The sequence below is a fragment of the Zalophus californianus genome, chromosome 6 (assembly GCF_009762305.2).
Source record: "Zalophus californianus isolate mZalCal1 chromosome 6, mZalCal1.pri.v2, whole genome shotgun sequence".
Taxonomy (NCBI): Eukaryota; Metazoa; Chordata; class Mammalia; order Carnivora; family Otariidae; genus Zalophus; species Zalophus californianus.
Genome location: NC_045600.1, coordinates 139,722,464 through 139,794,185, shown reverse-complemented (window position 1 = coordinate 139,794,185; position 71,722 = coordinate 139,722,464). Strand labels below are relative to the sequence as shown.

The following is a 71,722-nucleotide window of genomic DNA, read 5'->3' as shown; positions in this document are numbered from 1 at the left end:
GTGGTTATAGTAGCACAACAATGCGACTATGTTTCATGTCACTGAACTGTACACTTAAAATGGTAAGATGGTAAATTTCATACTATATGCGTTTTACCACAATTGAAAACTTTTTAAAGGAGGTGGTTATAGTTATAATGTCTAGCAAACCTTGAATTGTTCTGTTTGGAGGCAAAAAAAAAAAATAGGACTCAGGAGAACAAATGCTAAGCATTGTTACTTTTTTTTTTCTTTTTTCTTTTTTTTAAGATTTTATTAAGTAATCTCTATACTGAACATGGGGCTTGAATTTACAACCCTGAGACTGAGAGTCCCACGCTCTACTGGCTGAGCCTGAGCCAGGTGCCCCTGCTACATTTTTTTTCAATGATTTCTTCAACAGATATTTATGGAGTACATGGTATATGCCAGACAGTACACTAGAGCCTCAAACACAAAGATAGCGGGACAAGCAGTAAAGTCTAAAAATAAATATACTTAAATTTTTGTAAGTTCTTAAAAAGAAGGAATAAACGGGCGCCTAGTGGGTTAGTCAGGTAATCCTTGAACTCTTGATCTCTGCTCAGGTCTTGATCTCAGGGTTGTGGGTTCAAGCCCCACATTGGGTTCCACGCTGGAGCCTGCTTAAATAAATAAACTTTTAAAAAACAGCTAACATGATAAAAATTATAAGTTTAACTTCCAGACCACCAGAGGAAAGAGGAGGAATGAGGAAAGCTAGATCAACCAAATAGAAGATTAGAAAGAAGAAGAAGAAGAAAAACAAGCTACGCAGAAAACAAGTAAGATGGTAGAAATACTCTTTTTGTAAAAAAAGATTTTATTCATTTATTTGAGATAGAGAGAGTGAGCATGAGTGAGTGGTGGGGAGGGCCAGAGGGAGAGGGAGAAACAGACTCTCCACTGAGCAGGGAGCCTGGTTGCATGGTTGATCTCAGGAACCCCAGGATCATGACCTGAGCTGAAGGGAGATACTTAACGGACTGCACCACCCAGGCGCCCCTGGTAGAAATATTCTTAATATTACTAATCATAAAAGGGGTGCCTGGGTGGCTCAATTGGTTAAGCATCTGCCTTCAGGTCAGCTCAGGTCATGATCTCAGGGTTCTGGGATGGTCCCACTCCCCCTGCTCAGTGGGGAGTCTGCTTCTCCCTCTCCCTCTGCCCCTCCCCTTCCCCATCCCCCCCACTGTGCTCTCACTCTCTCTCAAATAAAAAAATATTTTAAAAATATATATCTAATCACAATAAATGTAAGTGTACAGTTACAAGTGTTCAGTTAAAAGACAGAAAGATAGCTTTAAAAATCCAGGTATAACCAAATTATAAAAGACATACATAGTCTCATGAATATAGAAACTTTGAAAATCAAGAGTTGAGGAAAAAGTATATTTAGGAAATGTTAACTAAAACAAACCTGGTATGAAAACTAATGTAGAATTTAAAGCAAAAAGCATTAAATAGGGGCATGACTTAATGATTTTAATGATAAAAAAAGGTAACTGGGGCGCCTGGGTGGCTCAGTTGGTTAAGCGACTGCCTTCGGCTCAGGTCATGATCCTGGAGTCCCGGGATCGAGTCCCGCATCAGGCTCCCTGCTCAGCGGGGAGTCTGCTTCTCCCTCTGACCCTCTTCCCTCTCGTGCTCTCTATCTCTCATTCTCTCTCTCTCAAATAAATAAATAAAAATCTTTAAAAAAAAGGAAACTGGCCAAGAATATATCATTGAACTGGTAAATCTTTAACAAAATCTACCATGCTCTGCCCTAAAACACATATGACATCAAATTCAGATGGTTTATACATGCAATGTATAAAAATGGTTATACATGCAAATTCTACCATAACTTTGAGGAACAAAATATCTCTATATTACAGAACCAATCTGACCAGGAAGAAAGAAAGGGAAAAAGAAAGGAAAGGAAAAGAAAAGAAAAGAGAAAAGAAAAAAGAAACAACAACAAATCACAAGAAATAGGGGAAATAAATGTATAGAGCAAACAAATTTATAAACATAAGTATAGAAAATAAATTTTTAGTAAGCCAAATTTCTATAATAAGCAAGTAAAGTTTATTCTATTAATGTAAGAATTTTTAACATTTGGTAAATCTATTTATGTAAATTAATTCAACCCTAATAGAGTAAAAGGAAAAAAAATCTTATGAACAACTGAATAAATCTAGAAGCATTTGATAAAATTCAATATTGATTTAAGATAAAACTTTTTTTTAAAGACTTTATTTATTTATTTTACAGGGAGAGACACAGCGAGAGAGGGAACACAAGCAGGGGAGTGGGAGAGGGAGAAGCAGACTCCCCACTGAGCAGGGAGCCTGATGTGGGGCTCGATCCCAGGACCCCGGGATCATGACCTGAGCCGAAGGCAGACGCTTAACGACTGAGCCACCCAGGCGCCCCAAAGATAAAACTTTTTAGTCAACCTAGCATGAAGGGAAATTGCCACTCCTTAATAAAGAGTATCTATTCACAGTAGCATCACAGGTAACGTTGAAATATGAGAAGCATTCTCTTTGAGGACAGGATTGTGACTGCTTGTAATCAACATGGTACTGGATTGGACCATGAAAATAGCCAATTGTCCTCATTTCAGAATATACGTAGAATATGTAAGAGAATCTACAGACAAATGCTATGAACTAATAAGATCGTTTGATGTAACATTATTGTTGAAAGTAACAGCGCAGTTGAGAAAAATCAATGAAACTGAAAGTTGATTCTTTGAAAAGATCAAGATTAACAATTCTTTAGCTAGGCTGACTATGAAAAAGAGAGGAGATTCAAATTACTAAAATCAGGAGTGAAATAGGCAACATTATTATTGGCCTTACAGAATTTTTTTTTAAAAGATAGAAAACAATAGTATGAACAACTGTATTTTGACAGATTAGACAACCCAAATGAGAATGGAGAATTCCTAGGAACACACAAATTGCTGAAACTGACTCAAGAAGAAATAGAAAATCTGAACGGATCATAACAAGAGATCAAATCGATAATCAAAAAACTACTCACAAAGAAAAACCCAGGACTGGATGGCTTCACTGTTGAATTCTACCAATTGTTTCAAGAAGTAATAGCAATCCTTTGCAAAGTCTTCCAAAATAAGAAAAGAGAAGAGGAGGGGATGTTTCCACACTCATTCTCTGAGGCTAGTATTACCTGACATCAAAACCAGACAGAGATATTAAAAAACTATAGACCAACAGCCTTTATGAATAAAGATGCAAAAATCCTCAATAAAATACTCGAAAACCAAGTCCAGCAACATATTAAAAGGATTAAACACCACAATTAAGAGGAATTTATACCAGGAATGCAAGACTGGTTTAAAATCAAGAAATCAATATAACGGTCCATATTGATTGAATAATGGATGAAATCCACAAGTTCAACCCAATAGATATGAAAAAGCTTTTGACAAAATTCCGCACCATTTCATGATAAAAACTCCCAACAAACTAAGAATAGAAAGGAACTTCCTCAACCTGATAAAAGGCATCTACAAAAAACCCACAGCTAATGTCACGTTTAATGGTGAAAGACTGAAAGCTTTCCTTCTTAGGTCAGGAACAAAATGAAGATGTACACTCTCACCACTTACATTCAATATTATACTGAAGTTTCTCTTCAGGACTATTCAGCAAGACAAAGAAATAAAAGGATTAGAAAGGAAGAAGTAAAACTTCCTTATTACACATGGTCTTTTATATGGAAAAGTCTGAGGAATCCACATACACACACACGAACATTAGCGCCAATAAACAAAATTAGCAAGTCCGCAAAATGTCAATATACAAAATCATTTTATTTCTAGCAATGAACAATCCAAAAGTGAAGTTAAGAAAATAATTCTACTTGCAATAACATCAAAAAGAATAAAATATATAGGAATAAATTTAATGCGTGATGTGTGCAACTTGCACATTGAAAACTACAAAGCATTGTTGAAAGAAATTAAAAAATCTAAATAAGTAGAAAAATAGCCAGTGTCCATGGATTGGAATAATTAATATTGTTAAAATGACAATTCCCTCCGAATTGATCTGTAGATGCAACACAATCCTTATAAAAATTCCAGCTGCTTTTTGTGTTATTGTTTTTGAGAAAATGACATGCCCATCCTAATTCATATGGAAATACAAGGGACCCACGATAGCAAAACACTCTTGAAAAGGAAGAGAAAAGTTGGAAGGACTCACACTTTGCAGTTTCAAAACTTACTGCAAAATTACCATAATCAAGATGTTATGGTACAGGCATAAAGATAAACATAAATCAATGGAATAAAATTGAGGGTCCAGAAATAAATCCATATACCTATTGTCTATGGTCGTCAAAAAGTGTCTCAAGATAGTTCAATGGAAAGAAGAGTTTCTTTAATAAATGGTGCTGGAACAACTGGATATCCATATGCAAAAGAATGAATTTGGACCTGTACCTCACACCTTGTACAAAAATTTACTCAAAATGTATTAAACATAAGAGTTAAAACTACAAAACCCTCAGAAGAAAACATATTTATAAGTCTTCGTGAACTTAGGTGAGGCAAAGGTTTTTAAAATATGACACTTAAGGGCGCCTGGGTGGCTCAGTCAGTTAAGCATCTGCCTTCGGCTCAGTTCATGATCTCAGGGTCCTGGGATGGAGCCCTGAATCAGGCTCTCTGCTCAGCCAGGAGTCTGTTTCTCCCTCTCCTTCTGCTGCTTCCCTTGCTTGTGCTCTCTCTCTCAAATAAATAAATGAAATCTTTAAAAACATAAAATACGAACTTGTATCTGATGGGGTCTAAGGATCCAACTTCCGATTGACATGTGGAGGACAGAGGAACATGTTTAACAACTGCATGGGGATGCAAAATCCAAACTGGAAAAATCTACTAGGACAAATAACCCAGTTCTCTCCAACATTATGTGTTACCAGAAAGGCGGAGAGATGCACGGACACCTTCAGCCTAAGAAACCTAAGAGACTGAATGAACTAGACCTTATTTCATTCAATCTTGATTTGAACAATTGGTTAAAGAAAAAAGGTGTTTATGAGACAATCAGAAATGTAAACTGGGTATTCTAAGGTATTAAGAAATTTTGGATTTTTAAAATATGATAAAGCATCTGAGATGTGGTAATGGTACGCAGTGTGTGTAAGTGGTATGAGGTCCACATCTGCTACAGACTGACTGGGGGCGGGAAACACACGGAACAAGCTCGGGTATGACCTGATCATTGCTGGAGATGGGTGATGAACATCTGGGGGTGAGGTGGGGAAGCCTGTATTATACTATTCTGTGTTTTAAAGTATTTTTGTCTGGGGCGCCTGGGTGGCTCAGTTGTTGGGCAGCTGCCTTCGCTCGGGTCAGTATCCTGGGGTCCTGGGATCAAGCCCCAAATCAGGCTCCCTGCTCCGTGGGGAGCCTGCTTCTCCCTCTCCCACTCCCCCTGCTTGTGTTCCTGCTCTCGCTATTTCTGTCAAATAAATAAATAAAAAAAATATTTTTGTCTAATGTATCATATGACCTCACTGATATGAGGAATTCTTAATCTCAGGAAACAAACTGAGGGTTGCTGGAGTGGTGGGGGGGTGGGAGGGATGGGGTGGCTGGGTGATAGACCTTGGGAAGGGTATGTGTTATGGCGAGTGCTGTGAATTGTGCAAGACTGTTGAATCACAGATCTGTACCTCTGAAACAAATAATGCGATATATGTTAAGAGAAAAAAAAAGAAGATAGCAGGAGGGGAAGAATGAAGAGGGGAAATCGGAGGGGGAGACGAACCATGAGAGGCAATGGACTCTGAAAAACAAACTGGGGGTTCTAAAGGGGAGGGGGGTGGGGGGATGGGTTAGCCTGGTGATGGGTATTAAGGAGGGCACGTACTGCATGGAGCACTGGGTGTTATGCACAAACAATGAATCATGGAACACTACATCCAAAACAAATGATGTAATGTATGGTGATTAGCATAACAATAAAAATTAAAAAAATACTTTTGTCTAAAAAAAAACATAAAATAAGACACTTAAAGCACATGCAACCAAAGAAAAAAATGGATAAATTGGACTTAATCAAAATTTAAAACTTTTTTGTTTCGAAGGACACTGCCAAGAAAATAGACAACCCACAGAAAGTATTTGCAAATTATATCTTATAAGGGTCTAGGATCTTTAAAGAACTTTTACAACCCAGTAATAAAAAGACAACCAAATTTTGGGGCGCCTGGGTGGCTCAGTTGGTTAAGCGACTGCCTTCGGCTCAGGTCATGATCCTGGAGTCCCGGGATCGAGTCCCGCATTGGGCTCCCTGCTCGGCAGGGAGTCTGCTTCTCCCTCTGACCCTCTTCCCTCTTGTGCTCTCTGTCTCTCATTCTCTCCCTCTCAAATAAATAAATAAAATCTTAAAAAAAAAAAAGACAACCAAATTTAAAAATCAGAAAATTTGAATATACGTTCCTTTAAAGAAGACACAAATGGCCAATAAGCACGTGAAAAGATGTTCAACATCATTAGTCATTGTGGAAATGTAAATCAAAGCCACAAAGAGACCCACTAGGATGGCTATAATTTTTAAAGTGGACAATAACAGGGACTCCTGGCTGGCTCTGTCCATAGAGTATGTGGCCCTTGATCTTGGGGTCATGAATTTGAGCCCCACGTTGGGTGTAGAGATTACTTAAATAAATAAACCTTTAAAAAAGTGGACAATAACAAGTGTGGGTGAGGATGTGAAGAAATTGGAACCCTCCTGCTGGTGGGAATGCAAAATGGTACAGCTGCTTTAGAAAACAGTCTGGTGGTTCCTCAAAATGAAAACAAACGTTACCCTATGGCCCAATAACTTAGGTATATGCCCAAGATAACTGAAAACATATGGAAGGAAAACTTATATACAAATGGTCATAACGGGGGTGCCTGGGTGGCTCAGTTGGTTAAGCGTCTGCCTTTAGCTCAGGTCATGATCCCAGGGTCCTGGGATTGAGTCCCCCTTGGGATCCCTGCTCAGCGGGGAGTCTGCTTCTCTCTCTGCCCCTCCCCAGGCTCTTTCTCTCTCTCTCTCTCAAAAATAAATAAAAAATATTAAAAATAAAAATAAAAGAAATTAAAAAAAATAAAAAACCAAACCAAACCAAAACAAAACAAATGGTCATAATAGAGTTATTCATAATAGGCCCAAAGCGGAAACAATCCACTGTTCACGAGCCAATAAATGAATAAACAAATGTGATAGATCCATATAGTGGAATATTATCCAATCATGAAAAAGACCCAAGTACTGACCCAATGTGGGTGTACCTTGAAAACATTATGCTAAATGTTATGGGGTTTCTTTTTGCAAGTGATAAAGATGCTCTGGAATTAGATGGTGGTGTTTGCACAACCTTGCGAATATACTAGAAACCACTGAAATGTATACCTTAAAAGGGTAAAATTTTTATGGTATGTGAATAATTTCTTGATTTAAAAATATCAGTAACATTCTTGAGCAACACCTAATTTTAAAAAGATAGTTTAAAAAATGAACTTATTCAGGGCGCCTGGGTGGCTCAGTTGGTTAAGCGACTGCCTTCGGCTCAGGTCGTGATCCTGGAGTCCTGCGATTGAGTCCCACATCGGGCTCCCTGCTCAGCGAGGAGCCTGCTTCTCCCTCTGACCCTCTTCTGTCTCTCATTCTCTCTCTCTCTCAAATAAATAAATAAAATCTTAAAAAAAAATGAACTTATTCAGAGTAACAAGAAAACCCTTTAGCTACCAAGGAATAAATCTAATAACGATGGCACTTATTGAGGAGATTCTAATATTCTATTGACAGTTATAAAAAAAAGACCTGAGTAAATGGAGAAACATGACCTATTTGTGGATATGGCAATGACATTACAATGTTAATTTTCCTAAGTTAATTTATAAATTTATTGCAATTCTAATAAAAAGCCAGGGGATTTTCTTGTGTGAACTTAACAAACTGATGTTAAACTTTATATGAAGATGGCCAAGAATAGCCAAGAGAATTATGAGGATTAATGAGGGAGACTTCCCTATCAAATATCAAGGTTTATAATAGAGCTATAGTAGGGGCACCCGGCTGGCTCAGTAGGTGGAGTGTGGGACTCTTGATCTTGGGGTTGTGAGTTTGAGTTCCATGTTGGGTATAGAGATTACTTAAAAATAAAATCTTAAATAAAAAAAGCTATAGTAATGAGTACTGTGTTGAGCAATCATAGAGATGTTAAAATAGGCTAACAGAATAGAATAGGGAGCCCAGAAACTGACCTATGGATATATGGGAGACTGGTCTATGGGTATTTGGCAGTTGGAACATTTATATGAAAACATTTATAAGGAAAATAAAATAAAATAAGTTTCTAATCTCGTACCATACCCTAAAGCAATTTACATTTAGAATTAAAAGAAAAAATGTGGTAAGTTTTTAGGAAAAAAATAGAAAAATATACAGGAGCATATCTTTATGACTTCATGACAGTGAATGATTTCTTAAACAAGACCCAAAAAAGCACAAATAAAAAAAGAAATATTCTATAACATTTACCTTTGAAACTTTAGTGGAGGCAAAAGATAGCAACTAAGTTAAAATCAAGTTAAAAATTGGGAGAAGATACTTGCAAAGCATATCAACCATAAGGAATTAATATCTAGAATTCCTTAAGAACTTGTAAAATAAGAAAAAGACAAAAAAAATTAAAAATTTAATAAAGGATATAACCAGGCAATTCATAGAAAAGGACATTCCAATGGCCAATAAACTTATGAAAGATGTTCAAACTGGCTAGTCATGAGGGTATTGCAATGAAACCAATTAAAACAACCAATCACACCCATCAAATTGGAAAATTAAACAGAGTAATAATTCCAAGTGTTGATGAAGATATGGTGAAACAAGAATTTTTAGACACTTGTTGGGAGTATAAATCGCTATAATTTTGCAACATCTAATAAATATGAAGGTATGTATATCCTTCAACCCAGTAACCCTCCTTCTAGGTACATACTCTAGGGAAATTCTCATGCATGGTCACAAGGAAGCATGTGAAAAATGGTCACTGCAGCACAGTTTGAAGAGTTGTGCCCCACACACATGGGTGTGCCTGGCTGGCTCAGTCAGTAGTACCCTGATTGCAACTATTCAGCACACCCTGATTATAAGATAGTTCCGCAAAAGAGCTCACAAAAACCCCTAAACTTAGAAACTCCAAGAGCAACCCTCTCGGGTCCTCTCCCTCTCCAGGAGCTTTATACTATTGCTCAATAAACTTTGCTTTGCTGCCCACCATTCTTCATCTGGTCTACCTCTTCATTCTTTGAAGTGGCGTGACCAAGAACCACGGGCAGTAAAGACAGAAATTCTGCAACATCTACACCCGACATGGGGCTTGGACTCACAACCCTAAGATCATGAGTCACATGCTCGAAAAAAAAAAAGTCTCATGCTCCACTGATTGAGCCAGCCAGGCGTCCCTGTATCATTTTATTTCTTGTTTAAAAAGCATCTGAGGCATGTGTGTTAACAGTTGTTAAAACCAGGAGATAGATATGTGGCTATCTTTTGCATTTGCTATATTTTACATATCTTTGAAATAGTTAGCAATTTATTTTAAAAGTAGATGCAAGGCCGGGGCTCCTGGGTGGCTCAATCGTTAAGCATCTGCCTTCGGCTCAGGTCATGATCCCAGGGTCCTGGGATCGAGTCCCACATCCGGCTCCCTGCTCAGCGGGAAGCCTGCTTCTCCCTCTCCCACTCCCACTGCTTGTGTTCCCTCTCTCGCTGTGTCTCTTTGTCAAATAAATAAAATCTTAAAAAAATAAATAAAAGTAGATGCAAGGCCTGCATAAGGTTGTTTGATGGTAGAAATTGACGTTTGACTTTGGGGGGCTGTTAGATTTCTGCCTCACAGGTTCTCTTTCCTCGGATGAGGATGGCGACCCTTCTGCTACCTGATGGGGTTTTGGTGAGCATCAAATACGCTCATGCTTGAGAGAGCACTTGGAAAACTATAAATTCTGCTTAATGCTGATACTATTGTTATCACATAAAATGAAATGGCAAAAACATAATTAGGTAAGAACGGCTCAGTCTGAGATTTATAGTTAGAGCACACGCTAATTCTGAATTAGGTTAGAGATAAAGAGAAGGTACTCAATTTCCCCTTAATGTTTCCCCAGGGTGTTCTAAGCAGTGCAAATAAAGGCCACTTGCCCACAGAGGCAGGTGAGAAGGTCCTGGGCTTAACTGTAAGTATAAATCACTCCTTTGGCAAATCTACCAGACTATGCATCAGAGGAGCCTTTTAGTGCAAAATGCCAGAGGCAGGAACCGAAGGCAATTTGTAGAAGTGATCAGTTAGTCACAGAGGCAAATTATCTGAGAGAGGATACAGGTGAATTCTTGGCATTCTTGGGACAGGAAGGCCTGTAAGACTTGCCTCTGAGCACTCAATCTCTCCCAACTTTGGGAAGGAAATTGATGAGTTAATTAATATGCACAGGAGACTCAGTGCAAGCTGACCAACTACATCTGATTCACATTATTATTACTAAAATGATCTCAGCCTTTTAGCTAGATTGGGAGAAACCAGTTTCCTGGACAAATCTCAATTAAATCATTGTTCTCCTATCATCAGGTGGAAATCTTGTTAAATGCTCCAAGGACCTTGGTTTTATGGGTTTGTGTTCCACAGCATTTGGCATCTTAGCTAGGATTTCATTCTATAATAACATTTCCCCTTGGTGAAAAATGTCTTGCTGCTCCTCCAGGTTCTTGGGCTCAATGAGGTTTATGAGTTTCTGACTCCAGGAGGCCCAGGAGTGAATTGGAGGACATTTACATATAATCTCTTAGTTGGTGTACAAGATGAAGCGAGGACTCCTGCCATAACTATCAAAACTCCTGTCCAACCATCAGAATTTGTGTTAAATGTAACATTTTTTCTTTTTTTGTATTTTTTGTTTTGTTTTGTTTTGTTTAATTTTTTAAAAAATTTAGGGTGCCTGGGTGCCTCAGTTGGTTAAGCGACTGCCTTTGGCTCAGGTCGTGATCCCGGAGTCCTGGCATCGAGTCCCGCATCAGGCTCCCTGCTCAGCAGGGAGTCTGCTTCTCCCTCTGACCCTACCTCATCTTGTGCTCTCTTTCTCAAATAAATAAAATCTTTAAAAAAAGTTTTTTTTAATTAAAAATTTTTTTCTTTTTAAGTTGATTTCATATTTTAGAGCAGTTTTAGGTTCATAGCAAACTTGAGCAGGAAGTACAGAGCATTCCCATAGCTCCCCTGCCTACACATACGCACAGCCTCCCCTCTACCCACATTCCCCACCAGAGGATACATTTGTTCAACTGATGAACCTACACTGACACATTGCTATCACCCAAAGTCCATAGTTTACATTAGAGTTCACTCTTGGTGTTGTACATTCTATGTTGTGCATTTTGACAAATGTATAATGACATGCATCTACCATGATAGTATCGTCAAAGAATAGTTTCACTGTCCTGAAAGTCCTCTGTGCTCTACCTAGTCATTCCTCCCTCCTCCCAACCCCTGGCAACCATTAGTCCTCTTATTGTCTCTACCAGCCTGTTTTATCTTTTTAGACTGTCATGTGATTGGACTCACACAGTATGTAGACCTCTCACATTAGCTTCTTTTGCTTAGTAATATGCCTTTGAATTTCCTCTATGTCTTTTTTATGGCTTGATAGCTTGTTTCTTTTTAGTGCTGGATAATACTATTCCATTGTTTGGATGTGCTACAGTTTATCTATCCATTCGCTTACTGAAGGACATCTTGGTTGCTTCCAAGTTTTGGCAACTAGAATAAAGCTACTATAAACACCTGGAGGCAGGTTTTGTGTGGTTACGTTTTCAACTCACTTGCGTAAATACTGTAAATACCGAGGAGCATGATTGCTAGATATTATGGTAAGAGTATGTTTAGTTTTGTAAACAAGTACCAATCTATTTTCAAACAGTGGCCCACCATTTTGCATTCCTACCAGCCATGAATGAGAGTTCCTGTTGCTCCATATCCTCACCAGCACTTGGTGTTGTCAGTGTTCCAGATTTTAGCCTTTTAAAGAGGTGTGTAGTGGTATCTTATTTTTGTTTTAATTTGTGTTTCCCTAATGGCATATGATGTGGACATATTTCCATATGCTTATTGGTCATCTGTATATCTTCTTTGGTGAGGGGTTTGCTCAGGTTTTTCCTTTCCTTATTATGAGTTTTAAGAGTTCATTTATATTTTAGACATACATACAGATATTTACCAGACATTTATGAAATATTTGTCAAATATTTCTTTTACAAATCTTTTCTCTCACGATGGACTCTGAAAAACAAACTGAGGGTTCTAGAGGGGAGGGGGGTGGGGGGATGGGTTAGCCTGGTGATGGGTATTAAGGAGGGCACGTTCTGCATGGAGCACTGGGTGTTATGCACAAACAGTGAATCATGGAACACTGCATCAAAAACTAATGATGTCATACATGGTGATTAACATAACAATAAAAATTATTTAAAAAAAACAAATCTTTTCTCTCAGCTTGGGGCTTGTCTTCTCATTCTCTTGACAGTGTCTGTGGCACAGCAGAAAATTTTAATTTTAATGGAGTCCAGTGGATCAATTATTTCTCATATGGATCATGCCTTTGGTGTTATGAGAAAGTTTTCATCATGCCCAAGGCCATCTAGGTTTCCTCTGTGTTATCTTCCAGCTGTTTTATAACTTTGCACTTACATTCAGGTCTATGATCTACTTTTGCTTTAATTTTTGTGCAGCATATAAGGTCTGTCTAGATTCATTCATGTGAATTTCCAGTTGTTCCAGCACCACTTGCTGAAAAAACTATTTCTAACTCTACAATCTAATAAAATTCCCAGTAGGCTGAGTCATTTCCTGAAATTAGAACATTGCTTACCAAACAACAGATACTTAAGCCACTGTCAAATTCTGCTTTTCCAGCTCTTTTCCTTTGCTGTTTATGTTTCCTCCAACTCCCTTCTGTTGCACTCCCCTTCCTCCCTCTCTTCCTTCCTTCCTTCCTTCCATTTTTAAATAATTTTAGACTTACAGAGAAGTTGCAAAAATAATAGAATTAATGTATATCTCTTACTCAGTTTCCCCTAATGTCAACTACTTATATAACTGCAGGGCAATTATCAAGGCCAGAAAATTAACATCTTTACAAAACTACCAATGACACTACAGACTTTATTTGAATTTCACCAGTTTTCCTCCTAATGCCCCTTTTTCTTGTTCTGGGATCTCACACTGTGTTGGGTTGACATAGCTCCCTAGTCTTCTCTGATCTGTAGTAGTTCCTCATTTTTTTCCTTGACTTTCACATCCTTGACAGTTTTGAAGAGCACTGGTTAATTACATCATAGACTATCAAGTTGACTTTGTGTGGTGTTTTCTCATTGATGGGATTGAGGTCATGCATTACTGGGAAGAATACTACAGAAGAGATATTGTGTCCTTCACAGTGCATTGTATCTGAGGGTACATGATGTTATCTTATTCCTGGTGATGTTAATGAAGTGGTGGCTGCCAGGTTTCACCACTATAATGTTATTTTTCCCTTTGTAATTGATAAATATCTTAGGGGAGCTATTCTGAAATGCTGCTTATATCTGCTTCTTCTCAAATTTTTGTCCCCTGATTTTAGCCTCTATCTTGTCTGCAACAAGTATTACTGCAGACACATTATTTCTTAAAACATTTTTTTTAAAATTACATGGGTGTATCTTGTGATACATGGATATATTCTCATACTCAGTTTACAGAATATAACTTTAAAAGTCCTTCTTCACCCTTGCCACTCAGTACCACTTCCAACCCAGAGATAATGTCTATTCAGTGGTGTCTGTCCAGGGCTTTTTCTATGTACATCAAGAAAAATGTCCATCCCTATTCCTGTTCCTCAGCTACCCCTCACTCTTTCTGAAGGCAACAAATGTTATCGGTCCCTTGACTAGTTATCTAGGGATATTTATGCGTATGCGAGTACTATTTATTTTATATCCTTCCCCTTTTTATACAAATGAAGTATACCTTAGATGCAGTTCTGCTCCTTAATTTATCTTTACTTAAAATGCACCTTGGAGATCATTCCATATTGGTACATAAAAAATCTCCTCCTGAGAGCTAATAATGGTAGAGCATTTCATTGTAAGGACTATTTAATTAGTCCCCTGTTGATGGATATTTAGGTAGCTTTCAATCTTTTGATCTCTCAGTAATGTGGCAATGCATTATATCTTCATACTGATGCAAGTATTATTTATAAGGTAAATTCCTGGAGGTGAAAATGCTAGGTAGAGGGCATGTGCATTGATAATTTCCACAGATATTAATAAATCATCTTCCTATCAAAGCTTTGTCACTTTGTACTCCCATTAACAATGAGAGAACCCCCTTTTCCTGAGAGAACCCCCTTTTCCTCACCCTTATTAACATAATGCATCATCAAATGATTTGATCTTAGCCAACCTCACAGGTAAAAAATTATATTCAATGTAGTATTTTAAAGTAAATTTTATTGACATTTAACATACATGCAGACATATGTAGAAATCATAAATGTACAGCTCCATTCCTTTCACAAAGTGAATTCGTCTGTGTAATAGTACCCAGATCAAGAAATAGAATTCCAGCTGCCCCCATCTTAAACCCAGCTCCTTACCACTTAAGACAACAACTACCTTCTAATACCTTCAATCAGTTTTCCCTGTTTTTGAACTTTATGTAAAGGTCATTATCCAGTGTGTCCTTTTCTTTAACTCAATATCTCAGTGTATCTTATTTTACAATTAAATTTATTGTATGTGCAATGGACTATCACGTTGTATGTTTTAACAGCCATTTCTTAAATTCCTTTTTCTGTGAACTCTTGATTCATATCCTTTGGGCATTTTTCTCTTGGGCTATTAGTCTTTATTTATTTATTTATTTTTAAATATTTTATTTATTTATTTATTTGAGAGAGAGAGAGAGAGAGAGAGAGAGAAAACACAAGGTGGGGGAGGGGCAGAAGGAGAGGGAGAAGCAGATTCCTCGCTGAGCTGGGAGCCTGATGCAGGACTCTATCCCTGGACCCTGGGATCATGACCTGAGCCGAAGGCAGGTGCTTAACTGACTGAGCCACCCAGGTGCCTCAATTAGTCTTTATTCTTATTGGTTTATGGAAGATCTTTATATATTAGGAAATTAGCCCTTTATGATATATGTAAGTTGCAAATATTCTTTCCTAGTTTATCATTTGATTTTGCCTGTTGTAGTTTTTATCACATAGAATTTTTTTTTTTTAATCTGAGGTGGTTGAACGTATTAGTCTTTTGGGGTTTCTGAAGCTTGTTGTCATATTTATTTGTTTAAAAAAAGATTTTATTTATTTTATTTGACAGAGAAAGAGAGCGAGCACAAGCAGGAGGGGAGCGGCAGGCAGAGGGAGAAGAAGCAGGCTTCCTGCTGAGCGAGGAGCCCAATATGGGGCTTGATCCCAGGACCCAGGATCATGACCGGAGCCCAAGGCAGAGACTAAACCAACTGAACCACCCAGGCAGCCCTTGTTGTCATATTTAGAAAGGCCTTTCCTATGCCAAGATTATTTTTAATTACCCATAATTTGTCTAGCTTTTGTTTACATTTAAATCTTTAAACCAATTGGTTGTCTTTCATTTCTAAATACATTGTAATTTGACTTTTTTCTTAACCTAAGGGTATCTAGGAGAATATTTTAATGATTTTTCTAAGCAGATAATATTCTGGCTATCCTTTTAAAATTATTAATCTTTTTTATTTTTAATTTATTTTTATTTATTTATTTTTATTTTTTAATTATTGATCTTGAATATTACTTCATTGTGTTCAGAGACTGTGGCCCCTTTATGATTTTTGATTTGTAGAACTTGTCTAGTTTTCCTTTGTAGCTCAAGGCAGGGTCGTTTTTTTGAGATTGTTCCCTGTATGTTGTATGTGTGCAAAATGTCATTAGATTTTTGTGTGCATTTGTGTGTTTATGTATACATGTAAACATATGTAATATACATTTACATACGATCAAGTTTAATTATGTCATCATATCTTTTACTTTTACCTGATATCTAATGGATGCGGCCCAAACCTTCCACCACGTGGTTTTATCAATTTTGCCTTGTTTTTCTATCCACTGTTGCCCTCTATATTCCAAAGCCATGCTCTTAAGAGCATAAGGAATCATGATTTTTATTTACTTTAATTTTACCACCAGTTAATACACAAATGTGTCTCATTGTTAAATTGCAAATGAACAGATATCGAGGTGAAAATCACTACTCAGCATTATTACATTAAAGCAACAACGAGATGCCATTTTCTCAACAACAGATAGGCAACATTTTTTTTTTTTTTTTTTTGATAGAACGCTTAACGACTGGGCCACCCAGGCGCCCCGATTGGCAACATTTTTTAAAGATTGGTAACATTTCTGAGCGCCTGGGGGGCTCAGATGGTTAATCATCTACCTTCGGCTCAGGTCATGATTCCGGGGTCCTGGGATTGAGCCCCATGTTGGGCTCCCTGCTCAGTGGGGAGTCCGCTTCTCCCTCTTCCTCTGTCCCTCCCTCTGATTGTTTTCTCTTGCTCTCTCTCAAATAAATAAATAAAATCTTGAAAAAAAAAAAAGACTGGTAACAGTCCATCGAGAGCCCCTGTCATGGGTGAGAGTGCCCCAGGGACAGGTCCTAGAGCATGGCCTGGGGAGCATGTTAGAGATACAATAAATGTGACTTCTTGTTACAAGTGCAGTTACTGGTTGTGACATTTAAAAGTTTGGTAGATATTACCAAGTTGTTCACCTAAAAACATTTTTTTAAGTTTATTTATTCATTAAATAACCTCTACACCCAGCACAGGGCTTGAATTCACAACCCAGGGGTCAAGATTCACTTGTTCTTCTAACTCAGCCAGTCAGGGACCTCTTTCACCTAAAGAGCTTTAATCACTCTTTAACAAACCCACTGTGCTCTGAGCACTCCCGCCCCCAGAGGGAGGGAAATGCAATCTGAGCCCTTGTTTCCTCTCCCTCTGTAAGGGCAAAGGTTCAGGGCTGTTGGAGATGGGAAAGCCGGGGCTTCTGGCTTCTGGCTCACGTGGGTTTCCCTGGAGCTGTGCATTGTGCCCACAGCCCCTGCTTGGTTCCTTCTTGTCAGGAGGCCTGTGCCAGGCATAGGAACCCTTTGTGAGGTTGGGGGTGCAGGTGCCCACCTGAAGTTTTACCATCACCTTAGGAGTGTGTCCGGTCCTTGAATAGTAGGGTCATCGACTTCTGTCTCCTTCCCGGACCCCAGGAAATCCCCCTTCCCCATGTCATACCTCTTTCCCTGCCTCTTCCAAGACTCCTCACCTTATCCCTGGGTCTGTGGCTTCATATTTTATAAAAGGGGAAAGGCCTTTGCCTACCGCTGTGTCTGCTTTCTGTCCTATTCAGAAATTCCAAGTCCTGCTTGGCACCCAGAGTTGAGGAGACAGGAAGGAACATTTAAGGGTAAACAGATAGTGTGACATTTCATAAATTATCCAACCACAGTATCTGTCATTATAATTGCACCTTAAAGACTGACACTACTTCATTCTGTCCCAGCTCACTTTGCATGTGCACCCCAACACACACACACACACACACACACACACACACACACACACACACACACAGCTCATGTACTCCATTTAAAAAGGCAGCTGGAGCAATGGGGCGCCGCCTGGCCAGGCCTTTCTTGCACCTCTCAGCAGAGCTGCTAACTAGGCTCTCCAGCTCCGACTCTCCCCAGTTTGTCTCTCCTGCCGGATCATCAAGGTTGCCTGGCAACCACCAGCAGGTCGGCCTCACACGGTTTCCTTAAAGAAAATGGCAAAGCTCTCTTTCCTGTCACAGTGCAAGCAAGGCCTAATTAGTGTGAACCCGGAATCAATCACGGAGGGGTTGGGAGCCAGGGTGCGGGATGGTAAAAGGGTGTGAAAAGCTCAGGGCAGGGCCTGGAATGGGCACTTGGGTGACGATGTGAAAATAGGCACCATTTCCTAATTTTACCTCTCAATGCCTCCTCCAGGATGGAACCCAGGGCAGGGCTTAGCAAGGGGGAACTGCTTAGGCTCCAGTCTGAGCTACGGGTGAAGGAATAGGGTAACTTTAAACTGGAGAAGACTCTTTTCAAGGACTGGAGACATGGAAGTCTTTAAATATTTGGAAGCTGAGGGGCACCAGAGTGGCCCAGTCGGTTAAGCGTCTGCCTTCAGCTCAGGTTATGATCCCAGGGACCTGGGATTGAGTCCCGCTGGGGCTCCCTGCTCCGAGGAGAGTCTACTTCTCCCTCTGCCCCTCTCCCTCTTCGTGCTCGCTCTCAAATAAAATCTTAAAATAAAATAAATATTTGGAATCTGTGAGCACAGGAAAGGGATTAGTCTGGTTCTAGCTGGCACGAGAGGGAAGCATATGTAGGCCCATTTGATGGAGTGGTTTTGAAAACTGTAGGTGGTCCATAGGGGAGAGGGTATGTCTTGGGGGAGGCAGCGAATTCCCGGCAGCACGGGCATGTGTGCTGGGGAGAAGGTGTGCACGGGTGAACACTAACACCTCTATGACATCTCATCTTGGACAGGTCTCCATTCCTGAGTGGACACAGGCGGCTCCGTGTGGTGGGCACTGAGTCTCCCCCACCTGTACCCTGAGTTCCGAGAACTGCACATCCTCTGGTCTCCATTGGCCAGTGGTGGGTATGCTGTTGACATCGTCTTTGTACACTATGGGCATCTCAGCCCAAGGTCTCCTGAATCCACAGGTGACTTTGGGTCCATAGCTGCTGCAGCCGAGGCTGTTGCTAGGGGCGCTGAACACAGAGTGAGGGGTGGGGTAGTCTTCGTGGAATGGACGGTAGAAAGGATTGGCCCACTCTTCTTTTTTTTTTTAAGATTTTATTTATTTATTTGAGAGAGAGAGAGAGAACACAGAGATAGAGAGTGAGAGGGAGAAGCAGACTCCCTGCTGAGCAGAGAGCCCAATGCGGGGCTCGATCCCAGGACCCTAGGATCACGACCTGGGCCGAAGGCAGACGCTTAACCGACTGAGCCCCCCAGGCACCCAGGATTGGCCCACTCTTGCTGAAGCAGGTGGCAGTGTGAGCAAAGGATAGGTAAGGGTTGTAAGTGGGACTTCTGCAGTTGGAAGGGGGACGGGAAAATCAGGAGTGCGTGCGAGGAGGTGGGAGAGGGAGAAGTTGACGCCAAGTGATGGCGAAGCTCGTTTTGTACATCAAGGGTGTCAAGCTAAAGTAAGGACAAGGAAGCAGGAAAAGCAGGCTCTCGAGGGACCAGCTATTACACAGGGACTGGCACTGCCATTGGGTGTATGTCTGGGATGAGCCAGGTGCTTTCCATTTAATTGTCTTTAATCATCAACAATTGGTAAGGCAGGGAATATTATCCCCATTTTACAGGTGAGGAAACTGAAGCACAGAGCGGCCAAGGGACTTGCCCTGAGTGACTTAGGAAATGGTAGAGTCAAGAGTCAAATACAGATGTGTCCTCTTCAAATTCGACCTCTTTCCACCTTGCTGCTGCCCCCCACTCCCTCACCCCACAGCGGGCAGGGATCCAGGCACAAGGCGAGAGTTGTGCACACACAGCCCGTGTCCCTTGATGGTGGGGGTGTTACCCCTGAAAATTTAGCATCACTCAGTTGTGCATTCCTTTTTTTTTTTAATAGATTTTTCTTTTTAAATGTATAAGTAGAGGGATAACATAGAGCAAGTACGTGCATAAAGGGCACTTAGGCATACAGCTGGGTGAGGTTTTACAAATGCATACGCCTGTACAATCATCACCAGGCCAGGATACAGAACATTCCCGGCAGCCCTGGTGTTTTTCTTAACACAAATCAGAACTCTATTGGAACAGCTAAATATATACATTAATGGGTCATGTGCCACTAGATAGAGCCTAACAAGATTTGCTAACATAGGTACTGTGTTTTCTCTGCAAATGCTATGGTTTCCAGAGCCCAGAAGAGGAGGGGATGAGGCGATTGTACAGCAGATAAGATCCTGAAGCCCAGCATTTGAGATGATTAATGGTCCCTGGGCTGCAGCTCTTTTTCAGTCTGATATGGAGGGAGGGCAGCCTTGTTTAAATTCTCCCTGTTCCAGGCCTCCTCCCTCCTCCCCCGCCCCAACCATGCTTCTCTGTTATCTCAGCGAGGTCAGAATTAACCCGTGTTTAAGCCACTGGGAGCCTTAGAGAAGGTGGGTCATTGATAGGAACCCATCTCTTAGCAAAGTCAAAGAGGAATTTCTCAAGTGTCACCTGGGAAGCCAGAACACTGACTTATAGCCCTTGGGGCTTGGGGGGTTTCATTCTCCCTAGCAGATGTGGGGGACCCCTGCAGGCCCCTGGTTTTGAGGGGGTGAGCAAGGAGGCCTGGGTGGCCCTGTCTGGAGGATGAAAGTGCCAGATGGCGGGCCAGGTGTTCCAGCTGACTTAACAACCTTATCAGATGCCCCGAGGGGCCCAGCCCTCAGCAGAGAGAAATGTTTTGTGAAGGCAGCAGGGAAAGGTGTCCCCACTCCTCCCTTCCCTCTTCCCATCTCTTGAACCTGTCCCATGTTGGTCAGAAGGCCATCCAGTGGTTCTTAGCTGCTCACTGTCACTCTGTCCCCCTTGTACCAGATCCCTGGCAGAGGCTGCTGGCCAGGTCCCTAGAAGGACCTTGGCTGTCTCCCAAACTCACTAATCGTGGACTGGCAAATGTGGCAAATCACATCCAAGATTCCTGTTGGAGTGGAAGGTGACTTACCCTACTATGGTCATGTGGAGGGTTTTGGCAACCCCAGATACCCACATCCAACTGCTCTGCCCTCCTGTGCTGAGCCCTGGGCTTACAGCCTTTAGTTTTTGTCAGTGGGGTGCAAGAGAGAAGAGAGGAACTCTGGGTGACCTCACCCCTGGAAGAAGTGACCAAACTTCACATCCCAGCTACTGTGGTTATTGGTCCCATATCAAAAATGTCCATTTCCAATTGCAAATGCCCACCCCCACCATCTTGGGACAGAGCCCAGTTCTTTATGATAGTACCTAAAATGATGTCCTTTTCCTATATTCAGACTTTGGAGACTAGGGAGGCTAGATGTCCCCAGGATCACAATTCTGCTCCCACAAAAGATAGAAAGGAGCCTCCAGGTCAAGGTATACACATGTGTTTTCCTCCTGCCTTCTCAAAATCCCATGATGAAGGCAGTGATGTACAGAAGGACCCATGGCCCAAATGTATACAGACCCATAATGATGAGGGAAACAGGAAGGGGGTCAACCGTGCAGTAAATGATTAGCAAATTTCTAGAAGGGAGAAAGTAATGGATAATACTAAGCAGAAGTAGCTGAAGAGCCTCAGTGCTGCAGAGGACAAGGCTGTCACTTCCCCAGGAAAGCTCCAAATTCAGAGTCGGCTAAAAAGAGTAGCCAGCTGCTTGACATCTGTTCTGGGAGGAGGTGGGAGAGCTTGTGTGGGGACAGGCCCCTGGGGCTCCTGCCATGTTTGACGGTGCTCTGGAGCAGTGGCCCTCGAACTCCACTATCCTCCAGAATCCTCGGAAAGTTCTGGAATACCCCATGCTCAGGCTGTGCCCCTGGCCAGTTAAATCAGAATACCTGGGGATGGGCCGCAGGACTCAGCAGCTGTAAAGCTCCCTAGCAGCATTCATTGGGCACCCATGGCTGAGACCTGCATAAAGGGCTGGTTTTGCTGAGCCGAGCTTGGCAAAGTGTGGTGTCTCTGGGCTGGAGAATGAAGGAAACCTAATTGGTCCTCGCTGAGCTGCTCTGGCCATGGATGGCCTATTCTGAGGGCAAAAGGGGGATTATAAGCAGCTTGAAAACTCAGCATTTCTTGCAACCTACCATTTTATGTTGTTATTGGTGTTATATTTTGAATACTTTCAGTATAAATATCTGTACTGATGTTGCCAATCATTAAAATAAAACGTGGTCATTACAAATGAAAAAAACAAAATAAAACAAAACGGAGAAATGTATGAAGTAGAAAGTGGATCTCTCCGTGACCCTTCCCAGGAATAGCCATTGTCAACAGATCAATGTTTAAACTTGCTGACTTTTTATTACCCGTGGGAACTCTTCTCCCCCTCAAGTGGGTCCACACTCCACACACTGCTTTCTCCGTGAACCGGAGTCATGACTGTGCTCTCCGGTCCACACTGGCTCATATTCTACCTCCATTTGTTGAAGCAGAGTCCCCTCTTGGTAGATGGCTACATCCTTCCCAACTCGCGCTGGAGCATTTTTAGTTTGTGAAAAAGTAAATTATAGAAATAACTCATGAAAAAAACGGGAACAAAAGAAATAGCAGTCTCTCTCATCCAAGCCCAACCATCTTGCCGTAGTTACTTCGCAGCATTGCTCTTCCCATATGGTTTTGTTAAAATGGTTTAGACTTGGCATATACACAGTTTGGGTCCTATTCTGACACTTACTTCACCATAAACTTATACAATGTTATGAGTCAGTTGTCCTTCCTGTCGGCTTTGGAAGCTGCAGAGGCTTATCACTAGTTCTAATGCTTTAGTCGCCTCCTTCAAAACCTGCCTCTCAGAGTGCAATACGTGTTCTAGGAGGTGTCTCTCACTGTGTGCTTGCTCACTACTCTCCCCTTCTGTGGCTTCCTCTGCCGACCGCTGTGCACCAGACCTAGTGAGAAGTTACTTCTTCTTGAAGACCTTCCCTAATGAAGGAGCACCTGGGCTAGCTGTCAGCCGCTGTGTGTGTGTCCACACGGCCCTGTGCTTCTGTCACCAGCATGTTCCACACCCATTCTGTTTTACAGTGGGAGTTACTCACCACTGGATCCTCTGTGGATGACAGGGAGGACCACAGCGGTTGGGGGGAGGGGGAGGGAAAAAAGGTAACGCCTCGTCCCTCTCCCACAGATGGCCCTTTGGTGGTCCGTGGCTTGGAGGTAGACAGGAGGTCCATTGTAGCTCAGCCACCCCTGTCACTGTCACTCCTGCCCTCAGCACAGGTCCCCGCTCCACGGTGCTTGGGCGGCCAGACCTCCGGAGTTGGGTGGTGGTTGGGAGGAGGCTGGGCCACCCCCACTCTTCCAGCCATCCCAGCTGCCCCCATGACAGGGGTCAGGAAGGACTGTTTGTTCAGTCTTCATAACAGAGGGGCGATTACGGGCGCTGGAGGGGAGGACCGGCTGTTCCATCTCCCCAGCCAGGCCTGTCCCCTCACCTGATAGCCTCCCTAGGTTTTATCAAATCTCTGTGGCTCACAATTACCTGTAATTGCATTGCCTTCATGGGAAGAAGAGTGCTTTTCCCTGCAGCTAAGATTTTTCATGTTCTCTGGACTTGGCCTCCTTGGCCCACAGCCTCTTCTCTTCATTTCCAGCAAGCAACATGAGCAATCCTTTCCCCTGGAGCTCTGCCTGCACCCTTACCCAAGCCACTCACACCTCAGATGTTCTCCCTTGTCCTGGCCCTGAGAGAGGAGGGTGGAACAGGATGGCCCTCCGGCACTTCCTGGACCCCCAGTTTAAGGGACACCCTCCATGGGGTCCCGCTCTATGGTTGAAACAGCTTCTGCCCCAGGAGAGAAGGTGCTATGGTTTCCTGCTTCTCTTTTCCCCCCAGACACCTTCTTCTGACCCCAGATCTCAGTCACCTCTAGAAGGAGGAGACTTCAGGTTTGGCTTAACCCATTCATTCATTCATTCATTCACTATTTTAACAAATCCTTCTTAGGCCTCTAATAAGTACTAGGCACTAGACGACCAAAAACTACTTATTTAATGCAGGTTTATGAGGTGTGGCCATAGACAAAATTTTAAGACATGGTAACTGCCTTTGAGAAGTTTCAAATCTGCCTGGGCATAGAAGTGATCGTTGATTGCATACCTAATCAGATCCAGCATTGTTTGAGGTAATACTGTTATTCGTGTTTTAAAGAGGAGGTAAGCAAACCTCAGAGCCATTAGCCCTCTGTGCTGTCCCTGCCTATTTTACCCTTTGTGATTCAGTAATGCCAGACTGCACTTTGTTCTCTGTGGACACTCCGCTGCTTTGCACTTCATACCTCGGCCCGTGTGGTCCCTCCTGCCTGGAACAGCATCCCCACCTTCCCTTTGGCATCTTCTGTAGCGTTTGTTCTCGGAGTGCTGAGCTGGGTGCCCATCCACCCACCTTGCCCCGACCTCTAATCAAGTGCTCACCACATCATGTAGAAATTAGCTGTTCCTGAGTGTCTTTCCAACTAGATGGCAGGCTTCTCTGAGGCAGGAATCATGACTTATTCACCTTTGTCCTGCCGCACCCAGCACAGAGCCCCGCGCAGAGCCAGCATTCTAAAAAAATTGGCCTAAAATAACAGACAGGTGAAGTCACTTGTCCAAAGGTGCACTGAGGGCAGAGGGCAAAAATGAGATTGGAACTGTGGTTGCTGCTACCATAAAGCACCTTCGTGTGAATTAGGTCGAAGCTCCACCTCTGAGTGGATTGACTGCAAAAAGAGCAAGTCTTCTTTGTGGACCAGTGAGAAAAAGACACTCCTTCCCTGGCTGATGCGGCGCCGAGCCAAGGGTTCCAGTTTGGCGAGCCAGCAAGGACCAGATTTCAGCCGCATGCTTGCTGCCTGGGCATCCCAGCTCAGACGCAGCAAGGGATGGCCTGTTTAAACCCAGGTCAGTCCTCATTCTGAAGCCCATACTCTTTTCCTCTGCCATGTGAACAGGACCAACTCTCCCTAAACATTTCCGAGTCAAAAGAAAACGATCGTGCGTGTGCGCGTGCATGCGCATGCGTGGGCACGCATTTTTTACCAAGAGCAAACCTCATTCTGTTGCCTAAGCATAGGTACTCGAGGCAGTGGGAAGTTGTGCAAGAAAGGCTGCAGGATCCTGACAAAGAAAAACCACTGCGGGGGCAGGAAGCGTTTAGCCCAGAGCACGGAGGGAAGGTAGGTCTTCAAACAGTTGATAAGAATTTGGATTCGGAATCTGAAGGCTGAGGAACTACAAGCAGAAACTGAGCATTTCCTGCAACTAACAACACAGGACTTATTATAAGGAAATGAGCCTTGCAGAATGAGAATAGAGTGGGGGGACCTAAATGAGGGTTAAGTGAAACTGAGCCTCAGTTTCTGCATCTGTAAAATGGGGATAACAATACCAAACTCACGGGGGATTAAATGACATAATGTAGGTGAAATGATTGGCACGGGGTCTGGTGTACAGTAAATATGTACTAAAGGGTGATTGTGATGATTTTCACGAAAGGATTGATGATGATAATGGTGATGATGGGGATGATGGTGATGGTGTTGGTGATGATGGGGATGATGATGTTGGTGCTGGGGATGATGGGGATGATGGGGCGGCGGTGGTGTATTACTTAGGGTAAGAAATGTCTGCCACTGAATATAGAGGTGAAAAGAGCTCAGCCAGCCTCTTCTAGAATGGGAGAAAGAACAAGAGCCTCTCATCCTGCTTTTGTTCCCATAACCTCTTCTCGTGGTTAATGCACATACCGAGCAGAGTCGCTAAAAGCCTTGGCAGAAGAGCCACAGGAGGACGGAGTGAGAGAAGAGAAAGCTCTCAGGGCCTCCAGGCCCCTCTCCCTATCACTCCACCAGCCTACTCACTTGGAGACCCGGTGTGCCCTGGGACTCCTGAGAAGGACAGAGGAGCACGGGCTGAGGTGGGGGCTCAGGACTCAATGTTTTTCCGGGCTGGGAGCACAGTGGGAGGGGGTGGTGGGCACTTAGAAGTTGGAACATCTGGGAGAGGCAGGCTGAAGAGCTGTGGAATCACATGTGTCCTCTGAGGCACGGCCCTGCCTCTACAGAAGACTGGTATCAGCATTCAGCAAATCTTTATTGCGTGCCTCTGCGCCTGGCACTGTGTTAGGCCCCGGGGATCAGTAGCTGCAAAACGGAAGTAGCTGCTTTAAATGTCGACCAATTCAAGATACTATTACTTTCTGAGTAAAAGCATTCATAGTTACTTAGGCCAAATACTTTGGAACATGCTTGTCTCTTCTATTTCTCTGTCTCACACTGCTTATGCAAGCCATTGGCAATATACCTTTAATGTATATTTCAAATCTGACCAATTCTTGCCACCTTCACCTTTATCACTCAAATCCAGGTGACCATCAGCTCTTGCCTGGACTGTTGCAGTAGCCTCCTGGATGGACTCTCAAGAGTTCCCTCTCCCTGTGACAGCCAGAGTGAACCTTCTAAAACATAACTCTGCTTATGCTATTCCTCTGCTCAGAGCCTTCCTGTGGCTCCTTATTTGATTCTCAATTGAAGGCAAGGTTCTTGCAAAGACCTCCTAGGCAGTCATAGTCTTGCCTCTGGTCACCTCTGTAACATCCGACTCTGAGAGCAATGAAATGAAATCCACTTCCTGGAAAAGGCCAGGAGGAAAGACAACCTCAGGCCTCCTCCACTACTAGCAGATTTTCCAGCAAGCACAGCGTGACATAGTGTGACAGGCTCCCCATGATGGACTCTGCATTAAATTGACAAATAGCAAGAACAATAGTGGGATTTTAAAGACATTCTTGTAAGTAGAAGTTAAATAGAAGTTAAACATTATGGGGGCGCCTGGGTGGCTCAGTCGGTTAAGCCTCCAACTCTTGATCTCATCTCAGGTCTTGATCTCGGGGTCATGAGATTGAGCCCCTGCATCAGTCTCTGCCCGGGGTGTGGAGCCTGCTTAAGATTCTCTCTCTCTCCCTCTGCCCCTCCCTCCTCTCTCTAAAACAAACAAAATCTGCTAACCTATTTTCCACAATGACTGTACCATGTCCACCAGCAATGTAGGAGAATCCCATTTCTCTACATCTTCACTAATATTTATTATTTTCCTTTTTTCCCCAAGATTTTATTTATTTATTTTGATAGAGAGAGACAGTGAGAGAGGGAACACAAGCAGGGGGAGTGGGAGAGGGAGAAGCTGGCTTTCAGCTGGGCAGAGAGCCTGACGTGGGGCTCGATCCCAGGACCCTGGGGTCATGACCTGAGCCGAAGGCAGACGCCTAATGACTGAGCCACTCAGGCGCCCCTATTATTTTCCTTTTTAAAAATCATAGCTGTCCTAGTGGTTGTGAAATGGTATTTCACAATGCTTTTGAATTTGTTTCCCTATTGACTAATGATGCTGAGCGCCTTTTCCTGTGTTTATTGACCATTTGTATATATAATCCTTTGCCTATTTTTCAGTTGGTTTGTCTTTCTGTTGTTGAGTTACAAGAGTTAAAAAAAAATTCTTGATACTAGACCCTTATCAGATATACGAATTGCAAATATTTTGTCCCGTTCTGTGGGTTGTCTTTTCATTTTCTTGTGTCTTTCGAAGCACAAACACTATTTATTTATTTATTTGAGAGAGAGCCCAAGAGAGAGCACGGTGGAGAGGAGCAGAGGCAGAGGGAGAAGCAGACTCCCTGCTGAGTGGGGAACCCAACTCAGAGCTCGATCCCAGGACCCTGGGATCATGACCTGAGCCAAAGGCAGACGCTTAACGGACTGAGCCACCCAGGCGCCCTAACATTTTTAAATTTTAATGAAATTCAATTTAATCTATTTTTTCCTTTGGTTGCTTGTGCTTCTGGTGTCATATCTAAGAAACTGTTGCCTAATCCAAGATCATAAAGAATTATGCTTATGTTTCTTTCTAAGAGTTTCATAGGTTGGCCTTTACATTTAGGTCTTTGGTCTAGTTTTTTAGAGGAGGGAGGGGCAGAGGGAGAGAGAGAGAGAGAGAGAGAGAGAGAGAACCTTAAGCAGGCTCCACAGCCATTGCGGAGCCTGAGGTAGGTCTCAGTAGCACACCCCTGAGATTATGACCTGAGCCAAGATTAAGAGTTGGACACTTTTTTTTTTTAAGATTTTATTTATTTATTTGACAGAGAGAGACACAGCGAGAGAGGGAACACAAGCAGGGGGAGCGGGAGAGGGAGAAGCAGGCTTCCCGCTGAGCAGGGAGCCCGATGCGGGGCTCCATCCCAGGACCCTGGGATCATGACCTGAGCTGAAGGCAGATGTCTAACGACTTGAGCCACCCAGGGGCCCCAAGAGTTGGGCACTTAACCAAATGGGCCACTCAGGTGCCCCCAGTCTATTTCGAATTGATTTTGTATATGGTGTGAAACTGGGGTACAGTTTCTTTTCAGTTAGTCTTCTGGTACCAGTAAAACTCCCGATTTTAATTACCAGGCTCATCACAGAGGTAGCAGGCCCCAAACATTTCCACTGGGGTAGCATTTGATAGTTCAAATAACATTCTCTTATGTGATCTCTCCAGTAATCAAGTCAGATAATTACCCAATTTTAGATATAAGAAAACAGACTTGCAGAGGGTGAGTGAGTTGCCTAACATCATGTAGGAACCCAAATGGCAGAGTCAGTGGGAGAGAACCCTGGAAAAGGGAAAAGGAAGTCCTGGGTCACGGTCTCAGTTCTGCCGCTTGTGTTCGTGTGAACTTGTACTAGGCATGTCCCTCTCGGGGTCTCAATTTCATCATGGGTGGGCAAGGGAGTTGATCTTGGGTAACTGCGATAAAACTTTACTGAGCATCTAGGACATTCCAGGCTGTGCCAGGCACTTCAAATATAACACCTCTAATTTTTTCAATAACCTCACTAGGCAGGTAAATCTTCATTTCCCAGAAGAAAAAATGAAGACTCTGCAGTCAGTACCTGAGAGCACTCAGCCTGCAAATGTCAAGACTGGGCCAAGAACCCAGCCTGTTTCCTCTTAGCCACGTATGCTTCCCGAGTCTCTGTCCTCATCAGTAAATGCTAATTAGTATTCCTTCCTCCTAGGATCGCTGTGAACAATGTGGGCGGAGCCACTCATTCATGGACTGAATCCTTATTGAGCACCTGCAAGACGCCAAACCCTATTGTAGGCGAGGACAGAAGATAAGACAAAATCCCTGCCCTCACGAAGTTGACGTTCTAGCAGGGAGAAGGGAAACAGAACAAAAAAAGACATTTGTGTGCGCGCGCGGGCGCGCACGCACACACACGCACACGCACACGCACATACACACACACCGGGTAATATCAGATAGTGATGAGTGCTAACAAAAAATAGCGTGAGGGACGCCTGGGTGGCTCAGTCGGTTAAGCGTCTGCCTGCTTTGGCTGGGGTCAGGATCCCAGGATCCCAGGGGCCTGGGATCGAGTACCCCATTGGGCGCCCTGCTCAGCGGGGAGCCTGCTTCTCCCTCTACCTGCTTCTCCCCCTTCTTGTGCTCTGTCTCGCTCTCTTTGACAAGTAGATAGGTAAAATTAAAACAAAACCCACAAAAAATAGCATGAAGTGGCCGTGGAATGAGAGCAATCGGAAGCAGTCACGTGCGCTGAGAACTGAATGATCCGGAGGAGGTCGATGGTGGGAAATTTGGGGGCAGGCTGTCCAAGTAAAGGTTATGGGACTAGGTTAACGCAAGAAGCTTTTCTGTACTTCCACGATGTGCCAGCAACTGTATTGGGCAGAATGTTCGGAGGGGGATACAGTCCTGGTGGTCCAAGCACTCACTGCGCAGGAGCGGACATCACAGAGCGGATCGTTCCTCCGCCGATGAAAGGGCGCATCTAATCAAGAGGTGAAACATTAATTTTTATCCATGTTTTTGCAAATGTGTCCAGCAGGCTCCGAAACATTTCCTTAAGAGATCACTGACATGCCCACGTTAGGGCTTTCGGTTTTTCCCTTCGCAGCTCCTGGGCCCCTGTTGCTTCGATCCCCCCTCCGGGCACCAGGGAGCGCTGTAATACTCTCAGGGTCCGCTGACGCCTCCGCGCTCTCTTCCGCTTTTCTTCTCGCTGCGCCGCACTTCTGGTGGCAAGCGGAAGCGGGGACTTGCAGCCGCGGGCGCCGGGGCCGGAGGCATGGCGGGGGCGGGGCCGGGGGAGGCTCGCGCCGAGCAGGCCGGGGGGTCTCTCTCCCCGGCCCTTTGAACCAGGACCGTACAGGTGAGGACTTCTCCTTTCTTGGCCCAGCCTCCAAGCTCGTCAGGCTTTCCCCGAGGCCTCCCCGGGTTCCCGCCTGCTCCCCGCAAGACGCCGAGGCCCCGCGGCCCCCGCCCTCCCTGAGCGTTCCCTTCCCATTGAGGCCCCGCCCCGGGCTTCTCTTTCCGGGGGCGCCCCCCTGGGGGTGTATGCTGGTCCCTTGGTATCCCCTTACCGCTTTGGAAGCCGTCACAACGAATTGAGGGGTGTGTGCACCAAACGTCGTGGGGAAGCGGAGACGCAGCAAGGGGGAAAGGACTTGCTTAGTACCACACGACGAGCTAGTGGCCCCATTCAGCCAGGCTTTCTTCTTTCATTCATAAATAACGTATCGAACGCATACGAGGGGCCAGCCCCATTGCTAGGCTCTGAGAAAACTGAGGTGACCGAAGTGGGCATGGTTGCTTCCTGTCTAGGGAGTACGGTGTAGTGGGGGAGTCCATCATTAAACACAGCCATGCAAGTAAAAGTAGGTATGCACACTGTGGCAGTTACTATGAAGAAGACAAACAAAAAGTAGTGGGGAGGCCTGCTTTGGAGAGAATGATCAGGGAAGACTTCCTGGAGGAGATGACACTTAGGCTGCAACTTGAGAAATTATGCAATGGCCTGGGGAAAGACGTCCTAGGCAGAGGGAACAGCCCGTGTGGATACCTGAGTTGGCAAAGAACTTGGAGTGAGGCAGGTCCAGCGTACAGGAAATGAGGTTTAAGATGTTTCCAGTAGGGTGATGGGGCGGACAGACTATGTGTACTGGTCAGGAGCTCACCATCTAGTGCCACAGGTAGCAGTAAAATGCAGAGACAAAGTTGCAAGCATGATACGTGTTGTGAAGGCAAGGTATGGCTCTTAGGTTGGTATTTTAGCTAAGGGGGAGGTGAAAGAAGACTACTCTGAGGAGGAGATAATTAGGTTGATGTCTGAAATTGGAGTTGGCAGAGGAAGGAGAAGAGCTTTTTTAGATTTCAGTTAACAGCAAGTGCCAAGCTTCTGAGGCAGGAGGTAGGATCCCTGTTGAAGAAATGGTTAGAGTTAATGGGAAAAGATGGGGTGGGAGAGGCAGAGCTGAGACCTTTGAGTCCCTGATTGGCATGTTACGGATTTTGATTCTGATCATAAAGAGCAGTGGGAAGATAGTGTCCTGTTTTAATCAGTAGGGGAAAGGACGTGGTCACGAAAGCATTTTGAAAAGATCATTGGCTGTTGGAAGGAGTGGGTTTAGGTAGGAAATTGGTGCATCTTCATCGCAGACATGAAATTATAAAAGTTTGGATAGGGATGCTGGCAGGTTGTGATAGAGATAAGTGAAAGATTAGAGGGCTATTTAGTAGGAGAGAAAACCTCCAGAGTTTGATGACTGATCAGGGGGCGGAGGGAAAGAGGTATCAAGGAAGACTGTCAGGTTTCTGGTTCCTGATAGCGGGAGAGTAGCTGGGCCATTCACTGGACTAGGGGAGCTGGGAGAGGGCCAGCTTTTGGGAAAATACCAAGTTATTCTGACTCTTTTTTTCATAATAATTCTCACTGTGACTAGAAGGCTCGCCCTTTCTTTCTTTCTCTTTCTTTCTTTCTTTTCTTTCTTTTCTCTTTTCTTTTCTTTCTTTCTTTCTCTCTCTCTCTCTTTCTCTCTCTCCCTCCCCCCCTTTCTTTCTTTCTTTCTCTTTCAGGAAAGATTTTATTTATTTATTAGAGAGAGTGAGTGAACAAGAGATCTCAGGACCCCAGGATCATGCCCTGAGCCGAAGGCAACCGCTTGACCAACTGAGCCATCCAGGCGCACCAAAGGGACTTTCATTTAATACTTTTTTTTTTTTTAAGATTTTGTTTATTTATTTGACAGCTAGAGAGCACAAGCAGGGGGAACAGCAGAGGGAGAAGGAGAAGCAGGCTCCCCGCCAAGCAGGGAGCCCGATGCGGGGCTCGATCCCAGGACCCCAGGATCATGACCTGAGCCGAAGGCAGACACCCAACCATCTGAGCCACCCAGGCGCCCCCATTTCATACTTTTTCTGTAGTGTTTGAGTTTTTATGAGCATGTATTATGTTTATAATCAGAACAATAAGAGAACAAGTTGAAAAAGTCTTAAATAACTCCACCATGTCTCTGAAAATCACAATTGTGTGATATAAAAGTGTGTGTGTGTGTGTGTGTGTGTGTGTGTGTGTAGGGAGAGGGAGAGAGAGTGCACACACTGAAGGAAGTGTTAGGAAATTCAGTGAGAATTTTCTGTACAATTTGGACCCGAAGCTAACAGGTCTTCAGCTCCGTTTACCCTACACCCTCACACCTTTCACCCCAGTTACTGGTGTCTTTCCCTTAAGAAGACAAATCAGAGAATTTAAGATGGGACTATACAAAGTGTACATCAATTTTCTTAGACTTAAGCATCTATTTTGCTTAGTATGATCAGTGGCTCTTTCTAAGTTGAACCACTGTAGTATACTTGATCCCACTCAGCAATTTGTCTGCTAGATGGTATCTCATGCCTAGTCCTTCCGTTCCTGGGCCTTATCTGCCTTTGTCTTACCATTCTGGTCACCCTCTCTGACTCTAGCCCCCGTCTTAGGTTGGCAGGGTTGCCCTGGGCAGGGATTGAGTGAAGCAGTTTTTTATGTTATTTGGTATTTTGATTTTGGTATTTTGAAATGCTTAAACCTTAGTAGTGTGTTTTTTTAGGCTGTATCAGAATAGCCACAGCAACAATGTTACCGTTACAAGGAGTAGCTGTGTGAAATTCAGTATATTTGTTGTTCAGATATGGAGGATATTGCTCACTTTATCAAGCCAAGGTCCTCTGAGAAAACTTGCGAGAGAGATTGCTTTTAAACTCCCGTGCCGGGAAGAGTTGTGCTTCTTCCAAGCATCTATTTTCTATCTTATTGGCTGTGCAGATTCTGTAACTGACTGTTTTTTCCTTTTTGCTTTGTCTGCTGAGAAAAATCAGGGCCAAATTAGAAGCTTGGCAGGTCTGCACGTCCACATGGTATGCATTTCTCTGTACATCTGGCTTCATCTTAGACTGTCCTACCTTAGTGTTCTCTTCACGATGATTATTTTCTAATTAAAAAAAATTTTGAGTAAGTACAAATAATACTTTAAAAGTATATGTAATCTTTAAAGAATGACAGTACAGTGAATGCTGATTTAAGAAAAAACGCAACCTCAGAGCTGCCAGTGTATCCCAGTCCCCATCCCATTTCTTACTTCTCACAGGTAACCACTGTTCTGAATTTTATGTTTATAAACTCCTTTGCTTTCTGTAATTGTATACCATATATATTGATAGCCTTAAACTAGAAATTGTTTGAAGCTTATATAAGGAGAATCACACAAATATTCTGCTGCTTGCTTTCTTCAGTCGTTGTGTTCTGAGATTCATTTAGGTTGTCATATATAATTGTAGTGCATTGATTCATTGCTTCATAAGATTCTGCTGCAGGAGTATGCCTGGAAGAATTGATCTAGTCTTCTGTTCATGGGCATTTGGAGTGTGGTCAGTTTTTGCTGTTGCTAACAATTCTGCAGATATTCATGTTATTCATGTGCAGACATTTCTCTAGATCAGGGTTTCTCATCCTTAGCACAATTGGCATTTTGGTCTAAACGTGGAAAGCTGTTCTGTTTACTGTAGGGTGTTTGGCAACACTCCTGGCTTCCATTTGCTGGACACTCATAACATCCCTCCTTCCCAAGTTAGGACAACCAAACATTGTCTCCAGATGTTACACAATTGCCCCAGTTAGGAACCAGTGCTCAAGATTAGCTGTTGGCAGATTTTTTCTGCAAGGGCCAAGACAGTAATTATTTCAGGTTTGTGGGCCACGTGGTCTTTGGTCTCAACTAATCATCTGTGCCTTTGTAGGACAAAAGCAGCCATAGGTAACGTGTAAATGAATGGGAATGGCTGTGTTCCAGTAAAAAGTTATTTACAAAAAACAAGCAGACAGACAAGATTTGGCCTGAGGGCAGGCAGTAAGCTCTCTCTTGCTGTAGTCTAGATCAGTAGGAAATATATTTTATATCCTCACCCAGTGCATATAATTCATATATACAATTGAAACAAGTTTCATGAAATAGTATTTACCCTTCCTATGTGTGATACAATGTGGTATTTTCTATTTTATTCCACTTTTTAAAATGTCAGCTATATCCACTAAATTGATTTCAAGGCCTCATTAATGAGTTGTGACTAGCAATTTGATAAATTTAGTTTGGTCAGTCATAGAGGTATGCACATCTTTAACTTGACTAGATAGCATCTATACTTACATAGAGCATTTCAGATCCCTTTTAGAAGGAAACAATATAAACAAATACCACATTGTGTGTTATGTTTTTATTTCTAAAATATAGATTGGATCAGTTACTCCCTTGCTTAAAATGTGTAATAGCTGGTGTGGCGTGGAGGGGCCTGTGAAGTGTTTTCCAGCCTGGCTCCAGTCTACTTTTCTGGGTTTCCCTTTTATCACTCACTCTGTGCATCCTGGGCTCTAACCACTTGGGATTACTCTGTTTCCCAAATGTGTCATGCCACACTCCTTCCAAGTGTATTTTTTAGGCTTCCTTCTTTCTGAAATGTTCCTCTTTTACTTTGCCTAGTGAATTCTTGATCCTGCAAGGCCCATGTTGGAATGTTGCTCCATTCATTCATTTAATATGTTTATGAGCACTTACTGTGCCTCAGGTACTGCTGTAGGTGATGGGATTCACCTAGAATTGGGCAGGGTCCCTGGGGTCGGTGTGTGGTGACAGATACTACAGAGGTAAACAAGATAATTTCAAAATGTGATGAGGGCTGAAGAAAATAAAATAGGGTAGAATGAGAGTTGTTATGGATGGGAAGGTAGGGAAAAATCTGAAGAGTTGCTTTTTTAGCTGAGATTTGACTCTTGACCCAGAGCAGCAATTCAAAAACGTTCTGCTTCCTTTTGGTCTCCACAGTTGCTCAAGAAATCCACAGACATTTGAATTGTTCCCCTCCAGGTAATATATCATCTACCTGGTTGCTTATAAGATTTCTACTTTGTGTTTTAGTTTTTAAGTTTGACTGTAATGTGTCTGGGCATGGATTTCTTTGGGTTTATCACATTTGGGGTTCTCTGAACTTCCTGAATCTTGGGTTTTCATCTGTGAGGGTTTGTTTCTGGATTGTCTATTCTATTCCATTGTTATATTTGTTTTTATGCCAGTACCACACTTTTTTTTTTTTAATTACTTTCGCTTTGTAATATGTTTTGAAATCAGGAAGTCTGAGTCTTCCAACTTTGTTTTTTTACGAAATTGTTTTAGCTGTTTGGGGTTCCTTGAGATTACATGTGCGTTTCAGGATGAATTTTTCTATTTTTTCAAAAAACAAATTTTTAGAAAAATTTAGATTGGGGTTTTGTTAGGGATTGCATTGAGTTTATAGATTGCTTTGAGTAGTATGGACATTTTTTTTTTAAGATTTTATTTATTTGAGAGAGATCACAGAGGGAGAGGGAGAAGCAGACTCACTGCTGACTGATCAGAGAGCACGATGCGGGGCTTGACCCCAGGACCCTGAGATCATGACCTGAGCCAAAGGCAGCCACTTAACTGATTGAGCCACCCAGGCATCCTGGGTAGTATGGACATCCTAACAGCCAGTAAATACATTTCTTTAATGAACGTGCACTAAATGTTATTCTTACACTGAACAAATTTGATGTAATTCTACATTTATTCTGTTGAATATTCCCAACAGCTAAGAGTGTTTGAAGGTGTTCCTAGTGAATTAGCTCCTTCCCGCAAACCTGTTTTTAGAATCAGAAATGTCAGGACCATTTTCTGACTATAATCTAGGAAGGAGAAATGCTGATCACTGTCACCCTGCGAGTTCTTAGGTCCAGGGTATAAGGAGGAAAATCTCTTTGACTTGTGTATATTTATGTTTTGGTCAATTTTGTTTTGCTTTCTTGACTTCTTCACTTTTCCACGCAGAGATGTGATAATGGATCATCATGTTTCCACCATCAAACCTCGAAGAATCCAGAACCAAAATGTCATTCACCGCTTGGAACAGCGACGAATCAGCTCAGGCAAGGCAGGTACCCACTGGCATCAGGTCCGAGTATTCCACCAGAATGTCTTCCCCAACTTCACAGTTGTCAATGTTGAAAAGCCTCCTTGTTTCTTGCGTAAATTCTCGCCTGATGGGCGCTACTTTATTGCTTTCTCTTCAGACCAGACCTCTCTTGAAATCTATGAGTACCAGGGCTGCCAGGCAGCTGAGGACTTACTGCAGGGCTATGAGGGGGAGATCCTGTCCAATGGCAATGACCAGCGGTCAGTCAACATCCGCGGCCGGCTCTTTGAACGCTTTTTTGTCCTGCTGCATATTACCAACGTAGCCGCCAATGGGGAGCACCTGAACCGGGAGTGTAGCCTCTTCACCGACGACTGCCGATGTGTCATCGTGGGCTCAGCTGCCTACCTCCCGGATGAGCCGCACCCTCCTTTTTACGAGGTGTATCGGAACAGTGAATCTGTGACCCCCAACCCACGGTCCCCTCTGGAGGACTATTCCCTTCACATCATTGACCTTCACACTGGCCGCTTATGTGATACCCGCACTTTCAAGTGTGATAAGGTGGTCCTGTCGCACAACCAAGGGCTGTACTTGTACAAAAACATCCTGGCCATCTTGTCAGTGCAGCAGCAGACGATCCACGTCTTCCAGGTGACCCCTGAAGGCACTTTCATTGATGTGAGGACCATCGGCCGCTTCTGCTACGAGGATGACCTCCTCACCGTGTCAGCCGTTTGCCCGGAGGTGCAACGGGACAGTCAGACAGGCATGGCCAACCCTTTCAGAGACCCCTTTATCAACTCCCTGAAACACCGGCTGCTCGTGTACTTGTGGCGCCGGGCAGAGCAGGATGGTAGTGCGATGGCCAAGAGGCGCTTCTTTCAGTATTTTGACCAGCTGCGGCAGCTGCGCATGTGGAAAATGCAGCTTCTGGACGAAAACCATCTGTTTATCAAGTACACCAGTGAGGACGTGGTAACCCTGCGGGTCACAGATCCATCACAGGTATGAAGTGCTCTCCTCCCATCCCCTTGGTAAAATGGGAAGGTTTCTCTCTTTGTCTATAGCCAGCCTCTCAGGAATTCGCATTTTCCACGCTCTTGAATTTTTGTTATCTTGGGCCTCAAACTTAAAATAGCTCCATTTTTCTCTGGCCACATGTATTTATTTGGACAAATGGAAGCTAAAACGCAAGTCATTGATATGTGGGTGGTCAGCTCGGTGATTATTACCCTAATTCTTCTGCAGAGCATTTTCAGTTCCCTTAAGAAAGAAGCCCAAGTGCTGCAGGATCAAAGTTTGGACTACCCGGTGGATAATTCTGCCTTGACTTTGTGAGACTGTGCTTGTTGGTCTGACTGCTTTAGATCTAGGAGTGAGAATGAGCACACCATACTGAAAAATTTTTCTAAAAATTTGGCCTTTTCTGCTTAAGTGGTTAATGTCAGTATCCTTCTTCATAAAATCCTTAGGAGGTAAATAAAGGGAAGTTAATCTGGCAGTTAAGTTTTATGATTTTACCCTGACCTTGCCCATGTGCTGGACCATAGGCTGTAGAGCAGTGAAAAGATTAAAAGGAAGCCAAAACTTCTGCTCCCCCAAGTGAATCATCAGGACTGTAGGTCCTAGGGTATTTCAGTTTGGATGAAAGGTCTTGGAGGGGAGAGAGCTGTTTCTCAAATGGGAATCAGGTGGTGGTAAAGGCACAGAAACCTCCCAAGACTCTTGGGTTGAAACACCATGTTGTAATTCAGGCTATTTTGGGACATTTCTCTTTGAGAAGCTCTCCACTTTAGTGTTGGTCGAGAAAGAGACCTACCTTTCTGTACCTTTGCTCCCTATTCTCCTGTTTACAGAATGTCTCCTTAGATAACAAGTTTGGGGATTCAGAGTAGAGAACAAACCAGTCAGCCACAAAGAAGGCTGAGTCTCGTATCTCCCACTGACTTGCAGTTGGTTCTGTCATAGGAGACTGTGCAGGACACTGTTTCCTAAGACCTTACCAGCCATCCATGGTAAAATGCTTTCCAGTATTTTTCTTTTGAATCATAGCTTGTATATTCTAAAAAAAGGTGGGTGGGGGGGAGTAATATGGTTGGAGATTAGTTTTCTGGATTCTTTTCTTCCCTATTAATGATGAAGTTGCCCATTGAACCATCACAAATGAGCGTCCGGTCCATCTTATGTGTCATGGGAGATTGGTAGTGACACCCTTGACTTCTGTCCCCTTCTGTATTTCGCAGTCTGCCCTGGAGGGACGACTAGTAAGGTTTGTGTAATTTTATATTCACATATGTGTGATGGGTCCTGGTGGAGCCCTGATAGGGTCAAAGTGTCCATGTCTATAGAAAGGACATGAGTCAATCTTTTTTTTTTTTTAAGATTTTATTTATTTATTTGACAGAGACACAGTGAGAGAAGGAACACAAGCAGGGGGAGAGGGAGAAGCAGGCTTCCCGCCGAGCAAGGAGCCCGATGTGGGGCTCGATCCCAGGACCCTGGGATCACGACCTGAGCCGAAGGCAGACGCTTAACGACTGAGCCACCCAGGCGCCCCATGAGTCAATCTTTTATTTAGGTTTGAGCTATAATTACCTTTGTCATTTGGAGGGAATAAGTTGTCTCTGATAGCTGCATTTGAGATTATCCTTCTTCCCTTTGCTAAAACATGACCCACTTATTTCTGGTAGCTCTAATAAATTTTGGCTAGACTCAGTACTAGTGCTCAAGTGTTTTGCTTACAGAGCTTGTAACTTTAAACCCAATTTGCCCTAGTTGTCCTCCTACCCCCTTCCCCAGTTTAATTTGATAGGTTCCAATAAGGTTAATGAGAAAAAGTGCATCTACACACAAAGTCCTGCTAATATTATGGGTATTATTCTCAGATTACTCTCCAGCCTCTTTAATTTACAGCCATATTTAATTTCCAGGTGACCGCAAAAGTCATGTAATTAAAGCTTTGGAAGGACTAATGACTGGTAAAACAGGTGGGCCATGTGGCTCCAGGAATTGATGATGAAGACTTAAACTCCGTCGTAGGAGGGGGAGTACTAATCTTAACGTTCTGAAAACTTCTAGAGTCCTGTTGAAAGCTTGTAGATTGATTCACATTGCCACATTCATTGGGACAAAAACCAGGGGTTCCTGGAGCTTCCTTGTTAGGCAGAGCAGAGCACTGGTGGTTTAGAGGGCTAGTCACCCAGGGGCCCATTCAGAGAAGGTAGTAACTCTGCCACCTATGGCATTTGAATGCTTTTCAGGTTCCCCCTCTGATCTTAATTGCTACAAGTCTCAAATGTATCTTCCAAATGCTCCTGGCTGAAAGAACATTTATGAAGAAAGAAAGGAAAATGCTTCCCTGATTTTTCATTTGTTCAGCAGCAGTTCCCTGCTTGGTTACAACTTGCCTGGGCAGTTTTAGGACACAGTGTACTTCAGGTGTCTCTCTGCATGTTAGAAATCTTAAGAGGGAAAATAAATGTCCCTAAATTGAACTTTCAACTGTACATATACAAGGGAAAATAATTTGCCAACAGGCAGCCACAGGCGACCAATCACTTTCTCAGCAGGGGAAAATTAAATCTGGCATTTTAAAAAAGTGCTTTTTATCTCAGGCTGGGTTGGGAAGCAAGTAGGGAATAAATACTAGGAAGGAAAAATGTTGAATTTGCAGAGTCAGAAATGAAAGATTGGAACCCTTTCTACACATATACGCAGGCCCGCTCAGTAATTCCAGCAGCACAGATATGGTGGTAAATCCAGCAGTACTGGCCATGACTGATGGCCCTTGAATGATAAAGTGCACTGAGGCCTCCTCCTCTCCTAGAACCACCTGGAGCCATGTTTTTATGCTAGTGTGGGAGCAGAAGTGTTTGCTTGTATCATTTATTTGAATTCTTAACCAAGTGGTAAGTTTCCAAGGCATGGCAGTATACCTAGCTGTCTCATAGCTCTCTCTGTTCTTCTGCAGGCGTCTTTCTTTGTGGTATACAATATGGTGACAACAGAGGTGATTGCTGTGTTTGAGAATACATCAGATGAGCTTCTAGAACTCTTTGAGAACTTCTGTGACCTCTTCCGTAACGCTACCCTACACAGTGAAGTCCAGTTTCCCTGCTCAGCTTCCAGCAACAATTTTGCAAGGCAGATCCAGCGCCGGTAAGCTCTTCCACCGGGCTTAACAGGCTTAATTTTTCTTTAGACAATCCATGTCCTCCAAAAAACCCTCCTGTATTCTCTCTGCCCACCTCGCTTTGGTTTGGTCTGCCTGTTGTAACCCCTTGGGTCATCCTGAACCTCTTTCTGTCTCTCAGCACCGGTGGAATTACTTGTGCATTATCTATGATTCATCCTAGAGGAAGGAGAGCTGTATGAGAGCTGCAGAAAGATAGAGACCGTGTCTTTATTATTTATTGCTGTATTTTCATGATGTCCTATCAAGCATTTAAGTATTTTTTGAGTGAATGACTAAGGAAATAATTTTAGAACTTTTGGTTAAACATGATGTGTTGAACATATGTGTTTGTTTCTGCTCCACCCCTAAGCCCCACCAAAATGACAATAAAGGAGTAAGAGGTGTAAATATAACAAGAGCAAAGAGAATGGGAGAGGAGAGACACTGGAGACAGAGATGATTGGCGACAGGAGAGAGATCTGAATAGTGTTTGGAGCTGAGAAGCTAACCGATCATCGGTAACCAACTTGGCACACTTCAGAGAACAAAAACTTAAGACTGCAGAGCTTAGCCATCAAGAAACAAGTTGCCTTGCTCCGGAGAACTCTGGAAAGCGTTGGGGAATTGGAGGCCCTAGGTACCTCTGAAGATACCTAAGATGTAATCTTAAATAGGAGGATTGGGTGAAGGTCTGGAAAGGACCAATCAGGCCCTCTAGCCCCCTTCTCTAAGCCTACTCTGCTGAGTGACTGTCTCTTCCTCACTTCCTCACTTCCGAAGGCTGGAGGTTTAGTCTCTGGAGACACTGAACCATGTAGGCTCTGGTTTCACGTTCATGAGGAACAGCTGAGGTAGGGATGAGATTTGTCATGCTAAAAACAAGAATTAAGTGAAAACCAACAAACTGAAGGTAAAATTCCTGTCACCTTTATCAGATTTGGCAGCCAGGCTCATGCTCCTCCTGGAGGAGGTTAGAGATTTTTCCTTAGGGAAATGGACCAACCCAAAGAAGAGACCTTCAGATGTTCATACTTGGAGTCCCTCCACAAACACCTGGGTCATTCTAAATTGATACCCCCCATCAGCCAGGTCTTCCTATGAACCAGAGTTTCAGATATAATTATCTGAGTATATTATTGTGAAATGAATGGTTACTTTGGGCCATTGGCCCAAGCTGAATCCTACTCTAGTCAGTCAGTGCCTTATTGGATGCCACAAACTAAATTGCTTCCCCAGCTCTAGCCAGTTAGGGAAAATATCTGCTTTAGATTTCAAGATAGGTCAGACCAGAGTGAACAGATAACTCAGAATGAGCATCACTGCCACTGGAAAAAATGAACTGCAGATACATTAATGCAGTGGCATCATCTTTATATAAAAGGGTAGTACTCAGAAATAGATGGATATTGGTTTTCAGACAAGTTACTTGCCTTTTCCTTTTTCTCTGGTTCACACAAATTTTCTGCCTTATACGCGTTTCTGTTTGGTATAGAGGATTTTTGGAGGCAGAACATGGATCAGAATTTGCTTTTTTCATTTTGGAATGAATTTTCTTCTTTTATTTTTATTTTTTTTAAAGATTTATTTATTTATTTTGAGAGTAGGGGGAGGGGCAAAGGGAGAGGGAGAGAGACACTCTTAAGCAGACTTTGCACTGAGTGTGGAGCCCAGTGAGGGGCTGGATCCCACAACCCTGAGATCAGGACCTGAGCCAAAACCAAGAGTTGGACACTTAACCAACTGTGCCACCCAGGTGCCCCTGAATATTCTACTACTACTTTTTTTTTTTTTTGTAAGATTTTATTTATTTTTCAGAGAGCACAAGCAGGGGGAGCGGCAGTCAGAGGGAGAAGCAGGCTCCCCACCGAGCAAGGAGCCCAACATGGGACTCGATCCCAGGACCTTGAGATCATGACCTGGGCTGAAGGCAGATGCTTAACTGACTGAGCCACCCAGGCGTCCCTGAACTTTCTTCTTTTAAGATAGCTTTAAAATCAGGCAGATCATTATCAACTAATTACAAAGCTGGGTACAGCTGGCTGAGACAAAATATCAGAGAAGTCATTAGGAGTGAACTCCCGTGAGGGCAGATTCTAGTCTGTTATATTCACTGCTCTACCCATAGCACCTAGGCCAGTGTCTTTCATGTGGGAGAAGCTCATTATGTGTTTGTTGAATGAATAAAATCACCCAGTGATTAGAAGAAGCTGTTTTTTGAGAGTTATTTCAGAATGCATCTGGAATTATGTGAAATTGTAGGGACTCAGGAGGAGAAAATAAAGGTTGAGAAGAAAGGTGGACTTCCAGCTTTGTGATCCTCAGACTTTTGTATCATACCACCAAAAGATTTTGATCAACTGTAGATATCCTCATACATTAATTTTTACGTTGATCTTAAAATTTTTTTGCTGTTAAATTTGAATAATTGCAGAAAATGCAATGTTCAGTGTATATTTAATACTGATTCTTAAAAATAAAATTATTACAAGCCTTTTTTTCCCCAGCTTTATTGAGATATAATTGGCATATAACATTGTATAAGTTTACGGTGTATAACCCAACACTTTTATTTTTTATTATTTATTTATTTTTTGAAGATTTTATTTATTTATTTATTTTTAAAGATTTTGTTTATTTGACAGAGACACAGCGAGAGAGGGAACACAAGCAGGGGGAGCGGGAGAGGGAGAAGCAGGCTTCCCGCCGAGCAGGGAGCCCGATGTGGGGCTCGATTCCAGGACCCTGGGACCATGACCTGAGCCGGAGGCAGATGCTTCACGACTGAGCCACCCAGGCACCCAGATTTTGCTTATTTGACAGAGAGAGAGCAAGCACAAGCAGGAGGAGTGGTAGGCAGAGGGAGACGGAGAAGCATACTCCCTGCTGAGCAAGGAGCCTGATTTGGGGCTCAAGCCCAGGACCCTGGGATCATGACCTGAACCAAAGGCAGACGCTTAACCAACTGAGCCACCCAGGTGCCCCAACTCAACACTTTAAAACATAACCCCGGGGAATCTAGATGCCATAGGAATTTGGTATTCAGTATTTGATATAAAAAGGAGAGAGCTTCGTGCTCAGCCGGAAGCCTGCTTCTCCCTCTCCCACTCCCCCTGCTTGTGTTCCCTCTCTGGCTGTCTCTCTGTCAGGTAAGTAAACAAACAAATAAGTGAGTAATGGAGAGCGCAAATTGTGCCAATACTATTTGAAATTTTACATTGTTTCTTATGTTTGAATTCATATATCTATTTTATTTCCCCCACAGAACTGTATCATAATGTAACATTGCATTAACCATCTTGTCATGCTTTGCTGCATTGAAAATGCAATGTGTCTATAAGTTGGAATTATTTTTTATTTCTTGTGAGCACATGGCTCTAAAATGCGCAATTTTGCAGTCTCCAGTAATCTTTTAGTAAACATAAATGAAGGTGGTCCAGTATAGGTTAGAGTAAATGTTCAAGAAAAACAGAAGGGGGACACCAAAGATCATGAGTTACTTAAGGAAAATCTTCGTTTTGAAAGAGACCAAAATAAAACAAACAGTAGAAAGAATAAAGGAACAACATTGCAATCAGTGAAATAATTTAAGCTTTAAAAAGAAACATTCCTAGAAGAGAAATTTAAACTTTGTTAGGTATAGTTGAGGAATTCTCCAAGAAAATAGAATAATAAACAGATAAAAGTAGGAAAGTGGGAGAGAAAAGATGAAAAGAAATTGGAGAATTTGCCCAGGATGTCCAGTATCTGGTTATTTCCACAAGGCGCAGTAGAGAGAATGACAGGGAGGAAATAACGTAAATAGTTTTGCGGTCGTGAAGAACATAAATTTCGAGATTGGCAGGGCCTTTCAGTGGTGTGCTAGGACTGACTCCTACTGGCTCATGAGAGCCAGTTTATTAAGCTTTCAGGGATTTTTGCAAGCTATTGCTAAATGCGGTCATTATTAAAAATTAATTATTTCGGGGGCGCCTGGGTGGCTCAGTTGGTTAAAGGTCTGCCTTTGGCTCAGGTCATCATCCCAGAGTCCTGGGATTGAGCCCCATGTTGGGCTCCCAGCTCAGTGGGGACTCTGCTTCTCCCTCTCCCTCTACTCCTCCCCTGCTCGTGTTCTCGCTCTCTCTCTCTCTCTTAAATAAATAAATAAAATCTTTTAAAAAAAATCATGTCCTTAATTAAAAAAATTATTTTGTAGTTACTTTACTATTTATGCTTTTGAGTGTATTTGTATCTATTTTATCTTCATGGTGAAAATACTATCTAGTTAAGCATTACTGCTCATCTTTCGATAGCCCCACATTCAGCGATGTCACGTTGGTACCTTGAAATTGACCATAGCAGTAGGATTTACAGCACAGAAAGTGGCAAGTGCTGCAAATCATGGCTTTTGCCCCCAGATAAATAATTATTAAATTTTTATTAGCTCTATCAACTACCTAATGAAAAAAAAAACCCATACTGAAGCACATCATCATGAAGTTTTGGAACATTGAGGGGCACCTGGGTGGCTCAGTCGATTGGGTGTTCGACTCTTGATTTTGGCTCAGGTCATGGTCTTGGGGTCATGGGATCAAGCCCCATGTTGGGCTCCATGTGGAACCTCTGTAGGATTCTCTTTCTCCCTCTCTTTGCCCCTCTCCCCCCACGGTCTATCTCTCTTTCTCTAAAATAAAGAAATCTTTTAAAAATGAAGTTTTGGAACAATGGGGATAAAGAGAAAATTGTAAAAACTTGTATAAAGAACATATTTCACATGTTAAAAAATAAGCCATCAGCTTCCCAGGGGAATTCTATCAGACATTTAAAGAAGAATTAATACCTATTCTCCTGAAACTGTTCCAAAAAATAGAAATGGAAGGAAAACTTCCGAACTCATTTTATGAGGCCAGCATTACCTTGATCCCAAAACCAGACAAAGACCCCATCAAAAAGGAGAATTACAGACCAATATCCTTGATGAACATGGATGCAAAAATTCTCACCAAAATACTAGCCAATAGGATCCAACAGTACATTAAAAGGATTATTCACCACGACCAAGTGGGATTTATCCCTGGGCTGCAAGGCTGGTTCAACATCCGCAAATCAATCAACGTGATACAATACATTAACAAAAGAAGGAACAAGAATCATATGATCCTCTCAATAGATGCAGAAAAAGCATTTGACAAAGTACAGCATCCTTTCTTGATCAAAACTCTTCAGAGTATAGGGATAGAGGGTACATACCTCAATATCATAAAAGCCATCTATGAAAAACCTACAGCGAATATCATTCTCAATGGGGAAAGGCTGAGAGCTTTTCCCCTAAGGTCAGGAACGCGGCAGGGATGTCCACTCTCACCACTGCTATTCAACATAGTATTAGAAGTCCTAGCCACAGCAGTCAGACAACAAAAAGAAATCAAAGGCATCCAAATCGGCAAAGAGGAAGTCAAACTCTCACTCTTTGCAGATGATATGATACTGTATGTGGAAAACCCAAAAGACTCCACCCCAAAACTGCTAGAACTCATACAAGAATTCAGTAAAGTAGCAGGATATAAAATCAATGCACAGAAATCAGTGGCATTCATATACACCAACAACAAGACAGAAGAGAGACAAATCCAGGAGTCGATCCCATTTACAATTGCACCCAAAACCATTAGATACCTAGGAATAAATTTAACCAAAGAGGCAAAGGATCTGTACTCAGAAAACTATAAAATACTCATGAAAGAAATCGAAGAAGACACAAAGAAATGGAAAAACGTTCCATGCTCATGGATTGGGAGAACCAACATTGTGAAGATGTCAATGCTACCTAGAGCAATCTACACATTCAGTGCAATCCCCATCAAAATACCATCCACCTCTTTCAAAGAAATGGAACAAATAATCCTAAAATTTGTATGGAACCAGAAGAGACCCCGAATAGCCAGAGGAATATTGAAAAAGAAAAGCAAAGCTGGCAGCATCACAATTCCGGACGTCCAGCTCTGTTACAAAGCTGTCATCATCAAGACAGTATGGTACTGGCACAAAAACAGACACATAGATTGATGGAACAGAATCGAGAGCCCAGAAATGGACCCTCAACTCTATGGTCAACTCATCTTTGACAAAGCAGGAAAGAATGTCCAATGGAAAAAAGACAGTCTCTTCAACAAATGGTGTTGGGAAAATTGGACAGCCACATGCAGAAGAATGAAACTGGACCATTTCCTTACACCACACACAAAAATAGACTCCAAATGGTTGAAAGACCTAAACGTGAGACAGGAGTCCATCAAAATCCTAAAGGAGAACACAGGTAGCAACCTCTTCGACCTCAGCCGCAGCAACTTCCTCCTAGAAACATCACCAAAGGCACGGGAAGCCAGGGCAAAAATGAACTATTGGGATTTCATCAAGATAAAAAGCTTTTGCACAGCAAAAGAAACAGTCCACAAAACCAAAAGACAACCGACAGAATGGGAGAAAATATTTGCAAATGACAGATCAGGTAAAGGGCTAGTATCCAAAATCTATAAAGAACTTATCAAACTCAACACCCAAAGAACAAATAATCCAATCAAGAAATGGGCAGAAGGCATGAACGGACATTTTTCCAAAGAAGACATCCAAATGGCCAACAGGCACATGAAAAAGTGCTCAACATCGCTTGGCATCAGGGAAATCGAAATCAAAACCTCAATGAGATACCACCTCACACCCGTCAGAATGGCTAAAATTAACAAGTCAGGGAACGACAGATGTTGGCGGGGATGTGGAGAAAGGGGAACCCTCCTACACTGTTGGTGGGAATGCAAGCTGGTGCAACCCCTCTGGAAAACAGTATGGAGGTTCCTCAAACAGTTGAAATTAGAGCTACCATTCGATCCAGCAATTGCACTACTGGGTATTTACCACAAAGATTCAAATGTAGGGACCTGAAGGGGTACGTGCACCCCAATGTTTATGGCAGCAATGTCCACAATAGCCAAACTGTGGAAAGAGCCAAGATGTCCATCGACAGATGAATGGATAAAGAAGCTGTGGTATATATACACAATGGAATATTATGCAGCCATCAAAAGGAATGAGATCTTGCCATTTGCAACGACGTGGATGGAACTGGAGGGTGTTATGCTGAGTGAAATAAGTCAATCAGAGAAAGACATGTATCATATGACCTCACTGATATGAGGAATTCTTAATCTCAGGAAACAAACTGAGTGTTACTGGAGTGGTTGGGGGTGGGAGGGATGGTGTGGCTGGGTGATAGACATTGGGGAGGGTATGTGCTACGGTGAGCGCTGTGAATTGTGCAAGACTGTTGAATCACAGATCTGTACTTCTGAAACAAATAACGCAACATATTTTAAGAAAAAAGAAAAGAAGATAACGAGAGGAAGAATGAAGGGGAGTAAGTCAGAGGGGGAGAGGAACCATGAGAGACGATGGACTCCGATAAACAAACTGAGGGTTCTAGAGGGGAGGAGGGCGGGGGGATGGGTTAGCCTGGTGATGGGTATTAAAGAGGGCACATTCTGCGTGGAGCACTGGGTGTTATGAACAAACAATGAATCATGGAACACTACATCAAAAACTAATGATGTAATATATGGTGATTAACATAACAATAAAAAAATAAAAAAAATAAGCCATCAGATAGCTTGAAGCCAATAAAATCATGCCTTCGGGATTCTGTGAAAAAAATGATTTCCAGTCTAGATATTTTGTATCCAATAGGGTGGAACAAAGACATTTTCAGACATGAAAGTTCTCAAAAAATTACCTCTCCGTACCTTTTCTAGGGAAGCCTCTGGAAAATGTATTTTCCACATAAACCACAAAAGTGTGGTACAGGAAATAGTCTAAAACTGTGTAGTTGGGGGGAAACTGATGGTTTAGGAAAAGGTGGGGAGGAACTGATTAAGTGTAGGAGAGGTTGTGGGACCTAGTACTGGAGGTGCTGGAAGGATAATCTCTATGAATTTAAAGTCCCCATGAATTGAAGAGAGGCGTACCTGGGCAGAGTGACAGTGAGCCTAAATGCCAGAGGACGTCCCAGGGATAACTACTTCATGTTTTTGTCAGTGAGGAGCACGGAGAGTGGAGCTGGTGGTGCCACTGGGGAAGATGAACTGCTTCAACCTAGAGATTGTCGTGGATGCTGTGACTTTTGATCATCATGGAGCCGTGGGCTAGCCCCCATCATTTGAAGCCAGTGAACTAGGCAAGGCAGAGTGTGGATTATGAGAGGTAGTACTAGATCTTGGCTGAAAAGGAGCTGAAAACCCAGAGTCTTTGATTCCAGCTCATTCAAAGGGAAAGAAAGAAGTTCTCTTTGGCCCAAGATTTAATTTTATGATTTACACTGAGGCTGTGAAAATTACTGTCAAGAGGAGTAACAGAAAAGCAGTACTGAGAGCTAGGCTTTCTCTGGGGGAAACTGAGAACTGTTGATTTCTGTCCAGTATCACAGGTTAATGGTGAAGACAAAAATCAGAACCCATCTCATCAAGCTTTCTAGTCTCCACAAAGTTGGGAACGTTCAAGTTTTTAAATTTATTTCATTAGTTTTCATTCCATTAATTTCAGGGATGAGATGTTATATTTTCTCCCTGGACTAAAAATATTATTTTCCCCTTGAATTTTAAACCATATGATGTGCTTTGATGTAGAGATTTTTAAAAATATGTGACTGATATCTGACATTCTTTCTAAGAAACTATGGGAAAGTAAAAAGATTAAAATCAAAATGTGATTACACAAACACAATTATCATTTTGATATATTTCATCTTTTTTTAGGCCTGAAAAAATTTTTTTTTTTTAAGATTTTATTTATTTGACAGAGAGCGAGCCAGAGAGCACAAACTGGGGGTGCGGCAGAGGCAGAGGGAGAGGGAGAAGCAGGTTCTCCACTGAGCAGGGAACCGGATGCAGGGCTCTATCCTAGGGATCATGGGATCATGCCCCGAGCTGAAGGCAGACGCTTAACCGACTGAGCCACCCAGGCACCCCTTTTTCTTTGTTTTTTAATCATACTGTGTAGACAGAATGTAGCCTGTTTCTTTTACTTACCATTATGATAAACATTGCCTCTGTGACTGTGTAATCTTTGAAAATTAGTTTTCCAGTAGGTTTTTAATTTTCCGTCCCTTTATCATTATCATAAACAGTGCTGTATTGAATGTGCGCAGAGATTTTTCTGCATGTGGGATTGCTTCCTTCGGGTAAATTTCTAGAAGAGTAGAAATACTTGGTCAAAGGGTATTAAATTTATTATTCATGCCAGTTGTGAGAAATAATTGCTCTGTTGTTATTACTAAAAGTAAGTGAGATACGTGACTCTGTGTCCATGTTTCTGGTCTTTAGATACTGATGTTTCCGTGGGAGTATAGGCAGCTAGCTCCCAGACTTGAAACGAGGGATGAAGAATTTGTCGAAAGTTTTGATGAAAGTTGGCTTATAACTGATCCCAAGAAGAGTCAGAGAGAGGCTGCTCTTCTCCTCGGGATTCTCTGCTCTCTACAACTCCTTTCTAATGCAAGCTGAGGCTGTTATTTGGGGGAAGTAGATTTTAGTAGAAGTGTTGTCATAGAATAGTTACACTCATTTTAAACTTACTTGGAGAGTCTTTGTTAACTTTTCTAAAGTAATTTAATGTTCCCACTTCAAATTCTATTTTCTGGTTTTTGAGAATATTTGTAGCCAGGCAGACTTGGGATGTATGAAAGTTCTGACTTCCCTCACTATCTAGATTTCTATTTACAGAATGAGTTGTTTTTAGACATGTTTTATCAATTTAAAATCCAAGGCAGCTTTGCGTGCCTGCTAACGCAGCCTTCCTCACTGGTGCTTTATTTTAGGTTTAAAGACACTATTGTAAATGCCAAGTATGGAGGGCACACAGAGGCAGTGCGCCGGCTGCTGGGCCAGCTCCCCATCAGTGCACAGTCTTACAGCGGTAGCCCCTACCTTGATTTGTCTCTCTTCAGCTACGATGACAAGTGGGTGTCTGTCATGGAGCGACCCAAGACTTGTGGAGATCACCCTATCAGGTACACCATCACTGCTTCAGCTGCTAACTGCCTAAGGGCTAAAGATGGCCTGCTTTCTCTCTCTCTCTCCTTGGACCTCATTCCACTGTGACTGTGCCCACTTGTACTCATGGGTTGAATTGGAAGGACAGGCTGTTTCTATAATGTGGTGAGTGCTTTTGATCATGTAGGCACTGGTCTCATAAATTAAGTAGTTCTGCTCTTTGCAAAACATCCAATTTCAGATAAGTGTTGTTCCCTTTTAAAGGTATCCAGGGTAGGAAACCACACACCATTTTGTAATAGTGTTTATAGTTGAGACTTTCTAATTTTATTTCACTCAAATTCTTTTATCCCCTCATGTTATTTAGTAGAAAAGATAGCAGAGATAATTTGGGGGAACAGGCAGGTTTTGGAGAAACTCATGCTTCCTCACTTGAGAAATTTTGGAATGTAGACTACTGTGTTATTGCTAGAACCTTGAAAACTAAGCAGTCCTTCCCTCACAAATGTCCACTCCACAGACCCCCCCGCCTCCGTTTTGGGAGCTTGTGTTGTTCTGTGTGCTGTGTTAGGTCCTAGGGAGAGGAACTGGTACCACCACCACCCGTGGGGTGATTTCAGGGGAGGTGTGTTCCTGGAACCCTTAGCTGGAGAGTGGAAGGCCTTTTCATATGGAAACAGTGGTGGGTAGTGTTTCATGATCCAGCTTCATTGTATATTAAATAGGCTTGTGTAACACATTCTAAACAGTTAATCACCTCTGATGGTATTTCCTTTGGAAAATTGCAGTCATGTTCCAAAAACCAGTTAACTTTTTTTTTAAATTACAGAATTTATTTATAAATTATAAATATATAAATTTATTTTTTTAAACACATAAAACGTGGAAGAGTATAATGAACCTGCATGTACCCATCACCCAATTTTAACAGTTACCAGCTCATGGTCAATGTTGTCATCTCTTTCCACCCACTCCCCACCCCCTCAACTGCCACCCTTGATTATTCTGAAGCAAATCCCAGATTTTATAGCATTTTACTCATAGATATTTTGGCATGAATTTCTAAAAGATAAGAACTTAGAAAAATATAACCTCCATACCATTATTCTATCTTAAGAAAACTATCAGAACTTTATGACGACCACCAAGTACCTAGTTTTCACATTTTCCTGCTGTCTTGTAAATATTCTTTTTATGGTTCCATTTGTTCCCATCAGGATCATACATTGCGTTTGGTCACCACTCCCTTAAGTCCATTTTATCCTATAGGTTCTGCTTCCCTCTTATTTTCCTGGCAGTGAAATTGTCCTGTAGTGTTGCCCACATTCTGGAGTCTGCTCACTGCATCCCTGGGGGAGTATTTACGATTTCTCTCATCCTCGCACATTTCCTGTGAACTGGTAGTTAGATTTAGAAGCTCAAACGATTCACTTTACCTTACAAGCCCTTTGTGTGTTGGGGACTGTGTGGGTAAGGTGACTGGTTTTCACACATAAAAGGATATCACGGGCCTCATTTGATATTGTCAAGGTAGCATGAGATACATTCCTCTCCTTTCTAACCTGCCTTTCTAGTTTGAAAAGAGAGTAACCTAAGTAACAAATTTGGAAATGCCTATTGCTGCTGACTAAAGGGGTTTTTCACTTATTTTTAATTTAAAATGAGAAATGTGAGGATACTAAAGGCTTTGGAAGAGGAAATGCCATGACTTGAACACCTGTATCGTATGTTCCATTCTAGTCCTTGTCACTATGCATGTTCACATGGACATTGTTGTAATCCTGGTTGGCGTCGTTCTTTGTAGCCTGCTTTTTGTGTGTGTTACATAGTCCTCAGAGTTACAGTCCTAATGACAGCACATTATTCCCTCAGTTAGATGTACCGCAGTTGATTGAACTAGTCCCCTGTCACGGAGCCTTTATTCTCCTGCATTTTTACATGGGAGCTGTGCTAGAGTCACTGTCTTTATCCATATCACTATGTCCTCCATTTAAATTAAATTCTGAGGATATAAATTCATGGAAATGGGATTATTGAGTCAGAGGCCATGAATATCTTTATATCTGCCATACGTTTGCTTTCCGGAAGGGAAGTTATAGACCTCTGTAATTCAGAGCTCTTCATTTTCTGGACTTCCCTTAATTCAGCCCCAACCCCTAAACATCTCTAGTTCCTGATACCCAAGGACACTTATTTTGCTTATGGGAAAATGTCTTTAAGCATGGGGATGAATGGAAGTATTAGATGAAAAATGAACAACTACTTAGTATTTTGTTTTTGTGTGTGAAAAAGAAGGACCTTCCGAAAGAATATATTCTTAAAAATGAAAAACTCACATATGGGCCCAGATCTGCACTGTCCTGGATAGTAACCACTCACCACATGTGGTTTTAAGCGCTTAAAATGTGACTAGTCCATATTGAGACGTGCTCACGTGTCACACATCAGATTTCAAAGGCTTAATACAAAAAAACGAATGTGAAATAGCTCATTAATTTTTTTTACCTGGATTATAGGTTGAAACAATAATATTTTGATACCAGTATTGGCTTAAATAAAATATATTACTAAAATTAATTTCACCTTTCTCTTTTTACCTTTTTTAATGTGGCTACCTAGAAATTTAAAAGTATACATGTGGCTTGCATTTCATTTCTAGCCTGACCTAGACAGTCTTGGGGCAGCTTTTCTGGAAACGGGGAGGCCATAGTTAAGGCTATGACTAAGGGTCATCTTGGGAAAGAGAAATGACCCAGTGATTCAGGACAGCACGGTAAAATTCATAATGCCCTTGTGCATAAAATGAGCTGCTCAGACAAAGGTGGTTTTGCATTTCTGGTAACCTGGGGCCGATGTAAGAGGAGATACTGTAAGATTAAATAACGAGTTGCCGCATTCCTGTGCTGTGCAGGTTTCAAGATGGTGGTGACTATCTATACCGTCTTCTCTTTCTCTCCTTGTTCTGTTCAGGTTCTATGCCCGGGACTCTGGTCTGCTCAAGTTTGAGATCCAGGCAGGCTTACTGGGCCGCCCCATCAACCACACAGTGCGACGCCTTGTTGCCTTCACCTTTCACCCGTTTGAGCCTTTTGCTATTTCAGTGCAGAGGACTAATGCTGAGTATGTTGTCAACTTCCATATGCGACACTGCTGCACGTAGGTGCCTCGCCAAAGCCCAATTATCTGGTCTTCCAAGACATTGCCCCCTGCTTATCTCGGTGGACTCTGAAGCAAGAGCTCCTGGCTGCCAGCTTTGTCGGTTCCAGACTGTGGTACCTCACACGGGGAGAGCCAGAGAGAGGAGCGAGGTGGCTCAGCCTAATGGAATCGTTATCGTCTCCGACTACTGATTGACTGAAAGTCCTCTGGTCTTTTCCCTGTGGGAATGTCCAGCATTAATTAAGTCCATTTAATTTTTGTCTTATTTTGCATTTTATTGCAAAGGGACAGCCCCTTGGCGTCCGTGCTTTGGCATTAGGGTATATGCAGTCTGAAGCGGGGATGTCTTGTTGACTCACGGGAACTGTGCACATCCTTCCATGTGGCCGACAACAGGGCTGTCTTTATAAAAAAAAAAAGAATAATAAAGCCTTGGTATTTTCTTACTTAGATATATCCCGTTTGATGATTGCCTTATGTCCTGATCTCACCGAATGCTTTTCACCTCCATGGGTTCCGGGAAGGCCTGTGAAAGGGGCCGGAGGCCGTGGCTCCAGCAGGCACCCTGGGGAGAACTTAGTGGTGTGTGCCAGTGTGGAAGAGCGTTCTCGGCCAGGACTGTTTCCTTCCCTGGGGTTTTCTCCTGGTAATTGTTACAGCTGGAGGAACTGGGCATAATTGCACATTGTCATGAGGAAGCATGCTCCCATCTGTACCGTCTGTGTCATGCGGGTGGAGGAGTGAGCGGTTCTCTTTGGCCACAGCAGAGACAGACGCTGTGTAGCACGTACAGCGACTGGGGAGAGAGCTGGCAGGCTCCTGGCGTCGTGGAAGACATCAGACCGGTTGTTCCTGGACGACTGAGCCATCACAGCTCCTACAGACACCTGCTGGGCCCCAGCCCACCTCCTTCTGTACAGTCTTGGCTGGTGTCCTCCAGCGGCCTGGTCAGGCTGTTTATGTTTCATGTGCGTAATGTATCCACCATTTATGTAGTAAGCTTGTTCAGTAACCTCTGACTTTGAAAGCAGCCTCAAAATGTTGGGTTTCAGAGCAGGTTGTGAAAGGTGCTGTGGATGCAGATGGATTCTGTATCCCTCTGACATCCCTTGGGAACGTGACAAATGTGGTGAGAGACACTGAGCCCCACTAAAAGCAATTCAGCTCATTTCATCATCTTTGGTATCGAACAGCTAAATTCACTCTCATTCAGCATTCAACGCAGGATTTGAGCACCGAGTATGAGGCAGGTAGGTGCTATGCTCTGATGTGGGGGTTGAGGAGAGAAAGAATTTTAATGCAGAACCGCCAAAGCCCCTATAGCGGTTGTCTGGGAATGGTGGAGGAGGGTGAAGGAAAGCTCTGCTGGTGAAGGGACACTGGAACTGGATAAATGGGAGTGTGTTGTGTGAACCAGGGCCGAGGACAAACGTTTCAAGGAGAGCTCCAGCATGCCCAGAGGCGTAGAAGCACGAAAAGGCCCGTCAGGGCTGTGGAATGGTAAATAACAGGGCTGCGGCACCAGCTGCGGGGGAATCCAGGGGAATGTGGCCGAATCGTGAAGAAGAGTCTTGTGCGTGGTGCTAGGGTTTTGTGCAGTGGAAGAACTAATCCGAATTTCACAAAGACCATGTTGAGCAGTCCGGCAGTCAGGGGCACTAGAGACTGGAAATGAGCCGACAAGCCTGTAGGTGGTAATCCAAAGGAGAACGGGAGGGTTAGGATGACATCCGGGGCGGCACCGGGAAGGGTGAAATACTGAGGCGTCCTCCTAGGTTCTTTGTAGGTCATCACAAAATCAGGGTCCCACAGCAGTCACGTTTGTGGGGCTCAAGGAATCTTTCCTTGTAGACGCACTTTACCTGCAGCTTCGTCTTTGTACTGGGTCGATCAGTTGTGCCTGAGTGACTCGCAGCGTGGAAAGAGCACGGAGTGTGAAGTCACTTGGGCCTCATTGTGAATCCCCTCCTTCCTGCCCATTGGCTCTGTGACCCTGGGCCCATTTCCTAGCCTTTTTGAAGCTCAGTTTGTACTCCCCTCCACCTACTCATCCACTCTCCTGGTCGTATCTTTCATTACCTCTGAATACTGAGTGGTCCTCGTGTACCTTCCTCATCTGTTTACTCTCCCACGATCTGGAATTGCTGCTGGACACCTTCATTTCTCTTCACAGCTCCTCCTCCCGTTTCTCATGAACACCTTGCCCCCCACTCCGTGCCAGAAATAGAAACAAGTGGGAATTCCCTTGTCTTTCACCATATCAAGCACGCGACTTGGCGTGTGCGCTCCTTCCCCGCCTTTCCTCCCGAGGGAAGTAGCCCTGCTTCTAGAGCAGGCCAACCCCTCCACCTGCTCACTGGATCTTCTCTCTTCTTGACTTTTCCGTGTCTTTGCTCCCACGATGATTCTTTCCTGCATCTTCCTCTTGCTAGGTCATTCCTGTCAGCACGTTAGATACCCTCTAGGATCTTCTTCCCTTAAAACCTCCTGCTTTGGCCTCTTTTCCCACGTTAGTTACTGCCCATCTCTCTGTTACCCCTCACAGAAAAGCTCAGGAGAGTTGTCCAGATTAAACGCTGTCACCCCACCACGTTCCACTTTTCCTCTGCCGGCCCCACATAGGCCTCAGACCTCCCGCTCCACTGACACTTGTGTCCAAGTGACTCCATGGTGCCGGTTCTGCGCTCACCCCTTTCCCTCTCCTACTCAGCCTCCCGACATTGGGCATAACTCATTTCTCTATCAAGAACCACTCGCTTCTCTTGGTTTCCAGGACAGTATGTGTTCCGGTTTTCTTCCTGCCTTGCTCATTGTTGCTTTTTGGTTCCTGTGCTGGCTTCTCCTTTTCGGTTCTACGTGTAGATACCAAGTGCCCCAACCCTTGGCCTTGGATCCTCACTTCATTTCCTCTGTATGTAATTTCTTTAATTGATTTCTTCCATTCCCCAGGTCTTAAATTCTAGCTATATGCTGATGTGTCTCAAAATTGTAACTCCAGCCCTGACCCCTCCCTTGATCTCCAAATTCCTATACCCCGTGGCTTACATGGCATCTTCATTTGAATGTCTAATAGGTGTTTCAAAACCAGCACATCGAAAACAGTGCTCTTGATTCCCACCGCCACCCCCCCAACCTGTTTTTCCTTCAAGAACTACCATATGGCTTCAGTGTCTACCCATTTACGTCAGGCAATAACTTAGGAACTGTTTTCAGTTTTCCCTTTTTCCATCCCCTTCCTCTCCCCACACCACCCACACCTCTGACTTCACTCTGGGGATATGCATGCCCTGAGCAGTCTAAACTAATCATGGTAATCCTATACTCCTTGTTAGTGACCAGAACTAGAACTAGGTCAAGAGCAGTTGGCAGAAGGGATGAGTTTACAAATGTCATGTGACTTAAGTCAGGTCAATGATACCGTGAGGTAAAGGTTTCTGGAATTGCTGGGGGAACATTTCTCTTTTGAAAATGTCAGTGGGGAACCGTGTAGCCTCTAGTTCCACTATCCACCACCCATGATCCTGTCCAAAAAGAATCAGCCTGAGGTGGAAGCTGACCTGGAGGGCAGAATGGAGAGAGGAAAGAACCTGGATCATAGAGGACACGGTTGACTGGATCACACAACCTTGAAACCCACCTTACAGCTGGATTTCCAGTTCTGTGAGACAATAAGTTTCCATTCTGTTTAAGGCACTTCGAATTGGGTTTTTTGTTTCTTATAATTGAAAGCAAATTAATGGATGCAAAGAGGAAGGCTGGTCCCCTGTGGAAAGAGTCATGAAATTCCAGCTGGCTGGGTACCTTCTTAGATTGGGTTTGAAAAGGCCCAATTATGATTCCTGTTCTTGGATTTATGTAAGATTCCTGGCTTGCCTGTAGCCCCCTGCATCCATACCTCAGATGGCCTCTTGTACCTGAAAGGATGTAACTAAAATGAGAAAGCATTCAGCTCATGGAGCACTTGACCCATATGAAGTTCACAACCCCTACGTGTTCATATTAACTTTGTTTCTAAAGGATTTAAGGCTGCTCTCAGTAAATTCTAGTGCCTTCTCTCTACAGATGTCCAGTGAATCTCAAGAATCTTTGGAGAAACAAGTTCTTTGGAACCAAAATGTTTAAGAAAAGCAGAGACTTCCAGGGATACCTCTTTCAGATCTCAGTTCTTCCCTGAAACTCTCTCCTCTCATCCCTACTCTGCAGGGGCCGGCATGTCAATGATCAGTGCCAAGTCGCTCTGGACCTTTGAGAGAAAGGCTCCATTTGAATTCAGCAAAACCTCTTTCATTCAGAGTCCTTGTAGAGAAGCACAGTGTAAATCAGTGAAAAGCCTAAATTAGATAATTTTTAAAAGAACAGTAGCTTCATTATTTTCAAGTACACCGAGTAACTCCATCTCAGCCATGAAGTGTTCCTTTGTAGAAGCCCTTAGAGACTTTTCCTTAATGAATGGATTATAATTATTGGTAATCAGCATAACAGTTCTCTGCACTACGTGCTTCGAAAGGAATTGAGCATATTAAGTGATTTTGATGTTCCAGAGGGCAATTTTATTTACAACATTCATCTGCTCAGTGTATACCCTTTATAGTTGTAACCCTCTGTTGTTTAAAAAGAAAAGAAGAAAAATTCTGAAGACTCTCTCCATCACACGACATTTGATTATCAGAAGCAGAAATAGTGCAGGAGGAGAGAGATACCTCGTTCTTTACCTGTGGTGTCCCGACAGAACTGCGGGAACAGCTCAGGCTTGCGAGTGGGGCCAGGTGCAAACCCTGGGCTTCATAAAATAATTTGAGTTCTAGCTTTTCTGTAAAATGGGCTGACGTCTACTTTGCAGGGCTGATGTGAGCACTAAATGAGTATTAAAGCTCTAAATACAGTAAGTACTTAATAAATGCTAGCTGCCTTTCTCTAGATTCCTTGGTCTGTGTGGGAGGCTCATGCCTCTTTCATGTCAGAGAGACTATGCTCAGCCCTGATGGTGCCTCTTCGTTCCTTGCTGATCGAGAAGCATGAGCTTGCCCCTTCTCCAGGCCCAACCCTTGCACAGGAGACCAGGGGCTTTTGAGGTGGGGTCTTTCTGCGGCTGCGGTCTCTGTCCCCGGCAGACCCATGTCTGAGAAGACCAGAACATCCCTGACCCTCTTTGCAGCCAAACACATTGGATGAAAAGGAGCCTTGTTTGCTGAGAGTTTGTTGTTGTTGACTGTGAACATGTATTAAGCATTTACTGTGGGGCCAGAAGCTAGGTAAGCACCTTATATCGGAAGGTGTTCCTTTATTTCATCAATTTGGGGATGCATTTTTCAGGATTGGAGTGTATCTAATATCAGTGTCTTATCAGTGATGCTAGACAGTGACTTTGACGTCACTGTTGTCACATGTTCATGTGACACACTTGTCGTCAGCCCTGTTGAATAATATGCATTGGGGATACCGTGTGCATGCTATTTAAAATGTCTTCAAAAAGATTACACTGTGATTTGGTGCTGAAATGAAAGGTTATTTTGTATACAGAAAGGTACAGATGCAGAGTAGCGTGGTTAATTTTGGTATTAGTGAAGCAAAGGTTTGCCACTGAAGGAATGAACGTGAGGCCATATATTTTTGCAAAGCAGCAACCAGGGGCTTTTTGGAACTAAGAAAGAAAGCAAGATAACTACTGGCAAATGAGGTTTTATTGGCATGCTGATATTAGTGCACAAGGATTGCCTATCAAACACCAAACAGGGCACATGAATGAAGGGGAAGTTGTCACATGCCTTGGAATAAATGGAAGAAGTTTTAATGCAGTGAGAGGCCTGGTGTGACCAATTCATGCAAAGCACAGGACTAATCACTAAGGTGTGAACCAAAATTGTCGGAAACTTCATGCTGATTTTGAACAGAAGCTGATTAACTTCCAGGGGCCATGTGATTCCAAATAGGAAGAAGATGACACTAGAGCTGAAGTCAGGTGAAAAATGCTGACACTGGCTGTTCTTCAGCATGCCCCTCCTGCCTCTAACTCCAAAAAAGGCCTAAAATGCTCTTTGCATAAGTATATATTTTAAGGCTCCTAGGACTTGTTTTAATTCGACACACAGACATGGAAATGACTGTCATGAAGGAAGAAGTCTGTTTTCCTTACAGGTCTCTAGACACAGGAGGCATGGCGTGCCTTGCTTCCGGGGGGAAGCACCTGGGTCACTCAGGAGGTAGGGGAGCCAGGGGAAATGTAGGTGAGAGCCTTTATTGTGGTTTCTTTTTCTTTTTCTTTTTCTTTTAGAACTTTTTTTAAAGATTTTGTTAGCATGAGCGGGGGGAGAGGGGACAGAGGCAGAGGGAGAAGCAGGCTCCCCACTCAGCAGGGAGCCCGATGCGGGACTTGATCCCAGGACCCTTGGGATCATGACCTGAGCCAAAGGCAGATGCTTAACCGACTGAGCCACCCAGGCTCCCTTTATTGTGGTTTCTATAAGAAGGAACAGGGCAAGGTTGGCTAGTGGGAATAATTTTGGTGGGCTCTGGAACATAGGGACTGTTCCTAGTTGTCTGATACCTGGCTCTGAGGTATTAGGGCAGCCAGACAGTGGCCCAGAGTGTAAGATTACAATAAAGGAGGTGGTTGGGGGTATTGGCTCTGGATTGGTTGGTGTGCAAATAAAGGCACACTCCCAGGTGAGTCGTTTGCTATCTCTAGGAATTAGCCAACCCTGGGAGGGCCAGTCCCTATAGGGTCAGGGAGGTCCTAACATGTCAAAGCATCAAAAAATAAAAGGCATGGTTAGTACAGTATAAAATAGCAGTTCCAAGTAATAAGAAAGCCTTGTCATGGTATTATTATCTGGGTTCTTTTTTGTTAGTGACACATTGTTGGTAGCCAGCCTCCAAGATGGCCCATCATGTTTCCATCTCCTAGATTTATTCTCTTGTGTCGTTCCCTCCCACATTGGATCTGGGTTGGTCTGTCTGTGTAACTAATACAAAACAGCAGAAGTGTGAGCTGGTTACTTTCAAGCCCAGGTTATAAAAGGCATTTCAGGGCTAGGCTTCTGCGTCTACTCTACTCCCAGCCCCCCACCCCTCCTTGAATCACTCACTCAGGGAAACCAGCTGTCATGAGGACATTCAGGCAACCTTCTGGAGAGACCCACTTGGCTTCTTGCTAATAGCCATGTGAGAGAGACCTTTTGGAAGTGGATCCTTCAGCCTCAATCAAGCCAATGGATGACTGCTGCCTCAGGGGAAACCCTGAAGAGGAACCACCCAGCCAAGCCACACTCAGCACAGAGTCCGCTTGGGATTCTCTCCCTCTGCCCCTGCCCCACGCCCCCGTCTCTCTAAAATAAATAAATAAATAAATATAAAAAAAAAAAATTCTCCCTCTGCCCCTCCCACTCATGTGCACATTCTCTCTAAAATAAATAAATAAATCTTAAAAAAAAAAAAAAAAAGCCACCTAACCAAGCCACTTGCAGATTCTTGACTCTCAGAGATTGTGTGAGATAAACGTTTTATGCTGCTGAATTTGGGGGGTAATTTGTCATATAACAATATATAATTAACACACAAATTATGGTATGTTTTGCAATATAACACCTTGTATTTGAAAAATGCTGAGACTAAGTGATTTGCTCATCATTACGTAGGTGAAACTGTAATCCAGCCCATGTCAGAATCCATTCAAATCCTGGATTTATATAGGTCTAAACTGGTATTTTACTGATTACCAATAACATCAGTAGTGAATTCTGATGTTTTCGTGCTTCTGTATCCACTCCTTCCCTTACAGGGGGCACGACCAACAAAGGTATCTTTTATTTGAGGTTGAAAATATATTCCACATATTTCTCCCTCTTCACTCTAGTGTGTAGGTTGGCTTATTTGTTCACTTATGTATTTCAATTTTATTGAGGACCTACAAAGTGCCAGGAACTAAGAACATAAGAATTTGTAAGTTCTAGACCCCAGCCTTTGAGTTTCTGAAAATGTTTCCAAATACAGCTACATGTCCGAGATACCGCAGGTTCCTTCCACGGCACTGAAAGAAAAGGAGTATCCCGATAAAACGAGTCGAATGTTTTTGTTTGCCTGTGCATATACAAGCTAGGTTTGCATTATGCTACAGTCTGTTAAATGTGCAAAGTATGGCTAAATAATGCTGTCGTCTGTGCTTTCGGTGAGTTGTAATGTTTTTGCTGGTGGAGGGTCTTGCCTTGGACTGGTGGGTGCTGAAGGTTGGGGCGGTTTCTTAAAATAAGGCAACAGTGAAGTTTGCTGCATCGATTTGACTCTTCCTGTCATGAACGATTTCTCTGTAGCAGGCAATGCCGTTTGATAGCCTCTTTCCCACAGTCCAACTTCTTTCAGAATTGGAGTCTGTCCTCTCAAACCCTGCTGCTGCTTTTTCAACTAAGTGTATGTAATATTCTAAATCCTTTGTTGTCAGCCCACAGCCTCTCCACCAGGAGTCGATCCCATCGCAAGAAACCACTTTCTTTGCTCTTCCACAAGAAGCAGCTCCTCCTCCGTTCGAGTTTGACCGTCAGATCACAGCAGTTCAGTCCCACCCTGAGGCTCCACTAGTAATTCTAGTTCTCTTGCTGTTTCCACCACATCTGCAGTGACTTCCTCCACAGACGTCATGAACCCCTCAAAGTCATCCACGAGAGTTGGAATCAACTTCTTCCAAACTCTGTTAATATTGATATATTGATATTTTGACCTCTTCCTATAAATCACGAATGTTCTTAATGGCATCCAGAATGGTGAATCCCTTCCAGAAGGTCTTCAGTTTACTCTGTCCAGATCCAGCAGAGGAATCACTATCTATGGCAGCTATAGTCTTATGAAATTTATTCAGTAATAAGACTTGAAAGTCGAAATTACTTCTAGACCCATGGGCTGCAGAACGTTGTATCAGCAGGTGTGCAAAGAACATCAGTCTCCTCGTACATCTCCGTCAGAGCTCCCGGGGGACCAGGTGCATTGTCAATGAGCAGTAATATCTTGACAGGAATCTTCTGAGCAGTAGGCCTCAACAGTGAGCTTGAAATATTTAGTGTACCATGTTGTAAACATACGTACTGTCCGGGTTTTGTTGTTCCATTGACAGAGCCCAGGCAGAGTGGATTTAGCATAATTCTTTGGGTCCCCAGGATTTTCAGAACGGTACATGAGCACAGGCTTCAGCTTAAAGTCAGCGTCTGCATTAGCCCCTAACGATAGAGTCAGCCCAACCTTTGAAGCTTTGTAGCCAGGCCCTGACCCTCCCTCTCGGGCTGTGAAAGTCCTAGATGGCATCATCTTCTGACAGAAGGCTAGTTGGTCCACACTGAAAATCCGTTGTGTTGTGGAACCACCTTCATGAATGATCTCCGCTAGAGCTTCCGGAGACCTCGCTGCTGCTTCTCCATCAGCCCTTGCTGCTTCACCTTGCAGTTTGATGTTGTGGAGACGGCGTCTTTCCTTAAACCTCACGAACCAACTCTGCTAGCTTCAGACTTGTCTTCTGCAGCTTCGTCCCCTCTCTCCGCCTTCACAGAACTGAAGAGAGTGAGGCCTTGCTCCGGATTAGGCTTTGGCTTAAGGGGATGTTGTGGCTGTTGGAGCTTCTGTCCAGACCACTAAGACTTTGTCCATATCAGCAGTAAGGCTGTTTCACTTTGTTATCATTCGTGGGTTCACTGGCATAGCACTTGTAATGTCCTTCCAGAACTCTTCCTTTGCATTCACAACTTGTCTGTTTGGGGCAAGCGGCCTGGCTTTCGGCTTATCTAGACTTTCAACACACCTTCCTCTCACTGAGCCTAATTATTTCTAGCTTTTGAAATGAGAGATGTGTGACTCTTCCTTTCACTTGGACACTTAGAGGCTATCGTCGGGTTGTTAATTGGTCTACTTTCAAGTAGGAATCAGGGACGCCCGAGGAGAGGGAGAGAGAGGGGTGAACAGCTGGTGGACAGAGCAGTCCGAACACACACAAAACCATTACATAACATCAAAGATCATGGATCACAGATCGTCCTAAAATAATAATAATGAAAAACTCTGAACTATTGCGCGAATTACCAAATGTGACACAGAGGCTCAAAGTGAGCAAATGCTATTAGAACAATGGCGCCAATAAACTTGCTAGGCTTGGGGTTGCCCTGTGAAACTGCGGTGTCTGAGGAATACCATAATATGACGTATGCCTGAGCCTTTCTCCCTATCTGTGAAAGTGGGAGGTGCCCTGGCGTTGCTCTGGCTCTCTCATCGCACCATCAGTGAAGCTGCCAGGTAACCAGAGTCTGAGCGCGGAGTTGGAAAGGAGCCACGGGGTGGATGGCCGTGTTGTGGGAGCCCACGGCTTCTCTGTGTCTTGTTTTACTAACTCTGACGATGAAGGCCTGGCTGCCACCAGAAGCGGGGTTCCCGGGCCCCGTGATGCACGTCCTGTTCATCTTCCTCCGACCAGAGATGTCCTCGTCGTCAGCTACTGTTTCTCTTCCAAACTTAGTAATTAACTTGCCAGGGTTAGGAGAGGAGACTGTCACTTAGCTTCAGTTAATTGTTGAAAGAACAGAGAGGGGTCTGTGTTTCTACTAAAAGGGGGAAAAAAAAGGGGAGGGATTGGAAATATTCTGAATGGGGAAACGCAGAAGGAAAATAAAGGTGATTTTCAAACTCAGTTTCTTCTCCCTTGTCTTTAAAGGTTTTTTTTTGGCGGGGGGTGTTAGGAGGTTTTAAATCTGTCCTTAAGGAAGGATGTATTACTCAGAATAAATTGCCTCTAGATTGTTTTCCAAAGTCAGTTGTTAAAAAAAAATTTTTTAAATGTCAATCTGGTTAAAATTTTTTTTAAGAATAAAGCTTATCTGGGGTGCCTGGGTGGCTCAGTTGGTTAAGCAACTGCCTTCGGCTCAGGTCATGATCCTGGAGTCCCGGGATCGAGTCCCACATCGGGCTCCCTGCTCAGCGGGGAGTCTGCTTCTCCCTCTGACCCTCTTCCATCTCATGCTGTCTCTCTCTCATTCTCTCTCTCTCAAATAAATAAATAAAATCTTTAAAAAAAAAAAAAGAATAAATCTTATCTGATTGTCAACCCAGGGTAGGTTACAGATAAAATCGAGGTAGTGGGCATGTTAGAATCTTGAGGGAAGTTTCTTTTGAAAAAACAAGTAGATATTTTTATTGGGAGAATGAAAAAAATGTGTTAAGTTTTCACATTACAAATTGCAGAGAGTTAAGAAAAATCTCTGATGAGGCTATGCAGAAGACAGGGATTCATAATTGAGACACATCTCCTCAAAATCTTCGAGGGACATGCGATCGTCCTGGTTGTCAAATAGGGGGATGAGTTTTAGAAGGTTGAAAAGTGTTGTGTTAGGAAAATAGTGATTTTTTGAAAAGGCAGAATGGAAAGAGCTGGAGTGGAACTCAGGTACATTTCTGTGGGTCTTGCAAAGAGTGGGTTCCGGGAAGGGCAGGCAGAATGCCGAGGTCAGAGAAAGACTCACAAAGTGGACTGGTGATTGCCCAGGTGCTCTTGTCTTCCCGGTTTCGGTTTATGATTGTGCAGTGAGTAAGCCCCTTTTCAGAAGGGGGGATAAAAGCCAATGAAGTTGAATACATACAAATGGAAACTTATGGGTGGCTCAGTCAATTAAGCGTCTGCCTTCAGCTCAGGTCATGATCCCAGGGTTCTGGGATCGAGCCCCACATTAGGCTCCCTGCTCCGTGGGGAGCCTGCTTCTCCCTCTCCCTCTGTGCTCTCTGTTTCTCTCTTAAATAAATACATAAATAAATCTTTAAAAACAAAAACAGATGGAAACTTATAACAAAAATTATCAAAAATCAAACCACAAATGACAACACATTTATCAAAGGATTGATTTCCTTAGTATAAAACATTTTAAAAAATATATAATGAAAAGATGAATAATCCCAAGCGAAAAATGGGCAAGGAACCTTATTAGCAGGGTGTTCACAGAAAAAATAAATACACATGATCCAGAGCTATATGAAAATGTTTGTGATATTTATTTTTGACCCATCAGATTAGCGAAGGTTAAATGTTTGATGACCCCATGTTGTCAAGAACGTGGTGTGCTCTCCCCACGCTGTTGGTGGGGGAGTAAGCTGACTCAGACTTCCTGAAGGACAAAAGAGCAGTGTCTTTATAAAGGCTCGTTTTTAAAACCCAGTTAAATTCTATGTATTAAGCATACGTGAGCAAGACTATGTGCAAGGCTATTTCTTTGCAGCTTTTTCATTATGAGAAAGTAGAAACTACTAACTGCGCATCAGTAGAGGACAGACAAAATAAATGATAAGATGTCCATAAAATCGGATCTGATACAGCTGTTAAAAATAACAGGGCAGCTCCCTACATACTGATTTGGAAAGCTCTGTGAGCCATTACTAGTAATTGAGCAACTGTGTTTAGTGTGATGCCATTTTTTGTAAAAGAAAAAAAAAACCAAAAAACCTAAAATATGTACTGAAATTGAAGTCAGTATAGATAGAAATATACACATGCTCATCGAGTCGTAGAAGACTTTGGAAAGCATACTGAAGATGCTGTTAACAATAGTAAATAGTTACCTCTGGAGAGCAGACCTGGGAGCAGGGGAAGGTGGGCATTTACTTTTTAGCTTATTTCCTTTATCTTTGTAATTCTTTAATGTCAGCACGTATTACTTAACATTTTTAATGAGTTTTTTTTTCAAATTTTTTAGAAATTTTATTTTATTATGTTAATCACCATACATTACATCATTAGTTTTTGATGTAGTGTTCCATGATTCATTGTTTGCGTATAACACCCAGTGCTCCATTGAATATGTGCCCTCTTTGCTATAAAGCACAAACCATAAAATGTACCAGCCAATCTCTTGGTGTACAGTTCAGTATTGTTAAATATATTCCCATTGCTGTGCAGCCAATTTCTGCAGCTTTGTCATCTTGCAGATCCGAAACTCTGTACCCATTAAACAATAATGCCCCATTTCCCCCTCACCCGGCCCCTGGCAACCGCCACTGTGCTTTCTATGAGTTTGACTACTTTAGTGACATCATGTAAGTGGGATCATACAGTATTTGTCCTTTTCTGGGTCTTTTTGTGACTGGCTGATTTCACTTAGCATAATGTCCTCAAGGTTTGTCCATGTTGTAGCTGTGTCAGAATTTCCATCATTTTCAAGGCTGAATAATATTCCATTATATGGTATACCACACTTTGTTGATCCATTCATCCATCAGTGGACACTTGGCTGCTTCCACCTCTCGGCTATCACGAATAGTGCTTCTGTGACCATGAGTATGCAAATATATCTTGGAGATCCTGCTTTCAGTTCTCTTGGATATAGACCCAGAAGTGGGATTTAATGAGTTTTTTAAAAAGCAGTTAGCCAATGAATTGCCCCGGAGCAGCTGAGGTGGTGTTAGGTGGGCACCCGGTGGGCTAGTTGAGCTGCAGCATCTGAGGCTGGCGTTTTGTTTACTAGCCCCCGGGGGGCTGAGCAGTTTTCATTCCTGCCCCACGAGTCTCTCCTTTGTACAGACAGGAGGGGCCTTCGCGGGCTTGTGCACCCACTGCACCTGCTGCGTCCTGCTTGCTCCTGCCTGCATTAATTGAGCGCATTTCTGTGGCTCCCTGAAGGAGGAGATGCTGCAGCAGCATTTAATTAGCGGCCAGGAACATGCTTTCCCAAGGACGTGACTTATTTCGCAGCCAGCTGTTGCCAGTGGCTCCCTAGCAACAGGCAGCCCTCACATCTGATTGCTTGTCTCCAGACAAGGGGGTGGCCGGTCCACCCGCTGTCACAGCCTGGCGTGGGAGCGCGGGCAAGGGGTCCCTGGGTCGAGGGCTAATTCCCTAAAAGAAGTAGATGATCTGAACCTGGTATTCCTGCAAAGCCAGATGTGGTGCCTAAACCTCTTGACCCTTGAACTACCCATTCCACCCCTCCTCCAAGTTCATGATTAGAACAGACAGGAAGAACCTCACCAGTTATAACACAGATAGAGCGACATGGTCTAGAGAGGCCCGCTGGGATTGTGAAGTGCAGTGGGGAGACTTTGGGGAAGAGCGAATGATCGCCCCCATAGGAGGCCGAGTCTGCCTTTCAGAATGGACTTGGGGGTGCTCTGGGAGCACCCCGTCTTGGACAAGGGGAAAAGAAAAGCCTCCTCCTTGGGTTTCCTGAGGCTCTGGAAAGAGGGCGTGGGGAGGTAGATGTCAGTGGCAGGCACCACCCTGAACCTGAATTTGCCATTCCTCACGGCGTCTAAGAGATGGCAGCTCAGGGGCCTGACTTCAGGCCCCGATTCCTTCCAGATGATTCTTCCATAGAGGCTGCAACTGGATGTTGTGAGGCAAGGTGCTGCTCAATGACATGCTTTATTTGGCATATGTGGTGATTTTACAATTTTGAGGATTTGTAAAATATCCTGCTTTTTCATGCTGCCATCAGGAGACCCACAGCCCCGTGATTGGGGCCCCTACTAGACTAGCTTGTGTAACCCCACTTCACACCCGTTGCACGCCCATCTGCAGCCACAGTGGTGAGGGAGGCTGCGCCTGCAGAGGTCCCCTTGTATTTATTCATTCGTTTCGCAAACGTTTCTGGAGCTGCTTTGGTGTGTCAGAGCCTGAGCTAGGCACTGGGCTGAAAGGACCAGAAGGTGTGACCTTGGCAGTCCTGCATTTCCAGACCCATTGGGGAGTTAGACAAGGAGATGGGCTGGGGATTCACCGAAAGCAGCTGAGAGACAGGTGCACAAGGGGTCCCGGGAGCAGAAACCCGGGGTGACTGACCCACACCGGTGGGGTCAGGGCCAACTTCCGGCACAGATGCCACCTAAGGCCAATCCCGAAGGATGACAGGGGTTAGCCTGGTGAGGAGCGGGGGGGGGAGGGGGTGGCAGGGAAGAGAGGGAGACCCCAGCCAGAGAGGCCCGTTAGGGGCCTGGCATACAAGACCAGAGACCAAGGTTCTCCCTGAGGCCAAGAGCACCCAAGGGGGTGGCCTGCTGAGGGCTTGCAGTTAGAGAGCCCTGCAGAGTGTCATCCGAGAAATTTTGTGTCAGATTTGTGTTTTCAGACCGTTCCAGCTCCAGAGTGGATTTGACATGATAAAATCCAAGACTTGGGACCCAGGAGGAGGCTGTCGTGGAAGGGACAGTATCAGACACGGCTGGTTTTCCGTGGGACACCCAGTGAGGCATCCCCAGGAGGCTGGGTAATGAGCCTGGAGAGCCAGAGTTCTGGACTGGAGGTCAGAATGGAAGGGCCAAGATCACCCCAGGCAATGTTGTGTTGAGAAGAAAATATAACAACAATAGCTAAAGTCAATCGATCAGTTACTGTGTGCCAAGCATGGTATTTTGAACCGCATGCTCATTAGCGCCTTAAATCCTCCCCACAACCTCACGAAGCAGACACTGTTGCGGTCAGCACCTGGAAGACCAGGAAGGATTGATGAGGAGACATTTCTGGGTCACTCAGCCACTGGCCCGCCCTTGGTCACTGGGCAGAAGAGTCGAGGTGTGAGCCCGAGTGGCCCGGATCCAAAGCTTCTGTTGAGAGCTGTCCTGCCTTGCCGTGCATCTCCACCTTTCTGAACGGCTCTGTGAAGGAAGTAACCATATCCTTGTTTTCAGATGAGCCCATCAAGGCCCGGAGACGTAACTTGCTCCAAATAACACACGCCGTGAGTGGCATCGTCAGGGAGTGAATCCAGTTCTCTCGGATTCTGATGCTCCTGCTGCTTTCATGCAGGGCCGGGCCAGCTGGCGAAGGAGAAGGCAGTGGGGACCCCACATGCAAGAGCCTGAGGTGGGAGTGGAGCGCAGAGCTGGAGGGCACATTCGCTCACCTCTCACTTAGGGAGGGTGTCTCGTGAGGCCTGCGCGTTTGGCCTTCTAGAATTCTGACGCCACCCCTTCCCAGTCTCTGGCCCCCTGGTGTCACCTCGCTCAGCCTCAGTTTCCTCACCAGTAAATAGACACAAGAATACTGACTTCAGGGTCGTGAGGATGAAATGAGGGGCCACACGCCCGACACAGTCCGTGCCCAACACAGGCGGCAGAAAGCACCCTCTCAGGGAGCGGACAGCCTCTCCGAGGGCCTGGGTGGGTGGAGCGAGCGAGTGTTGGAAGGGTTAACCAGGCATTTTCCTGTCCTCCTTCCCATGAAATGAAAGGCCTAAGCTTTTCCCATTTCTGGAGAGACCACGGGGGACGACAACCTTTGGTTCTGGCTTCCCTTCCAGCTGCTTCTTATTGATGAGGTGAAAATAGGAAGCCACCACCTCAAGGCTCCCCCGCTGTGTAGATGAAGGCTGGCTTGCCTCGGCCTGCAGGCACCTTCTAGGTGCATGCTTTATGTCGTGGGAGCCACAGGACAACAGAAAGCCTGGCCCGACGGGGAGGGGGTGGCGGTGCAGAGGAAGGCCATGGAAGGTTGTCTTCTCCAGAAAATACGAAGCTGTGGCTGGACTCAAGTGTCACAGAACTGAGGGCCATCTCACATGGCGCCTAATTCAGAGCCTCCCAGCCGTTTTAAGTCAAGGCCTCCTTTCACTCTTGAGTGATGTTAGGGGGCTCAGCCTGCAGCTCTGCTTTTCATACCGTCAAGTGACATTGGTGTTTGTTTGGTTCCCCCAGCATTCGAACCTCTTTTTGGGTTTGAGGGATCCTCCATTTTATGAGCTCCGAGAGGGAGCCAGGAGCAGCTCCTGTGAAGGGGCATCGCAGCCGAGGCTCTGCCAGCCACCCGCCCTCCCACCAGCTCTGCAAGAGGACCGCGTGGGCAGCTCCCTTCCTAGGGCAGTCCTGAGTCCCAGCTACTGGAGTCTTCGCGCCAAAACTGCCTCTTCTAAATCCAGTTCACGTCTGGAAGTAGCATACAGTTGTCGGGAACCTACTGCTGGAGTCAGCAGGATGAGGCAAAATAATTCCCAATTTTTAGAATGGGAAAGCAACTCAGAACAACATGGGGGTCTCCGGCAGGGCCACAACTCGCGGGCAGGCCTTTCGCTTTATAGTCTTCCCACTGGATTCTTAAGGTCCCTTCCTAGGTTTCAGGACACGTACTGTAGAGGGTTATAAAGCTGTTGCTTTGGCTGTCCTCACCGCAGTGCAGACACACAGACACTGAAGGCCCTGCTTGAGTTGGAGGGGATGTCTGCTGCCCAAGGTGCCTTCTGGAAGGTCAGCTGGCGTTTTCTTGGGCACTTGAGCCAGACACTGTGCAAACTTCTCTGTGCTAATCCTCTCAGCTCTCTGGAGTGCCTCCTGTTGTCTCCATCTTCTATCAGGAACGAGGCCACAGAGAGGCTAAGTAATTTGCCGAAGGTCACACAGCTGGAACCAGAGTTCAAATTGGACTTCAGAGTCTGCTGCGCTGTCACTCCCTGTCCCCTGTGTGCGGTGAGGGGCCCCGGGGAGGGACGTGGGATACGGGAGGGCAGATGGCGTATCTGGGACTCACTGGCGGCAGAAAGCTCTGTGGGAAGGATGGAAAATCCCCAGCTGAGCCATAGATCCAAGCCAGGGGGAACAAGGGGAGATGCTCCAAGGGATAAGGGCCTTTAAAGACACCCGTGAATCTCCAGCCGGGGAGGGCGGGTGGCAGATGGGCAGCCGTGGCGCCCAGCCCGGACCAGCTGTTGTTTGCAGAGCAGGGTGAGTGCGTGCTGACAGCTGGATTAGGTGTACCCGACAACCTCAGTGACCATCGGGGGAGACGCACAGTGGGCCCTTCTGGCTGGTCCTGCCGGCACCTCCCAGCCCTGGGAGCTTAGTACTTGCTAATCTCTGTCCCCATGGCAGCAGGAGGTGACAGGGCCAGGGCTCAGGCCATGGAATCTCCCACCTCTTGCTGGCCGGGTGCTTTTTGATCAGAGAATCTTCTCCCTTCCAGAAAGGAAGATGCAAAGCTAGAATGATGGGCCCGGAGTCTGTAACTGGGATGGACAGTCTCTCCTGACCTACTCTCAATTCCCCTCTCTTCCCGGGCCTCTTTGTCACCTCTGATTTGGGTCTACTGGTTTCATTTGTTTTGTCTGCCCTTCTGTTTCCTGTCTCATTTCATAAAGGGCTTGAAGCAGCTATCAAAAATACATTCCAAACAGGAGAACAATAAAATACATATTTGCATAACCTGGGGCCAGAGAATACATGGGTGAGCCCCCAGAGGTGAATGTGGAATGCTAGGGTTCCTTAATGACCCCTTTCCAGAATACGGCTTCTGCAGCCCTTCT

General features: G+C 43.9%; 1 protein-coding gene across 5 annotated transcripts; it reads left to right on the top strand.

Annotated features, from left to right (window-relative positions):
- Positions 1–29,722: 29,722 nt before the first annotated feature.
- Positions 29,723–64,257, top strand: DET1 (DET1 partner of COP1 E3 ubiquitin ligase). 5 transcript variants are annotated; one of them, XM_027571629.2, is made up of 6 exons: positions 29,946–30,054; positions 35,033–35,074; positions 36,053–37,145; positions 40,111–40,298; positions 50,153–50,344; positions 53,298–53,947. In XM_027571629.2, exons 3-6 carry the CDS (start codon positions 36,063–36,065, stop codon positions 53,485–53,487), a joined length of 1,653 nt encoding a protein of 550 aa, XP_027427430.1. In that variant the 5' UTR covers positions 29,946–30,054; positions 35,033–35,074; positions 36,053–36,062; the 3' UTR covers positions 53,488–53,947. The 5 variants fall into 5 exon arrangements, with proteins under 5 accessions (XP_027427429.1, XP_027427427.1, XP_027427428.1 ...); XM_027571626.2 differs by lacking the exon at positions 35,033–35,074 and having other exon boundaries at positions 29,825–30,054; positions 50,282–50,344; XM_027571625.2 differs by lacking the exon at positions 35,033–35,074 and having other exon boundaries at positions 29,908–30,054.
- The last annotated feature ends 7,465 nt before the right edge of the window (positions 64,258–71,722 follow it).

What these genes read in the sequence shown, in the direction of transcription:
- DET1 (XM_027571625.2), top strand. Translation starts at nt 36,063, where the DNA reads ATGGATCATCATGTTTCCACCATCAAACCTCGAAGAATCCAGAACCAA. An exon ending in GCAAGGCAGATCCAGCGCCG is followed by an intron (nt 40,299 to 50,152) that starts GTAAGCTCTTCC and finishes GCTTTATTTTAG; the next exon opens with GTTTAAAGACACTATTGTAA. An exon ending in TGTGGAGATCACCCTATCAG is followed by an intron (nt 50,345 to 53,297) that starts GTACACCATCAC and finishes TGTTCTGTTCAG; the next exon opens with GTTCTATGCCCGGGACTCTG.